This window comes from Eschrichtius robustus, chromosome 15 (assembly GCF_028021215.1).
Source record: "Eschrichtius robustus isolate mEscRob2 chromosome 15, mEscRob2.pri, whole genome shotgun sequence".
Lineage (NCBI taxonomy): Eukaryota > Metazoa > Chordata > Mammalia > Artiodactyla > Eschrichtiidae > Eschrichtius > Eschrichtius robustus.
In genome coordinates this window covers 93,471,582-93,543,127 of record NC_090838.1, presented here as the reverse complement: position 1 = coordinate 93,543,127, position 71,546 = coordinate 93,471,582, and the positions used below count along the sequence as shown (strand labels likewise).

The following is a 71,546-nucleotide window of genomic DNA, read 5'->3' as shown; positions in this document are numbered from 1 at the left end:
CATTCTCAAAGACGCAACCTGGACCCACCAGCTTGACTGTTTCCCCCCGGCTCTCCCCCGCCCCAGAAAGAAGGGTCATAAAAAGAGGGATGGGGGCTGGGAAGGGGATTTCTGGGTCTCTCGGAGGGAAGCTTTGCCCACAGTGAGAAGTAACCTGAGGGGCGCCCTGCAGACGTGCCTGGCGGGGTCCTTGCACGTGGAGGGGGCCTCACCTGGCTGGGAGGGGGCCTCAGTTCTCTCCGATGGAGGCAGGGAGGCTGCAAGAGAAGAAAGGAAGTGAGCGAAGTCTTAGGAAAGAGGGGGAGGCGTTCTGTGTGCATCCAAGTGACCTCCAGGCCAGAGCAGAGCACAAAGGCTGCAGGGATCCTCCAAGGGCTTTCAGGGGACCAGGGACACAAAACAGATCCCACAGTGCACGGGGGAAGTGCCCGTGTGGGCCTCCAAGTGACCCACGCAAAGTGTTTATTTTTCTTCCCTCGGGTGATAACTACCTTGAAAATCCTCCTCGGTCCCGGAGCTTCTGAACAGAGTAAATTAGGATGAACAATATTCTTACCACGAAGAAATAGCATAGAGGAAAGAAAACCATCCCTGACAGGGATCTTAGGGGAGTTTTTTCCTAACCATGATTTTGTCCTCCCCCCACTGCCAGATAAATCACAGCACCAAAAATATCCCATTCAGCGCTCGCTTCGGCAGCACATATACTAAAGCTGGAACGGTACAGACAAGATTAGCACGGCCCCTGCGTAAGGATGACACGCAAATTCGTGAAGCGTTCCCTATTTTTAGGAGATATGGGGATATATGCATATGTATAGCTGATTCACTTTGTTATAAAGCAGAAACTAGCACACCGTCGTAAAGCAATTGTACTCCAATAAAGATGTTTAAAAAAAAATATTCCATTCACTACACACGAAGAGTTTTATTTACTAGTTAATAAAATGCTCAGAGCGGCAGCAGAAAAAACTTTGATACCAAAGCTTAATTTATCCAGACCCTTTTGTCAAATCATAATAAAGGGTTTAACAAGGAACAGATCTTGCTTGGAATGGGCTGGCCACCCTGTGGGGGTGAGCGGCCCTCTCTGTGCACATCGTCCTTCAGTCTTTCCGTTGGCACCTCCCACCCTGGGAATGTATCCTGGGATCTATGGGATCCTGCATTTAATCCATTAATACCTTAGCTTCCTGTGAGCGACCACAGACCGCTGAAGATGCCCAGTGGGTCCTGCTCGTGAAGGATGTATGGAACATTTTATTAGTGAATTACCGACGCACCTAGGGTTGCTCCTTACTGTGAACAAGCTTCTTCCGGGCGAGTTGTCTTGACTAGATTTGAGGCATCCCCTACCCACACGTCCACCCTTAAAACTGTCTATTTTTGTGGGCTGAGATTTTTTTCACTTTGAAAGGGACAGTCTAGGCCCATGCAGGCGAAGGCATTAGCCACCACCTTAAGGAAACCCGCATCGCTGGCCCTGCGTGCAGCCGTCATACGGGGTCACATGGATGTGGCCCAGTCTTCTCAGAGTGGGGACACGGCCCCTGAGCTGGGGCAGAGAGGAGCGTGGCCTCTGTCCGTCAGCATCACACGATGGATCCAGAAATGTGGTCCGTAAGGGCTGCTGGAAGGGGCAGCAGGAGGTTCGGACCAGGAACGACCAGGCAGGTGTAGCCTTGGAGGAGAGAGGCGGCTCTTATCCGTGTTTGCAGTTGGGGTGCAGTGTCCGGGGCAAAGCCAGGCTTCAGACCTGCCAGTCAGCGAGAAGGTGGCCCGAGGCCATAAAGAGGAGGGTGTAAGTCGGCGTCTGTTGAAACCCTGGGAAAAGGAGTTTAAAATCCGGCAGGAGGACCAGGGGTCCGGAAGGGGTCCGGACCCGCTGGCCATGGGAGGGAATCACAAGCAGCCCTGGCTTCTGGTCTGTCCTTCCAGCCAGGGGACCAGATCTCATGCCAGCTCTGCCCCTTGTGCTCTGCGGCCCTGGACGGCCACCTCACCTCGCTGGCCCTTGTGTCCCCGCCTGGAAAGTCCACACCGTGGGCTCGCTGGGGGCCTGGGCTCGCTGGGGGCCTGGGCCCCTCTGGCTCTCATGTCTCCCCCTGGTGGCCGTCCCTCATCCCTGTCAGAACCGTGGTCCAGCAGACACAGCCTCACCCCAGCTCAAGTGTTTCCGGAACACTCTGGCAGGGATTGTGCCTGTGTGATCCACAGCACCCGAGATTAAGCCCCCGATCCTGACTGCTCCGTTGCCGCACCCCTCACGGGGCTCCCTCTCTGCTCTGCAGGAAACCTTGGCCCTGGACCACAGGGCCCGGCCGCTCTCCCCTCCCCATGCTGGGCTGGCAGGTGAGGAATTACTCATGTGGCTAAAAAGGGGCATCAGGGAACGCCCGCCCCCCGGCCCTGCCTAGAGTCTCCCGACCTGTCTTTCCCCTCACTCTTTTCTTTCCTGCAGGGCTGATGCCGGGGGCGAGAAGCCCCCCTGAACTGACAGACTGTGGCCTTACTGGGGCCCCAGGGGCCTCCCCGCCTGACGAGGTGCCCCAGGGTGTGGGATGCTGGCCTGGAGGGGACCTGAGCCCAGAGACCCACAGGTATGTTCTCTCGTGTGTGCATTCAGACACGTATGAGCTGAGGAGGCCCGCAGGTAAATGCACGTATGTTCGGGGAGGTCTGGAGAGCTCACCGTTCTGTATCTGAGACAAATCACCAAACAGAGCCTGGGTCACTTGCTTGTCCCTGGTCGTCACAGGGTGTGTTCTTTTGGTCTTTCGCTGTAACCAAGGACCAAAAACCAGGTGGCTTCAAAGAACAGAAGTGTATCGTCTCACAGTCTGGAGGCTGGAAGTCTGGAGTCAAGGTGTTGGCAGGGCCGCGCTCCCTGAAACCCCTAGGGAGAATCCTCCCTGCCTCTTTCCAGCTTCTGGAGGGTGGTTGCTGCCACCATGGGCGTGACTTGGTTTACAGATGCATCAGTCAGTCCTACGTCTCCACGTGGCCTTCTCCCTGTGTTTCTTCACACAGCCTCCCCTGCCTGTCTGTGTCCACATTTCCCCTTCCCGTAAGGACACCGTCATATTGGACAAGGCTGCCCTAACGACCTCCTCGCAACTCGATTACATCTGCAAAGGCCCTACTTCCAAATAAGGTCAGAGCTGGAGATACTGAGGGTTAGGACCTCAGCATGGCGTTTGCGTGTGTGTTTGCGGGGGTCAGGGTGTTTGGGGAACACCTCAACTTATAACAGGGCTGGGAAAAGCTAAAACAACGCTTGCCAATTTTTCCAAGTGTGAATTTGGTATAATTACAGCATCTTCCTCCTCGATCAATGGGAGGAGTCCGTGAGGAGAGACAATCCGTGCAAAGTTAGGACCCCAGGGCCTGGCGCTCGGCGGACACGCAGTTCTTGCTCTTATGATACTTTCTACCCTGGGGTCAAATCATACATGCATTTAACTTGTGCAGTTTCAACTCTGTGTGCTGAGAGAGAGGACAAGTTATACAAATTAAAGGAACCAAGTAATAGGGGCTCTTCCACTCAAAGAGCGGACGACCTTGAGAGAGAGGGAACTTGGAGTTGAGATTTTCTGTTTCCTCAGACAGCCTGGGGCCCCAGCGTGGCTCACAGGACGTGTCCCCCCGCCCCGCACTGAGTCCACAGTGGGAAGGCATCCTGTGTCCCCAAATGCAGCTGAGCCACATCCGGCCCGAGGACCCACTCTGAGGGGCAGAGCATCCTCTTGGGATGATGTAGGGTGTTCCAAGGGAATCTGGGCTGGAGAAACACCCACCTTTCCTTACTGCAGACCCTGGCCTGACACGCCTCCTCGCTAGAAAAACCTGCGTCCCTCCATGTGGTTATTCTAACTGTTCTTTATCCAACCTCCTCTTCCCCAAGTCGCCAACAAGTGTTTCCACCCTGGTACCCGCCTTCCCACCATCCCTCCTGCACCCTTGACTCATCCTTGCAGGCACGACCGTGCCTTTACCCGTCTGCGTCCCAACCAAATGTGACCCAACTTTGCTGTTTGCTTGCGGGGGCCTTGAGTTTCAGGGAAATAAGAGCACAGCCAGCTTGCTTGTTCCTTCCCATCAGTGCTCGGATCCTTATGTGCAGGGCTAGCGGGTGAGTGCAGGACCAGGGAGGGTGCCATGTGAGGAGGGAACCTCCTTCCTCCAGCGGGCAGGCGGGGCTGGGGAGGGGGAGCCAGGGGCACAGGCAGCGGGGGAACGGCCAGCGCGGTGCTCAGAACCGCCAAGAGCAGTCAGCCCAGCCCCCCGGAGGCCTGGCGCTGCCCTTTCACGTCAGGTCCGCCTCTTCTCAGCCTTCTGTGGCGGTAATTAGAAGAGGCGAGGGGTTAGCAGTTACTAAATGCAATGCTGGTGCTGCGGTAAAGTTCTCTGTGCACCCAGGCCACTCAGAGCGGCCACTGCTGCCCCGAGGGCTGCTCGGGGGTCCCAGGAACACCCTGCTTCCCTGGCGCCCCCATCTCAATCAAGGAACCACCTCCTCCCTCACCAGTGTTCCTCTCTAGCCTCGTGGCCATGATAACTGCCCGAAATTATGCTTACTTTTGTTTGTTTCCCTCCTCTGTGTCCTCCCCCAGGAAGGAAGGGCCTGGAGGACAGACTTCGCTGGTGGGCGAGTCTTCGTTACCGGCGGCTGACGTCACACCACTGTACTTGCTCAGCTTTCTAAAAATTGTAAAACGTACATTAAACTGAAATTGACCAGCGCTGACAGTTCAATGACATTAAGTACATTCTCACTGCTGTGCAGCCATCCCCACATTCCGTCTGCAGAACTTTCTCATCTTCCCGCCTGGAACTCTGTCCTCATTCAACACTCACTCCCCGCCCCTGCCCCACCATCTACTTGCTGTCTCTATGGATGTAACTCCTCTGGGGACCCCAAATGAGTGGAATCACACAGGATCTGTCCTTTTGTGCCTGGCTTATGACACTTAGTGTAATACCTTCAAGGTACCTCCAGATTGTAGCAGATATCAGAATGTTCTTCCTTTCTAAGGCTGGTTCATACTCCACTGCACGTATAGACCCCATTTCGTCTCTCCATTTGTTGGGTGATGGACGCTTGGGTTGTGCTCATTCAACTTTTTAACGGAATTTTGTTTCAAGAGTGCTTGCAAAATGTGAGGTGTGACGATCAGAAGTGTACTGCCTGACCCAGTGCGATCGATGGCCCAACATGTCCAAGAGGGGGTGACGTCTGAGCAGAAACCTGGATGAATTCAGTGAGGTGAGTGTGATTTGGGGCAAAGGCTCGCAGGGGGGGCACCATTCAAGAACAGCAAGAAGACCAGGTGAGGGGTCCCACGAGGAAGGCGGTGCTGGTACCAGGGGACGGGTCCGGAGGGCGGCGGGAGGACCGTGGCCACTGTCCATTGGTGGATGTCGTCCTGGGGATGTGGAAGCCGCTGGAGGGCTTTGGGCTGGAGTTATGGAAACAGGGCTGTGTGGACGCACCTCTCCCTGCTACTGTCTGGAGCGGCCACGGCGGGAGGAGGTGTGAGAGCAGGGGACCCGTCTGGAGGCTGGATCGATGTTCAGAGAGGGAGGCAGAGGCTCGGACCAGAGCCACCTCGTACGGGGAGCGCAGCAGGGCCTGAGGATGGAGGGGACGTGCGGTGCAAAGAAAGGGAAGCATCAGCTGCACCCCGACCGGCTGCTGGCTGGGCAGCTGGTGGCTGTGGAGCGATTTCCTGAAGCTGGGAGCCTGGAGGGAGGATGGGGGCTCAACAGTGGACATGCTGAGGCCGATGAGACACCCGGGTAGGGAGGACAGGTCTGGAGTCAGGGATGGAGGCTGAAGGTTCCCAGGCACCGGCTGGAGCCGACACGAGTGACGTGAAGCCAGAGCCGGGAGAAACTCCCCACTAGAGCCTGAAACCCAGCCCCGGGCTCTCGGGGTTCAGACCCCACGGTCCCGTCCATGAGACACCAAGCTGAGCAGCGCCGCTCCCATGTCCTCTACTCACTCTGCCGGTTGAGGGGCCGACGGGCCTTCCCGTGCGGCCGTCACCCAGCTTTGCTGCCGCTGTGCTGGGCGTTCCTCTACTGGCCACCTCCAGCCCAGATGGCCCCAACCCTGGCTGCCCAATAAATCACCCAGGCAGCTTTAGAAAATACCACTGGCCTGAGCCCACCCCAGACGAATTGAAATCTAATCTTTGGGCTGGGACTCTGGCATCTGGATGTTTTAAAAGGCGATTCTGACCCACAGTCGAGGTCGAGCATAGATATTCCGTGTTCCTTCATGCACACGGATGTGTGTGTGCATTTGTGCATTTTCACTTGTCACCCTGCCCGTGACAAAGGCCCTGGACTCGTCAGAAAGAGCGTCTTGCAGCCCATTGACCTGTCCTCGGGTTTCTCTGGTCTTAGGTACTAGACTCAGGTGGATTTACTGTGGTTATTAGACCGAAAGAAAAAATAACTCCAAATATATTAGGCAAGAGAACACTTTAAAAATGTTCTTTCTATAGTGCATTATACATTCATAACACACAAATAAATTTTCATTTTAAAAAATTCAAACAAAGCTAATAAAGCAACAGACCTACTTGATCTCCCTTTCCTTCTCTTGGGAGGTAATTATTCTATTGGTCTGTTGGGTATAATTTCAGCCAATTTTCCGATGCATTTGAAAGCACTTAAATGCACGAAAGTAAGTGTATTGGTTTGTTTGGGGTGAGTGAGTTTTCATAAAGGAGTTTACACGAAGTACACAACACTGCAGTTTGTTTTCTTTTTTTTTCATTTTGACAATATGACCAGGAACTCTTTTGTTACTGTGTGTACTGGTCTGGTCTGTTGCCCCTAGCTATGTGTGGCTAAGCTTAAATTAATTAAAATTAAATTAAAAAGTTTGGTTCCGGGGGCTTCCCTGGTGGCGCAGTGGTTGAGAATTTGCCTGCCAATGCAGGGGACACGGGTTCGAGCCCTGGTCTGGGAGGATCCCACGTGCCGCGGAGCAACTAGGCCCGTGAGCCACAACTACTGAGCCTGCACGTCTGGAGCCTGTGCTCGGCAACGAGAGAGGCCGCGATAGTGAGAGGCCCGTGCACCGCGATGAAGAGTGGCCCCCGCTTGCCGCAACTAGAGAAAGCCCTCGCACAGAAACAAAGACCCAACACAGCCAAAAATAAATAAATTAATTAATTAATTTTAAAAAAAAAAGTTTGGTTCCTCCGTCCTGTAAGCAGCCACATGTGTCCAGATGTTCAGCAAGCACATGGGCTTGCGGCCAAGGTCCTGGGCCACCCGGTGTACTCACCCTCTTGTCACAGAGCGTTCTACAGCCCAGCCCTGGCGGAGCTCTCTCTCCCCATGTCAGAGCTAGAAAAAGAAGGCTTTAAAATAACCTTTAGCTAAGGGGCGAGAACACCTCAGCGAGCATATCTTTCAAGTGAAAAAGTGGGTCAGTCACAACAAGCAGCATCTCCAAGGGGCGGGAATCAATTCCAGGAGGGTCGTAGGTGGCAGCGAGGTGTCCAGGGCTAAAGGGCTCCTTCAAGAACGGTTGTCTGCCTTTGCTTTTAGGTGTGTAGATTCCCCTGCCACTTTTCTCATCTCCAAACTGCAAAAACACCGCTCAAACCCTGGCGTTTCTTCCCCGCTCTGCACCACATCCACGGGCCCTGCGTAGGCGCTGCGGTCTCCATGGTTTGGGGACACAGACCACAGGGGTGTCATTTATTCTAAGGCTGGAGAATTAATATTCAGGAGCGCATCTCATCGAAGAGAGCAGAAAGGCACGCTCTCCTGTAGCCAGGGCCAGGCTGTGATAGCGTTTCACTCTCCCTGGGAGGGAGGCTGTGTTTTTAAAATATTCCGGACCACCCCTGATATTGTTGCTTGAGCCCCTTGGGTCAGAATTGGCAGGTTCTTGTCGACATTGAACTCTCTGACCCCCACTTCATACAGAGAAACAAAAGACACCAGGGGGGGACTTCCCTGGTGGCGCAGTGGTTAAGAATCCACCTGCCAATGCAGGGGATACGGGTTCAAGCCCTGGTCCAGGAAGATCCCATATGCTGCGGAGCAACTAAGCCCGTGCGCCACAACTACTGAGCCCGCATGCCACAACTACTGAAGCCCGCATGCTCTAGGGTCCGTGCTCCCCAACAAAGAGAAGCCACTGCAAAGAGAAGCCCGCGCACTGCAACAAAGAGTAGCCCCTGCTCGCCACAACTAGAGAAAGCCCGCACACAGCAACAAAGAGTAGCCCCTGCTCGCCACAACTAGAGAAAGCCCGCGCACAGCAACAAAGAGTAGACCCTGCTCGCCACAACTAGAGAAAGCCCGTGTGCAGCAACGAAGACCCAACACAGCCAAAAGTAAATAAATAAATGATTTTATTAAAAAAAGATGCCAGGGGAAGTGGGAAAAGAGAGGCACCCATGAGGCCGACTTAATTGTTTAAATATTTCCAATAAAAATCTAGAATTTGTATGGCTGCTGTGCTGAATGTTTAGTTAAATTAATCCTGCTTATGTATTTTAACTGCCCTTCTTGGCTTGGTTTACAGTTATTCATTTATTCATTCATTCGTTGCCTAACCTGGGCCAGGTACTGGGGACACCATGGTGAACAGGACTGATGTGACCTGGTCCTCAGGGTGTTTCCTAGGTTTGGAGACAGACAAGCAACCAGCAAATGCCCCAGGGGAGTGAGCTACTCCTGCAGGGAAGGCCAGCGCCCTCTGGGAACATCTGGACAGGGCAATTAGCCAGATTTGGGGGTCTTCCCAATGAGCATTTTTCCTGTACCTCTAGTTCATGATTTACAGGATTAAGTACAATGCGCTCTAAGCTCTCTCTCTTTTTTTTTTTTTTTAAATTTTATTTATTTATTTATTTATTTATTTATGGCTGTGTTGGGTCTTCGTTTCTGTGCGAGGGCTTTCTCCAGTTGCGGCAAGCGGGGGCCACTCTTCATCGCGGTGCACGGGCCTCTCACTATCGCGGCCTCTCTTGTCGCGGAGCACAGGCTCCAGACGCGCAGGCTCAGCAATTGTGGCTCACGGGCTTAGTCGCTCCGCGGCATGTGGGATCTTCCCAGACCAGGGCTCGAACCCGTGTCCCCTGCATTGGCAGGCAGATTCTCAACCACTGCGCCACCAGGGAAGCCCTCTTTTTTTTTTTTATTTCCTTCCTTTTCGTCCTTTTCGAAGGGCAAGGTAAGATGAGTCCTCAGTACCAGTGGAACAGGATAGGGAACCTGAATCTTCTTCCTGGCTCCACCACCGCCTTGTGTCTGATCAGGAATATGTTTTCTCGACTTAAGAACTGCATTGGGTTCCTTCAGAGCTGGCGCTTTCAACGTGGGGTTAGCGATGGGCTCAGTGGCTCAATACACCCTTGAGGCTGTATTCCAAATGCTTTTGATGTGCATTTTCTTGGGAAGATCATCAGATTATTGAAGGTCCATGATCCCGAAGAGATGAAGAACCGGAGATCTAGGGACTTGAGGTGTTTGGAAACAACAAACTCAATTTTTCAAAATGTTCTATCTTTCTCCAGCCTGTGGTGCGGGTGTTGCAGGTGATGCGGGTGGTGCGGGTGGTGTAGGTGGTGCAGCTGATGCAGCTGATGCAGGTGGTGTGGGTGGTGAAGGTGATGCAGGTGGTGTGGGTGATGCAGGTGGTGCAGCTGACGCAGGTGGTACAGGTGGTGCAGAATGCATGGCTCAACCTGAGCTGGGGGAAGAGCAGTGAAGATGGGGGCGTGGCACAGGACACAGCCCACCTGTGGGCTCCAATCCAAATACGCCGAGGGCTCTCTTCAGGTCACACATCCCCCAGAGGCCCTGTCACCCACCCGTCCAGGTGCCCTGGGGGAGGCCCTAACTTCGCAGGCACACCTGCCCTCTTAGGCACCACAGACACTTCATATACCCTATCTTATTCTATCCTCAAGACAAGGCTCTGGGGTCAATATTACATCCATCCTTTTACAGATGAGGAAATTGAGCTTCAGAGAAGTGCAGTGATTTCACCAAGGTTCCACGACTTGCCAATAACTGGGGATTTCAACTCAGGTCCATCTAACGCACTGGTCTCACCTTGGTCTTCACGTTAGAAATGCTGGGTCGGGCTTCCCTGGTGGCGCAGTGGTTAAGAATCCGCCTGCCAATGCAGGGGACACGGGTTCGAGCCCTGGTCCCGGAAGATCCCACATGCCGCGGAGCAGCTGGGCCCGTGAGCCACAAGTACTGAGCCTGCGCATCTGGAGCCTGTGCTCCGCAACAAGAGAGGCCGCGATAGTGAGAGGCCCGCGCACTGCGATGAAGAGTGGCCCCCACTTGCCACAACTGGAGAAAGCCCTCGCACAGAAACGAAGACCCAACACAGCCATAAATAAATAAATAAATAAAAATTTAAAAGAGATAAGCAAAACATTCTCTCTATAAATTTAAAAAAAAAAAAAAAAAAAGAAATGCTGGGTCAAGTTCCCAGACCTGAAGCCAGCCTCGACGGGTTAAATCAGAATCTCAGGGCTGGGCCCCAGGTGCCAAGTGATCACTCTGTGCACCGTTTTCCGTTTTGCTCACTACACCAGAGGTAACGTTCTTAGGAGCCACTAACGAGAATGAGAAGCCTCCAGCAACTTCGTTTCCCAGGCAGAGACTCAAAGGCAGGGCTGTCAGCAACTTTGTAACGGCAGCCGCGCGATGCACACGGCTAACCTCAGACAGAGTGTGCAGTGGGCAGTGTGGTGCACAGACGCCCTTTCCTGAGGTCCAGCCGGCGTGCCAGGAGCTACCGCGTCCACGGGCAACAGCCCTTGTCTCGTTCTCACGGCCTGAGCCGCCCAGGGAGTCCAAACCCACCCAGGCAAGAGGGGTACTCAGTAGGTGCCACGTGAAGGAAGCCTTCCTCCTGAGACAAAGGCTGCTTCCCTGAAGTCGGCTGGTTCATGACCAAGAATAGGTGCTGACCTGGGGTTTGGAGAGGGGAGAGAGGAGCCTTTCCTGCCGGGCTTGGTCTCAGCGTAGCCGGCTAACAGCTGTTGGCTGGGGGCGGCAAGGATTGCATCAAAAAGCCATTTCAAGCCAATTCCCAGCCCAGATGCACTAGAAATTGCTTGACTCAATTCCAGTTCCATTTATATCATCCGAGAGCCCCCTCAGATGCTGTGTCTGTCACCAGCGGGGGTGTTGACTGTCAGGCAGGCAGAATGAAGGGGCAGACACAATGGATGGGGGAAGAGCATCTGCACATCAGAACGGGCTGCACGGACCAAGCAGGGCTCACAGCGCAGAGCCACAAGGCCTGGGTGGCCACCGTGTGCCAGGTGCCAGCCTAGGGACCCAATTCCTTATCCCACTGAAGGCAACAACCCCCGAGGCAGGAATTCTCCTCACTTGATAGGTGAGCCCACCAACATCCAGAAAAGTCGTTACTGAGCCGAAAGTCTCAGAGCTGGCAGGCAGAGGAGCTGGGATTTCCCTGGATCTCTGCGCTTTGTGTTACACTCTGTGTTTCTGAGCTAATGGCCTCAGGAAGCAGCCCCACCCCTGCAGACTGGGAGCTGTCCAGAACTCAAATAAGCCCTTGTGCTGCCGTCGCCACGGCACACCCGTGAGTCACGTGCAGCTGCGTCAGCCAGCCCATCCCAGTTTCTCCCGCTGGGTCATTTTCTCACAGTTGGCTTCATTTCATCTCAAATCGCTCAACAGGAGGGCAGAGCTATCTGGCGGGGAAACTCAGATGAATCCTCCATTGCAGATTACCATCTCGAGGCTACCAAGAACCGCTCTGCAGGGACAGGCAATGAAGGCATCCATTTACGGTCATGAGGAGCACAGTGTCTAATACTGATTTTCATTGGAATGACTCGGGGCTTCTTGCCGTGTTCTCCAGAATGATCTGCCAGCCTGCCACGCATCAGGTGTGATCTGCGACGACCGTACAAACTGTTCGGGCTCAAAGTACGTGAGAGGAGACGCAGGACATGGCGGGGGAAGGCGCACATCAGGCAGCCCGTGCAGAGTGGGTATGTGGCTGCGGTCTGGGGGTCTTGCTGTGTGCTCTGCACACCCCCAGCCCAGGGGGGTGGGCGTAGCACTCCCAGGGGGTGGAGCAGACCCCCAGGCTTACGCAGAGAGGTGTTGGCCAAAGGTCACACGGCAGGTGGCCGCACCTCAATTTCCCAAGGCAGGCCCCTCAATGCCTTGTAACTGCCCTGCCCGGATGGAAGGGCCCGACCTGGGGTGAGGTGAGGCTTCTCAGAGCATATGGCTGGGTGCTTTGGGAACGGGAGGGGCCGCAGGGCTCAAAGGGTCCCCGTCTGCGGCAGGCAGCAAGCTCCCAGCGTCCTCTGGTGCTGCCACAGGCCTTCGGGAGAGACCAGACCTTGAGGCTGCTGCTGTTTGCAGATCCCACCCTCAGCCCCGTAAGCCCACGTCCTATCTGATGACAGAGAAGAGTTGGTTCCTTTATTCTCGTGCTTCTGCGACCCCTCCTTTCTTTGAACCCTAGGTTTTTGTTTTTGTTTTTAATTTTTATTGGAGTACAGTTGCTTTACAATGTTGTGTTAGTTTCTACTGTGCAGCAAAGTTAATCGGCTCTACGTATACATATATCCCCTCCTTTTTGGATTTCCTTCCCATTTAGGTCACCACAGAGCACTGAGTAGAGTTCCCTGTGCTGTACAGTTGGTTCTCATTAGTTGTCTATTTTATACATAGTAGTGTGTATATGTCAATCCCACTCTCCCAATTCATCCCACCACCACCTTCCCCCTTGGTGCCCATACATTTGTTCTCCACGTCTGTGTGTCTATTTCTGTTTTGTAAATAAGATCGTCTATACCAATTTTTTCAGATTCCACATATATGCATTAATATATGATATTTGTTTTTCTTTTTCTGATTTACTTCACTCTGTATGACAGTCTCTAGGTCCATCCACGTCTCTACAAATGACCCAATTTCGTTCTTTTTTATGGCTGAGACTCCTACCCTTAGAGTGTAGGTTTTAGCTCCGGCTCTACTCTCACTTGCTGGGTGACCTTGGGTGGGTCAATTGACCTCTGTTTCCACATCTGTAAAAGGGGTTGTGGAGGAAATGAAATGAGATCCCTGGAATAACTGAGGCAGAGTAGCATAGCTGTTAGGCGTGTGGTTCTAGAAGTTCACCTGTTGATTGTCACCCCAGTTCTGATGCTTCCTAGCTGTGCAAACTTGGGCAAGTTACTTAGTCTCTCGTAGCCTCAGTTTCCCCATTTGCAAATGGAGAAACAATAATACCACATAATATGAGAATTATATAGGTTAATACAAATAAAGCTCTTATTGGTGCCAAAAAAAGATTCTCAATAAAGGTCCATTTTGTTCCGCTGGAGACATCTGGCAAGGAAGGGACACATTTTTGATTGCCATGACTTGGACGGAGCAGCTGGCATCTAGAGGCCAAGGATGCAGCTGAAAAAATATCTCACAATGGCCGAGATGCTCCCACAGCAAAGAATCATCTGGTGCAAACTGTCATAGCGCCGAGGCTGAGGAGACCATGGTCCAGGGAAGTTTTCTCCAGGCTCGTGCGTGGACCGACCGGCCTCCCAGATCCACACAGGGACAGAGCAGCGTACAGACTCCAAGGTCTGGACGGCGGCGCTCATGAAGCCGCTGTGGGACGCTCCTAAAGTCGCTGGTGTTCCCCAAGGGAGAAGTTGCGATTCCATCCCGTGTCACCTGCTCTCTGGAGCCCGTGCCCTGCTAGTGGCGGACGCGCTGGGTTTCGGTCAGTTTCCCTTTCCTGGCGTCTTTCTGCACCTCGGGGCTGCGGCATCGCTGAGGTTGTCTGGGTCATCCCCACGACGACCCGTCCTGGGCGGACCCTCTGTGCCCCCGGCTCCCACTAACTGTAGCTGTTCTCTGTTACACGGGGCGCCCACCCCCCGCCACAGACAAGTCCTGCCCTGGGCTGCGGGACTCGGCCCCAGGGGAACCTCCAAAGGAGGCTGGGTGATTAGCCCACCTCTTCCCGCCAGGCCTGTGGGCCCCTGGCCGCCGCCAGCAGCTACTCAATGCTCTGCCCCCAACTCAACCTCCTCCAGGAAGTTCAGCCTCCACAGTGTCCGTAGGGACGGGTAGCTCCTCCCCAAAGATGACCTTGGCACTGACCAGGCTTTGGTGGCCATAGGGCTGGTCAGCAGCTCCGGAAGGTGGGAGGGACTCGACGGTGAAGATGCAGAGGTTCTGCCCAGCAGACAAAGATCAAATCATTCGCCACCTCCCCCGGGGTGTGCGGGCCCAGCAGGGCCTGGGGCAGGGCTGGGCTGGGGTCGGGCCTGCCCCAGCGGGAGGGTGTGCTCAGAGCCCCCGGCGCTGCCCGCTCCCTAGTCTGGGAGAGGCGGGGAAGGCAGGCTGGCAGCGCCCACTGGGCTTGGGGGTTGGGGTGCAGCTGGGGCCAGTCGTTGAGAGAGAGAGATGGACCTTGGCAGGGCAAGAGCAGGCCTCCACCTCAAATGCCAACATCAGGGATGGGTAGAAACAGTCACTGATGGTCAGAGCGTTGGTGGGCTGCCCCTGAGGGTGCAAGCCCCTCAGAAATCCCATCACGGATTCCGACGGCAGAGCAGGACCTCCTGGAACGTTCATGGACAGGAAACAGACAGGCTCACTTCTTCCCGCTGAGATGGCAAAAGACGTTTACCTGACAACCTCAAGGGAAGCTCTGCTCCCCAAGGCAACGCATCCCGAAGCCGAGACCCCCCAGCACGAGTGTGCTCTCCGCGTTTTCAACGGGGAGGGACACTGACTTACTTGTTTGGTTGTCTTTAGATCCACACAGTTGAAACCTGGCCCGCAAACTCGTGCTATCAGGCCTCATTCATTGGAGGCCACGGTCCTGTGGGGCCTCACCAGGAGAGCTCTGTCCAGCTTGCGGATGCACGAGCTCCCCGTTCAGATCCAGTCTGATCAATAGACCCCACGAGATGTGCTTTGATTGGCAGGCATCCAAAACTGGGCCAGCGAGGAGATAGGCGCATACCCGGGTTCACAGAAGCTTTGTACGCAACAGCCAAGGGGGGCGGGGCGGGGGGAGTAGCTGAGGGTCCATCGACGGATGATGGATATACAAAACGTGGTCCATGCATACAATGGAATATTATTCAGCCTTAAAAAGGAAGGAACTTCTGACACCTGCTATGACATGGATGGATTTTTGAGGACATTATGCTGAGTGAAACAAATCAGACACAAAAGGACGATTACTGTATGATTTCACTCATTCGAGGTCCCTGGAGGAGTGAAATTCATACAGACAGAAAGTGGATGGTGGGTGCCCGAGGCTGGGGGAGGGGGAGGGGGAGCGAGTGTTTAACGGGGACAGAGTTTCGGTCTGGGAAGACGAACAAGTTCTGGAGACGACGTTGGTGATGGTCTCACAGCAGGGTGAGTGTGCCCAACACAGCTGAACTGTGCACTGGAAAGTCGTTAGGACGGTTAATTTGCTGTTATGTATATTTTACCACAGCTTTTAAGAAACAGATAACTGAAACTGAATAAATAAAAGTCGAAAGCTACTCTCTACGGTCCCCTGAGGAGCCCCAGCCTGGGGGGCCTCACAGGCCTGCATTACACACACCAGGAGCTCACCATCCACACGGAGAAGGTCAGGGGCTGCCTCCGGTCGGCGGATCTCATCCTCGGGGTTAGGGCTCCCCAGCAACCTCCCCAGGGCGGCAGCGAGGGGACAGGGAGGGCGGCTCTTGCTTGATGGTACCCAAGCTCAAAGTTGTCGCCTGGCTGTGCCATCCGCTGGGTTTCAACCCACAACGCGGAGTCAGTACCTTGATGCCGAAGTGGTGCCGCTGGAGTGGGTCTGAACGTGAGGGGCTCAGAGGCCCCGATAGTAGGAAACGGAAAGGGACGGCCTCTTGAGAATTCAGGAGTTAGGACCCCACCGATTTACAAGGAAACACGAGGGCCGTCCTGGGCATGATGGTGGCAGAGTCCTCCCCAGCGGGGCTTCGGGTGGGAGTGGGGGAAGGGAGGGCGTCTGCAAACCTCAGGGCACCAGCCTGCAACCGCCGTGAGCCCGGCCGACAGCACCCGAGTGGGGTCCAAGCGCTGCATCCCCTGCTCCCAGCAGTGAGGAGGAGGGGAAGGGGGCCAGTGGCCTCCTGGGGTCCAGTAACAGGGAGACCCCAGCTCAGGCAAGACCAAGACGTCTGTGCAGACTGGTCTCAACCTGGAGCTGCAGTGTGTGTCCTTGGGAGGGACCCTGTCAAGTTCTCAGCCGCCTTTGTCCCCATCACCCCAGACTAACCGACCGCCAGGCCGTTTCAGGCCTCCGGTCAGAGGGGTTTTGCTGAGGAAGCTGTGTGCGCCCAGGAGCCGCTGCTCCGTTTCTGAAGCAGAAGAGCCGCTGAGAACTCCCTCAGAGGGACCCGGAAAGCGCCAGCCATCTCAGCTGACCTCAAACCAGGTGCCGAGGTAGCTGCTCAGGCCCTCCCGTGTCCCAGGCGTGCATGGTGCACTCGCACCCGTCTTCCCAGTCTCCCCAGAGCTCCCTCCGAGCTCTTACAAAGCTCGGTCCCTGCTTTGTAAGGACTAAACGTCCTCCGCCTGGAGGGCGGAGAGCCAGGAGAAGCCCAATCTCAACTTGAAAGGCCTCACAAAATGTCCAGCAGGGTAGAGAAGGGGAAAACTATGAATTAGAGCAAGTGCGACCAAGAATTCTAATGGAAAAGGGAAAACTGCTGAACCCTCCAGAGTGAAAAAGCAGGCTGCCTTCTAGGATTCTAAGCCTCTCTCAAAGCTTGAGAGAGGCTTAGAAACCAGTAACTGAAAAATCTGACCATCACATTACACTGTGATGCAGCGAGGGTGACCGGACTTCTCCACTGGTTGTTGCCAAGCCCAAGCCCCAGGCAAACATGGACACCAATAAAGCCAGGCCTCTTGGCTCCCTGCAAGGAGGAAGAGGCACAGAACAGCAGGGGATTCACCAAGGAGGGAAAAGCTGGGGTTGGTACAGGACTTGGGAAGAAGGTGGCGTTGGGGTGAAATTGACAGGCAGCAGTGTTTTCCTAACTCAGAGCAAAGCAGGACGGATGTCCATGGGTCAGGTCTGGACTGCAGAGTCCAGGGTCCTATTTCCTTGGAAATCAGGAAGGTTAGAAGCATGTGGAAATTGTGTCCAGAATCCCCACATCCGAAACTCGGCGCCTGCAGCCTCTCTGTGTCAAGCAACTTAGATCCAAGAGCGGGATGGCCCCTCGTACCACTAGCGTCTCAGGAAGCAGCGTTCCTGACGGTCTGGGATTGGAGAGAGGAAGGCTTTCTGTGCACAAGTCGCTCTGACGCCTCACAGTGTCAGCGCGTCCTTGGGAGGAACACTGTCGACTTCTCAGCTGCTTCGCCTCTTTGTCTTTCCCAGACTGATGAAGAGCCAGGCAGATTTTACGTCCTAGGTCTGGGCTAATTTTTATTCCTCACCTTCAGACCTGCTCGCCACCCCTCTCCCGCCTGCCCTCTGCCCCAGGGCTGACCGACGGGAACCACATCAAGGGTTCCCATGCCCCTGGCTTCTGCTGGGGATGGTCTGACCCGACTGGTAGGGGGCGAGGGAGGGAGCCGGGAGGAGGAGGGCAGGGGCGAAGGCCCTCCCCGCGGGGCTGCCTGGACGTGCTGTGTCTCCTGTTCTGGCAGCTGCTCTGTGCAGCCCCTTGCTTCTGGGCTCAGGCAGCCACTCTCTCCTCTCCCCTCCCGGGGTGGGGGGAATGGCTTGGCTGCCACGAAGCAGGAGCTCTGCTCACCCACACCTTTGTCGGTAGTCTCTGTGTAAAGAAACCTTCTTGAACGATCCTCGTTTGAGAGTGCCACCTGTTTCCTATTTCCTGACACAGGAGGTATAGCCAGTAAAGGTAAACATTATTTAATAGCTCAAGCTTATTAACATGTCATTCAAAGTTCATCCATCCTTGGGCAAGTCACACCGTCTCTCTGAGCCTTGGTTTCCCCATCATGGAAGAGAGAGGGGTTGAAGTGCTGTGCTGAGGCTTAAGTGAGATAAAATGTGTAAACCCAGTGTGTTAACTTTGCAAGCCTGGGCGCAGCCTCCTTGAGAAGGACGGTGCAGTCAGACACGCAGGCGTGGTGAAGGCGTCCTCCCTCCAGGCTGCTCCGCCTCCACTGCGTCCGGCGGGACCCGTGTTCCTGGAACCCACCTTCCCACCCATGCCTCCGTGCTGCTCTTTGCAAAAGACATTCTTGACTCGACACTCCAGTCCTCCCACTGAGCCGCAGATTTCATGTGGAGTCACTTCGATATAAAAGATTTGTCAGGGGCAATGTTGTCATTCTGTAGCACATTTCTGGAAAAGAGCCTTGATTTGTCAGTTCCCAGTTCCCTGGGGACACGGAAGAGCTACAATGACCAAGTTGTACCTTTGGAAACTCCCATGAAGCCCAGCCAGCTGTGCACTCATCACAAGCTTTAACTCAGTCCCAAAGCCTCAAAGGTCCAGACACAGCACTGGTTCAAAGGATGGCCTCTGTCTCAGCCCTGAGCTCAGGCTTGTTTTATAGGTTCTGGGCGTATAGGTCCAGACTCAGGTACTTCTCTTGGGTCTTCCAGCCCAGGGACTCCTAGGGGACCACTGCACGTTGTGGGTAGGTGCTTCTTAAGGATGCTGGATCAAATGATAGTGCATGAAAAGTGGATTTTAATCAACTAAGTTTGGGAAGGGCAACATACCGTACCACCCTTAGAGATTTACAATGCACGTTGATGCCCCGAAGGCTCTGAGAAGTTCTGCAGCAGAAGAGCCTATTCACGTCGTCCAACCTAGCCTTTCTCAAGCTTATTCAACTTGGAAAACTATTTTTCCATCTTTATAACACATGTTGGGAAATACTAATGTTAGGTCAATCCCAGAAGCTCGGATCTAACTAAAAGCCTGAGGTAGAGGCATCAATTTCCCCCCAGAGTTGTCACAATGGGAAACAACTGGGCACAGGAAAATTATATAGAGAGTCTTCTTAAATGGAAAACTATAGGCTGCAAGAAAGTTTTGACCCAAAGATTTTTCTCTCTTCCATTCTTTCAAAGTATAAAGTTATGTGTACCCCGCATGTCCCCAGATGAGGGGCTTAGAACCCAGCATTTTATGTCTCCAAATTTTTCAGCTCAGTAAGCAGATCGTATCAACTTCCCTGCCACAAACTTACGAAAATGCAAAAATAAAGTGATTGCTAGCAATTCCCTAAAATGCCACATAGCTAGAGAAGACAGAGCAACAGAGGGTTTGGATAAGGAAACGCACCTGCTTGGGAATTCCTGCAGGGAATTCCCTTTGTGCCATGACCCTGAGGGGCCAGACTCTTCTCTCACCTGCACTGGCCAAAAAAAATCCTCCTCATCAGATCCGATTCTAAAGACGCCTCCTTTCTCGTCCCCCAAACCACACAACTGCCCAAGCTTCTCCATTTCCATCACCTCTATGCTTGTTCAGATAATGTAATGGCAAGTATGTATTTCATCATCATCCTCAGTTCCTGGCAGAGGTCTTCAAACCCTTGGAATTTCCTGAGTGATTAAGGGCTTGAGAAGAGTCTTCTATTATTTACAGCAAGACCCTTTCAACCATACCTGGGTTTATGCTAATGAAGTGACTCTTGGAAGATGGGCAGCTGGATGATTCCAGCAGGATGAATCAACCATGTGATGAGAGAGTCGGACCCTACAGCTTTACCCCCGACCTCTGGGGAGGGGAGGAGGGCTGGAGATTTGCGATCACAATGGCCAATGATCTAATCAATCATGCCGACATAGTGGAAACTCCATAAAAATCCTTAATGATGAGGCTCGAGGATCTTCTGGGTTAGTGAACACGTGGAGGTGCTGGGAGGGTGATATGACCAGAGGGTGTGGACGCGCGGGGCCTCCTCCGCCTTGCCGTGGCCTATGCAGCTCTTCCGCTGGGCTGCTCCTGAGTTGTATCCTTTATCATAAACCATAATAGGAAGCACAGTGCTTTCATGAGTTCTGCGAGCCACTCTAGAAATTTCTTCAGCATGGGGAGGGGATTGTGGGAACTCCCGGATTTATAGCCGGTTGGTCAGAAGTACTGGGACTTGTCACTGACGTCTGATCGTCTTGTGGGACTGAGCTCTTACCCTGTGGGGTCTGTGCTAACCCTGGGCAATCTCAGCACTGAATTGAATGGTAGGACATCTAGTCGGTCTTGGAGAATTGGTCGTTGTTTGGAAAGGCACCGCACATTCGTTGTCAAAGGAGCCTTACAGACGCGTCCATCTTTTATTCCCAGTTACAACGCTGCCTCCTCCATGAAGCCCTTCTGGATTGACCTCGACGGAAGCAACCTCTCCCTTTCCTAAACACCAACGACGCTCTGTATTACCGCTTTACAACTCTCAGCGCTTTCTTTTATCCTTTTTATGTGCCCGCATGTACCATCTCCCGCATTATATTGTGAGATCTCAGAACAGGAGGAGCCTTGCTTGGTTTTGTTTCCTATCCCTCACAGTGCCATATACATTTTTTTTTAATTCAGTAAATGTTAGTGAGACTCAGACATAAAAATATTTGTATTTCTGTTACTGTTGTCTAAACTGCAGATGTCATTATTCTAAAAAGTGTATCCAGCTGTCCCTTTTGAAATCCTTACTGCCTTGCAAAATAAAATTTAATTTTACAGGAAAAACTATATTCGTTTTGACTGAAGGATACTCACCTGGAGACAAGCACAAACGGATCGCCTGCCTCTGGGCTCCACCAGGACGAGAACAGCCCCTTGTGCCAGACTTGGATCAGCGCTGCAGCAAAAGGGCTTACCAAAAGCGGCAGCCATACCTGCAGGCAGCCAGGTGGATGCCAGGTGGACAGTGGCCTCTGACCTGAGCACAGGTATCGCAGGCCGATGACAGCTTCACTGACGCTGAGGACAGCCCTTCCCACCCTCCCGTTTCATCTGGGTCTTTAGTGAGATTTCCTAGGGTCTAGAGTGCTAACACCCACCCTGCCGGTGTATTGGGAGCTGTGAGTCATAGGTACACAAAGGTGGTGCAAAGAGGAAAAGAACAGGCCTGGAATGTGGTCGTCTCTTTATAGCTGTGTTTTACAACAGGACAAATTTTGGCAAGCAATTGAAACACCATGGCCTTTTAGACACACGGAAAACTCCACTCCCTATTATAGATTTTTCTAAGTGGTCCCTACAGTAAATCGCTTTTCCTCGTGAAAAAGAAAAAGCCCTCAGTGCACCTGACTGAGGAAGAGCGGGGGCATTCCACTTTTGGGTTAGCTTCTTCCCTGGAAGGTATTTTTCTCTCTTTGGGAAGAAGTCTTTGCTGTTGACCACAGCGACTCTCACACAACAGCTGTCCAAGTAAGTTTTAAGAATTCAGACCAGAGGGACTTCCCTGGCGGTCCAGTGGTTAAGACTCTGTGCTCCCAATGCAGGGGGGCCAGATTCGATCCCTGGTCAGGGAAATAGATCCCGCATACCACAACTAAAAAAAGAAAAAGAAAAAAAAAAAAAGATCCTGCCTGCTGCAACTAAGACCTGGCGTAGCCAAATAAATAAACACTAAAAAAAAAAGATTTCAGACCAGAGAAAAAGCATCGATACACACCTGCCTTATTCTTCTGATAGCTGCGTCATCTCACTATTTAAGGCACTGATCACACAGTAAAATTATGCAAGAAGAGAATAAAATGGAATAAATTTACATTTTGGTTGTTCATTTTGTCTCCTTTTAGAAAATGCTCTGAGTAAATTTTATAGTGGCCTATAAAACTGGTAAATAATTGATTTGATAAGCTATCATCACCTTGACATCCAACTAACATTGATTTTGCTGTGGTAGCTTTATGCAGTTGAGGGTCATCATGAACTTTGGTCTGATTTGATGAAAGTAGTAAATTTCTCCTTTGCCAGTTTTACTGCACAAGTTATCTTGAAGTTATGTTGACTGTCTTCACAGGCAACCGACGTGTGCAGTCATGCAGGGCCCTGAGCTCAGCATGCCGGTGAGGACAGAATTCCGGTGCAGCCACTCACGGGAACCCAGCAAGACTCAAGGTGAGGACAAGATAGCTGTGTCTCCTGCTGAGTAGGGGGGCCGCTGACAGCCCCCAAAAGCCATGTTGTCTTTTTTTAATTGAAGTATAGTTGATTTACAATGTTGTGTTAATTTCTGCTGTACAGCAAAGTGATTCAGTTATACATGTATACACATTCTTTTTTTATATTCTTTTCCATTATGGCTCATTACAGGATATTGAGTATAGTTCCCTGTGCTATACAGTAGGACCTTGCTGTTTATCTATTCTATATATAACAGTTTACATCTACTAAGCCCAAATCCAACTCCATCTTTCCCCCACCCCCTCCCCCTTGGCAACCACCAGTCTGTTCTCTCTGTCTGTGAATCTGTTTCTGTTTCGCAGGTAAGTTCATTTGTGTCGTAGTTTAGACTCCACATATAAGTGATATCATGATATTTGTCTTTCTCTGTCTGACTTACTCCACTTAGTAGGATAATCTCTAGGTTCATCTATGTTGCTGCAAATGGCATTATTTCGTTCTTTTTTACCGAAAGCCTTGCTTTCTGTTTGAACCACAACTTACTTCCAACGCAGAAAGCAGGCAACAGTATCTCAACAAACACAAACAGCCAACGAACCCTATTCGATCCTTTCTTTCTCTTACTTCTTTACATCAGCCCCTCTTAGGTTGAAAATGACAAGAAGGAAAGGACAACCCGAGATACCTTCATTATAGTCTTTCCTTCCTCATCTGTGAGCCAAAGACGGAGATTGGTGGCAGAATAGCCACGTATTAAAAAGCAAAATAAAAACTCCAATAAAAAATTGAACTAGGTTTGTGCAGTGTTTCCATTGTTCTGTTAAGAACGAAATATGTATGCATGTATGAACTACGAAATACAAATTGTATGATGCGGGAGATTTCAAATATGAGTCAAATGCTCTTATATTTGCATTTAAAAACAGCATTGCACAATATAAATATGTACAGTAAAACTCCTGCTATTGATGTAAAATTCTCATTTCTCTTTACTTAGAGTGACATTACCTAGCAAATAATACCACGACAAGTTGAAAGGGAAACCACGGGAAAAAGGAAAAAACTTTATATTTGAATTCACTTGAGAGAACTTTTTTCTTGCTTTTTAACAAGGGACCCCATATTTTCACTTCGCACTGAACCCCACAAATTACGTAACCAGGCTTCTCGAAGCCTCGAGGTATGAAAATTCATTTAGCGATCACTCCCAACAGCTTACTTGCAGCAGAAAATCAGTTGATGTTGATAACGTTGACCAGAAGGGATTATCTGGGCCCTTCAAAATGAAAGTTTTAGAAGAATGAGGAGTCAGCGCGGGAAAGAAGGAAGTCCTGTGCTGGGGGCAGTGGGCCCGAGTTCAGACCCAGTGCCTGGATGCCCATCTGCTGTGGATGCCCACGTGACACTAACCACCTAAAGGTCCGTCCTTTCCCCACCTGCGCCCCCAGGGCCTCGCTGCCCTCCTGCAGACACCCCACCCGCCCCCTGCCGAGGGTCCTGGGTTTCATCACCAAAGGGGAGCGTCTCGCCATCTTTCAAACGCCCAGCTGGCTTCCATCCCCGGGGCATCCACACTCTCTCCCCCACCTTGGCCCCATCTTGGTAAACGCCAGCTGCTCCTGAAGCTGCTTGAACAAGCCTCCCCGGTTACTATAGCGGCGCTGTTTCCATTGCAAACTAAGCAAACACAAGGAGTAGGATATTTGTGGGCTCCCGTCCCTGGGCCCAAAGAACACAGTGAGGACCACACTGGCCTCCTTCCCTGAGGCTTGGTCTCCTCCCCGCTCCCTTCGCGGCAGCCCCAGGCCCCAGCAGCACCACCTAGGTCCCCTCCAGGACGACTGCCTCACCGTTTCTAGAGGCAGGGCCCACACTGCTCTTGAACAAGCTCCCCTGGAAAGTCTCAGGCACACTGAAGTCTGGGAGCCTCAGCCCTACGCCCTCCAGCCACTCTGAGGGCCTTGGTGATGAAGAGTCACCAAACCAGTCGGGCCGTGGCCCCCATCGTCTGGATCTCTCTTCCCTTTCGGCCTCCTCAGTGAACCCCCTCAGGCAGAAGCAGGCAGGGGTCCCCACTCCCCAGGTTAAACGTGCCAGCCTGGTCCAGCCGGGATGTGAGCCTCAACTCTGTACCATCAGCAGGCTCGTGAGCTCTCCGTTCTGGCAGGTTTGCCTGCAAAATGTAGACAATCAAACCTCACTTGCCCAAAGCCCAGAGACCTCCCTCCACTCGTAGAACAGGTCACTGGAAAGAGTCAGACGACCCCGTGCCTGCAGCGCATTTTAGTAACGATGGGTTTGGGAAGGCACAGCATGGCATCCAACACCCCGTGACTGCGGAGAAATCAGTTTCTATTTAAGGGTGAAGGGTGGCTTTTGCCATTAGAACAAAATAAATAAAATAAACAGACTTAAGATAGAAGGGGCTGAGGTGGGACTTGTCATGAGAGGCCTGGGGAAAGGGGAAGCCTCATGACCTCCCTTCAGTGGCGGGAGAAGCTCAGCCCTGGAGCATGCTTTGAACCCCATTTTTATCTGAGCAGCACTTACTGTCTGAGACTCTGATGTCATGCAGTCGTCAAGTCTTCCCGGGAGGGAATAGGCGTCCCTTGCTCTCCCCCCGTCCTCCAGGGAGGCCCCAGATGCTCCAGCACCCCCACACCCTGATGCCGCTCTTCCCCAGCCTCTCACATCCTTCCCTGATGTGAGTTGTCGTCTAGACTCCGATTTAGGCATCAGTCGTGGCTGTCCCACAAGAGGCCCTGAGCACGCGCTCTCTGTCCATTAACGTAGCGGGATGGCCAGGAACTTACACTAACTTCAGCCCAGAGCTTCTTTCCTAGATCCGGGCTCGGATGTCCCGAGTGCAGCAGCAGGGTGTGGGCACTGAGAGCGGGGCGCAGGCCACGCTGCCCCGGGGGACTCCCAGCTCCACCACCTACTGCATTCTCTGCAGTGAACGGCTGGACGGCTTTGGGCTTACCTTTTCCTTCTGAGGACTGGGGGTAATCAGGATGCGTTCCTCTTCCTCGACTCCCTGTTGGTACAGATCTCATGGCCCAGGTGGCCCCCCGTGGCCTTGGAGGGACGGGGCCCATCCTGAGGCTGCTAGGAGAATTAAAGGACTTCAGCATGAGTGGTGGCACACAGTAGGGGCTCAATAATTGCTAGGTCTCATTTTCATATGTCAAGCACCTCACAAAATCATCCAGTATTTACAGCGCGTTTTCAAGAAATAGCATCTATCTGTGTGCGCATATTTTTATATATTTCAATTCATATTTGTCCCCCTAGTTGAGGATGACCAAAGGCGGGTCCCTTGTGTGAGATGGGATCAGGAAAGTGTGTCATGGGAAATGAAGAGGTGGCTGGTTTTGTGCGATTTCACACAAGTGAGATTTTCTTCTTACTACGTCTGACATCTCTCATTCTCTTTTCTATTTTTTATCCCTTTTTCTCTCTTCTGAACTGTTTTATCCACATTTATCGCATCTGTTGTTAGATCCATCCACTGAGTTCTTCATTTTAGCTGTTGTCCTTTTTTTTATAGTTTTCAGTCGTCTGTTTATATTCCTCATCTTGTCGTCTAATTTCATGACATTTTAACCATAGTTATCATTAAATCAGAATAACTCCAATATCTGGGTCTCCTTTGGCTCTGTACCTGTTGTTTGACTTTTTAAACGTTTTATTTTGAAATCATTTGAAACTTAGAAATGCCAAGATAATACAGAGAACTCCCGTATCTCCTTCAATCAGCCTCCCCGATGTGAACAATTTACACAACCATCGTACAAGTTTCAAAACCGAGGAAGTAACGTGGGAACAACACCATCAACTGAACAATGGACTCTGTCTGGATTCCCACACTTTTTCTGCCGATGCCGTTTTCTGGTGCAGGAAAATTTCATCCCTCATCCGTGGTATTGCAGTCAGTTTAAACAAAGATGCCAAGATATACAGAGAACTTGGGATCTATGGGAGTGGCTGCCCTGCTTGTTTCTCTAAAAGGCAGGAAGCAATAGTACTCAAATTTGCTTGTTGTATCAGAAAACCCTGATGAGTAAAGGTCGTGTACGTGTGTCTTCCCGAGGTGGCCAGGAGGCTGCACCACGTCGATGCTGGGAATCTGCATCCTGGAGCTGGCGGCTGAGCAGGGGCTGGACTGAGCTGTGGAAAAGGAAGGAGGGAGAGAAGCGGAGCTCACCTGGGATGGGACGGCTTCAGGACGAGGCTCAGGGTGCCCTGCACATCTTACTAGTTTCTTCCGTTTGGGGAGACTGCAAGAATAACAAGAAAGGCAAAACAGGAAGAGGCAGAAAGCTAATGAAAGGGAAAATGTTATTTTAAGTGCATCCTGCATGCCGGGGGCTTCACACGGGTCCTCTTTACCCTCGCGGTCCAGGGATGTCCTGAGCCAGAGCCTGGCGAGCTCAGACAAGCTGCTCAAGTGCTCATGACTAAGAAGCAGTGGAGAAGCCAGAGTTCCAACTCAGTTCTTTCTGGTGTTTCCGTCCTTTAAGAATGAGGAGTTTGGACTTCCCTGGTGGCGCAGTGGTTGAGAATCTGCCTGCCAATGCAGGTGTCATGGGTTCGAGCCCTGGTCCGGGAAGATCCCACATACCACGGAGCAACTAAGCCCGTGAGCCACAACTACTGAGCCTAAGCTCTAGAGCCCACGAGCCACAACTACTGAGCCCGCACGCCTAGAGTCCGTGCTCCGCAACAAAAGAAACCACCACAATAAGAAGCCCACGCGCCGCAACAAAGAGTAGCCCCCGCTCGCCACAACTAGAGAAAGCCTGCATGCAGCTACAAAGACCCAATGCAGCCAAAAATAAATAAATAAAATTTAAAATAAAATAATAAAAAAAAATTTTAAATGAGGAGTTAGAAGGCCTGTCTAGAAGACACTCAGGATAAATCAGGAATTTGGGAGTAACACATATGCACTACTATCTATAAAATAGAAAACAACAACGACCTACTGTAGAGCACAGGGAACTCTACTCAATGCTCTGTAATGACCTATATGGGAAAAGAATCTAAAAAAGAGGGGATACATGTATATGTATAGCTGACTCACTTTGCTGTAGACCTGAAACTAACACAGCACTGTAAATCAACTACACTCATTTATTTTTTTTAATAAAAAATTAATTAATTTTAAAAAAAGAAGACAGGTACTCAGTAAAGGACACATCAAAAGAGATAATAGGGAATTACTATCAGTCTAGCATTTTTCATAGTGTTTCACATCTAACACATCTTATTAGAGATAAAATGTCCCAGCTCAGGAGGAGTCCTTGCCTCGTGTAGCAATGAAAACTTGCACAGAAGCTGGGACGCACAATGTGCGTGGCCAAAAGAAACACAATTTAGATGTAAATGAAGTGAGAATTCTCTGTGTCTCCAGCAAGTGGTGTTTTGCAAATTAAGCACAAGTTCAGGGACTTTCTTAGTGGCCAAGGAGGAAAGTTCTCCACCTGGTAAAATGCAGAGAGGGTCCCGTGGTCTTACCTATAGCCCTCCCCCTGCCCTGAAGTGAGCTCCGCTTGGTTGTATGTTTTGAATCACGGGAGTTTTGTGCATGAGTCTAAGGTGAGGTGTCTTTTGCTCCTGGTCAGCTGTACCCAAATCTATCAATATTGTTTAGAAGCGATGACTGGCAGGAAGTTACCGAGTGTCCGCTCTGTGCCCGGCCCTGTTCCCCTGTGTTGCCTCGATCTCACTCGAGACCCCCTTTCCACACTGACAGCACAGGTGGAGAAAGGGGCGAGGCTCTGGGTCACCCCAGCTGCCAGATTCCCAGCCTCAAGCTCCAGCGAGCTGCCTTCTCATCTGTCAACTGCGATTGGTATGTGTCTCACTCGTGGGTGGTGATGACTGAAGGAACTGAGATTTCAAGGGCAAAACTTTCAGGTCTGTACTTCCCAGGACGGTTAGTAACCTGGAAGCAAGCCCTTTCATTGTAAAGGAAAACTTCCTCCCGGGCCGTGCAGTGTGGCGTGCAATTGTGCCCTCGTTTCCCGTCATGCTTTTTGAAGCGTCTTGTCATCCCTGCTTCCGAGTCGTGGAATTTGAGTCACGGGCTAGTGCTGGGCCCGGACATCGAGGCTCTGATCTCTTAGGGTGGATGGGGAGGAAGGCAGAAACCAGCAGACCCCTTGGAGTTAGACAGATAGGAGTTGGTGTCGGATGGGATGTGAAGGGTGAGGGAAGAGAGGCGGTCTCCAGCCTGCACTCCGGCGTGGATGGCAAGGCAGGAAATCAACGACACAGGCGGAGGTGAACCCCAGGCCCAGAATAGCTGTCAGTACACAGCACTTCTTCTCTCAAAGCTTCAGCCACAGACACACTCACTGTGTAACATCCTCTGGGTCTTGTAAAATTTGCTACAGGTGATTCTCATTTCCAAAAGAGGCTTTTTACCTGCTTTCTCCAACGTGGGGTGAGAAGTTTCCTGACCGAACTGGCATCACTCAGCACGCCCTGACAGATGTCTTCCCTGACCATGATGGCAGAGATGCAGCTTCAAGACGATGTGGGAAAAAAAGAAAAGAAAATATAATAGAAAAACCAGCAGTGGTGGGCCCAGGACAGAGCAAGGCTCCGGGAGTGAAAGCACGTGCTCCCTGCTATGTAGGCTGTTCCTGCTCCCAGCCGCAGGTTTCCCAGGCGTGAATCCAGACACGACTTCTCCCCCACGCCCGTGCTCACTGCACTGTGAGAAATGTGTTATCCGTACGGTCTCAGTGAGGCCGAGCCAGGACAGTCACCTGGACCCCTGCCAGGCAGCTGAGGCACCACCAGCTCCAAAGGCGGCCCCTTCCGCTCTCCTCTGGCTACCGTCAGGGCCCTGATATCTCGGTTGGTTTATTGACCCACTTATTCATTCATTACTAGTCAAATATTAACTGGGGACACTCGAGCCAGGGTACAATGGACCCTGCAGTAAGGTGCCAGTCAAAGGCTCTTTTTTTTTTTTTATGGAGGTTCTTTTTTTTTTTTTAACATCTTTATTGGAGTATAATTGCTTTACAATGGTGTGTCAGTTGCTGCTGTATAACAAAGTGAATCAGCTATACGTATACATATATCCCCATATCTCCTCCCTCTTGCGTCTCCCTCCCTCCCACCCTCCCTATCCCACCCCTCTAGGTGGTCACAAAGCACCGAGCTGATCTCCCTGTGCTATGCGGCTGCTTCCCACTAGCTATCTATTTTATGTTTGGTAGTGTATATGTGTCCATGCCACTCTCTCACTTCATCCCAGCTTACCCTTCCCCCTCCCCGTGTCCTCAAGTCCATTCTCTACGTCTGTGTCTTTATTCCTGTCCTGCCCCTAGGTTCTTCAGAACCACTTTTTTTTTAGATTCCATATATAGGTGTTAGCATACAGTATTTGTTTTTCTCTTTCTGACTTACTTCACTCTGTGTGACAGACTCTAGGTCCGTCCACCTCACTACAAATATCTCAATTTCGTTTCTTTTCAGGGCTGAGTAATATTCCATTGTATATATGTGCCACTTCTTCTTTATCCATTCATCTGTCGATGGACACTTAGGTTGCTTCCATGTCCTGGCTATTGTAAAAGGCTCTTTACAATGAGAAGATGTCATCAAAAGCAGACTTAATCATTGCAGGAGAGCAAAATTGAATTGTTAACACTTAAGGTGGAAACTGGAAAAGCTTAGGAGTTATTCCACTCACTCAGCCTGTGTCATGAAGCATTCTGATGCTGGAAGGCCTGGCACTTCCTAGGGCTCCCTGGCCAGCAGAAGATGGAGAATCTGTAGAAAGTTGTGGGCCGTCACCTGGTCATTGGGACATTAGGCCAAGCTCTGCACGGGCTCATTTCCTATGAGGACGCTGTTGTTATAGTCGTTTGAAATCATTACATCTATGCCCAGAAAGGGAAAATTATATAACCAGAGAAATAAATCGAATATTCTAAGGTAATACTTCCTCTTAATTTTCTAGACACTTTATGAAAAGAGAGTCATTTATTAAACTGAAGCATCATTAGAAAGTGGATTCAATTCTCCCCCTCATGCACTGTGCTTAGATCCTGTGCATGGAATCCATACCAAGCAGAGGCTAGAAGTGCCCGGATCTGGAGATTAAGACACAAACAGCACTGAGAAACCAGGAGCCCAAGTGTTTGGGTTCGGCATCTTTTATCACATACCCTGAGGTCTTGTTCTCTCAGCTAGAGTTTTTGGGGGGAGGTATTAGGGATTTTTAAGGCTCCCCTACACCCTGGGTTTATACCCCCTGCCTACGTCAAGGGCACATGAATCTACTCCACCAGCTGTAAGCTCATTGCTGAATCTGGGCTCTAGCCTCCCTGGGCAGAAACAGGAGGGAAGGCGCCGGAACCTGAAGGAGCCCACCTGTGCTGGCCATCCCCGTTCTCTTCCTCCATGGGCAGAAATTCCTCTTCTGCAGCCCCTGAGCTTTGGAACTGCTCCGGAGAGAGCTGTATTTGAAACTGCCAAGCGCATACGCACGTCGTGTGTGATCTCTCCGTGGTGAAATGATTTTACAGTCTCACTGGAGAGGCCAAGGTGGCATCTCAGAGCCACAGGGACCCTGTCAGTCCCAGGCTCCATGCCCTGGCAGGTGAGGGTGTGCCTTCGTCTGGCCTTGGCTCTGCCCCCTAGAAAGCCAGCCCTCCACCATCACCTGCCCCTTCCCAGCAGCTGCGTCCAGCTGCCAAGCGTGGATCAGCTCACAGCGACCAGCAACCCTTCCGCAAAGTTTAGAGCTTTCACCGACCCTTGCATGGTCCCCTTTGAGTCAAGGATCCATTATTTTTTAATTAAAATATGTTTTATTGTTTATTTGACTTTTCCTTTGAATTTTCATGTGTCGAAATGAAAACGTCTAAGACTTTCTATATATGTGTGTCTATGTGGGTTGTTTGTTTATTGTTTGTCTGTGTCATCGTACTGTGGATCTATGACATGGCACGCTGATTATAATCCTACCAGAAAGACTAAGTGCTTTGTGGTGGTTTTAAAGCAGCAGTCGGCAAGCCTTTTTCTACAAGGGACCAGATACTAAATATCTACACTTTGTGCGCTAGGCGGTCTCTGTCCCAATCACTCGGCTTTGTCCTGTAGCCCAAGAGGAGCCACAGACAATACACAGAGGGTGCGTGGCCGTGTCCCAATAAACTTTATTTATGAACTGAAATGTAAACTTTGTAGATGGATCATGGGGCACCGAGTTTCCTCCTTTGATCTTTTTTTTCCAACTCCTTAAAAATATAGGGACTTCCCTGGCGGGCCAGTGGTTAAGACTTCACCTTCCAATGCAGGGGGTGCAGGTTCGATCCCTAGTCAGGGAAACAAGATCCCACATGCCTTGCAGCCAAAAAGACCAAAACGTAAAACAGAAGCAATACTGTAACAAATTCAATAAAGACTTTAAAAATGGTCCACATAAAAAAAAAAAAAATCTTTAAAAACAAAATGTAAAAATGCTTCTTGCAGGACATACAAAAACAAGGGGATGACAGATGTGGCCCGTGGGTCATAGTTTGCTGACCTCTGGTTTCAAGTTTTGGTACAAGCTGATAAATATAATTTCTCCAAAGCTTGAAAGTTGCTGAGGCAAACGCTTCTCAGCCTGTACCGGGACGCAGGGCTTAGTCACACTTGTCGTGGCTCAAAGCCCCTCTCGGGAACCCAGGGATGTATTTTTATTCACTGGCCCCCTGCATCCCTCTGTCCAGAGACAAAGAGGACACTGTGGTCCCTGGGTTCACAGAGGGTCCCCACCCCCTCAGAGCCCTGAAGTCTCTCCAGCCTGGGGTCTGCAGAGCCCCGCAGGATGGGCTCCTCTGGGTGTGCTAGACTGCTGAGCTACTCTGTCCTCTGCCCCTGGACACACGTGCCTCCTCACCGCCCCCCAGACTCTCCAGGTGATTCTAGGAAGTGACCTGGGATCTTCCTCCGCATCTGGGCCACCCCAGGGTTTCAGGGACGGAGCCACTCCCGTTCCTGGAAACGTCAGGTCCTCGGTCCCTCCCCCAGGGCTCCTGGTCGTCTCTTGGATGGGCACTGCCCACTGCGTCAGGCGGGGGTCTCCAGAGAAACAGAACCTGTAGGAGACACACAGAAAGAGACTCATTTTAGGGAACTGGCTCAGGCAATGGTGGGTTGGCAAGTCTGGCTGCAGGCTGGACCCTCAGGCAGGACTGCTTTGCTGGTCTGGACGCAGAATACCTTCTTCTCCAGGAAACCTCAGGTTTTGCTCTCAAGGCCTTCGGCTGCGTGAGAGTTCCTCCCACGTTATCGAGGGTCGTCTCTCTCCCTCACAGTGCACTGACCTCGGATGCTGACCACGCCTGCAAAAGTCTAGATTAGTGTTTGACCAAGCTCTCCAGGGCTCAGTCCAGCACCCTATGAGCCACAGTGGGGGAAAGCTTGGGTCCAGAAACAACCAAAGCTGTGTGGCTTTTACCCCAGCTGCTGATTTCTGGGTCTCAGTTTTCTCACCTGAAAACATGCGTAAGCCATACCTGCTTTCCCGGGCGAATCAGTCTGGGTCCAATCAGGAGACAGGACCACACAGTGATCTAAACAGGGGATGTTTAGTTGAAAGAATTATTAAGCTATGATTTTAGAAAGTAAATAGAAGATGTAAAGCAGCGGTCCTCAACCTTTTTGCCCTCAGGCACTGGTTTCGTGGAAGACAATTTTTCCGCGGACTGGGGTTGGGTGGGCAATGGTTCAGGCGGTGATGCCAGCGGTGGGGAGCCGTGGGGAGCCGTGGGGAGCCGTGGGGAGCTGTGGGGAGCTGTGGGGAGAGGCAGATGAAGCTGTGCTCGCTCACCTCCTGCTGTGCGGCCCGCCTCTTAACAGGCCACGACCCGGCACCAGGACGTGGCCTGGGGTTTGGGGACCCCTGATGTAAAGAGATCTCTCTGCGGTTCCCAGGGCCGAGGGAGAACATCCAAGGGAGGACAAGCTCGGGTGGGGGCCCCGGGTGGGGGCCCCACCCCAAGGCCGGGTGCAGACCTCCATGGGGAAGTGTGGTTGCGGCCTCTGGATGGAGGAGCAAGTGGCGGGATGCCCAGGGGGAAGCCAGTCCACAGGCCCCGGGCAAGCAGGGAATAGCCGGGGTGCAGGTGCGCCACCGCCAGCATGCAGGTGGGAGGGGCTGCTACAGGTAGGAGGCCTGGAGCTCGTGTCGAGGGGCTGCAGGGAGGTAATCAGCGGGCCCCTTCCTCGTGCCCGGCCCCCCAGAGCCCCGACCAGGAAAGCTGAGCGTGATGTTCCGTGTGAGGACGGATGCTCTGGGAGTTCTGCCCCCGGCCGCAGGGCAGGCGCTAACGGGGAGCCGGGAGCTGAGAGGCGCATCACGACCACTAGCACGCGTAATGCTTGGAGGCTGAGGGAGATGACGGGGGTGACACCCCTGGACGCCCAGTTTCCACCAACGGGCCGCAGCGGCCCTAAGAGCAGGCCTTTCTCTTTAACCAGAGTTTGCAGTTGGCAAACCTAAACCTCTCAGTTACGGCGCCGGGCAGCCCGTTTCCGGAGGTCGGGAGACCTGCCTCCTGGAGACCAACGTGAGGACAAAAAAACAGGGAAGAAGCCCAAGGCCAGGTCCCGGGCCACACAACTGCTCGCGGCCCAGGCACACTTCCCTTGCTGCCTCTGCCTGCCCTGACACGGCTCGTGTTTGAAATGCCAGCTGACAGCCCTGTGCGAGCAGAGAAGGGCAAGGAGAAGGAACCATTTCCTTTGTCATTACCCTCCCCATCTGTATTCCTTTCCTAGGACTTCAACCAGGAGACAAACAACACAGGTATATTGTCTCTGGTTCTGGAGGCCGGACGTCTGGGGTGTTACAGACTTCGTTCCTCCAGCGGGCTCTGATTGGGACTCTGTTCCGGGCCTCTCCCCTGGCGTCTGCTGGTTTGCTGGCAACTGACTTGCCTCGGCTTGTAATACATCCCCCTGATCTCTGCCTTCAGGCTCACCTGGTGTTCTCCCTGTGTGCTATGTCCAAACTTCTCCTTTTTATAAGGAAACCAGTCATATTCATTACAGCCCCACCTTGCTCCAATATGATGCCGTCTTAACTAATTACATCTTAACTACCCTAGTTCCAAATAGGGTAGCACTTTGAGGAACTGGTGGTTAGGTCTTTAAGCTCTGAATTTGGCGGGAGGGACACCCTTGGACCCATAGCCCCACCCTCTTGCCCTTCGCAGGCTGAGGATGAAGCAGGCGCAGGGTTGGGGTGAGCGCAGTGGAGGAGAGCGGGGGCCGCGGCAGGACGAGGCAATGCCCCTTCTGGGCTGCAGGACTCAGTACTAAGAGTTCTTACGTGTCCCTTCACTTCTTCCCTCCATCGTCATCTTTTTGGTGTCTCACCTGCTCCTGACCTGAGGATCCCATGCTGAGCTGACCTGTTGACTTTCTACTCTCCTTTTCGGGTTTGCCTCGCCATCTGGAGGTCAGCTGTTTCCAGCCAAACCCATCCCTGCCTCATGGCTTCAGGTTTCTGGTTTCCCAGTTCCAGCGGCCTGGCCAGCTCCCAGCTGGGCTGCACTTCAGAAAAGTGCAGCCCACGGGGCCACTGAGGACAAGGCCAAATGTCACTGAAGTCTGGGGTTATCCCTGAGCTATAGGGGCAGAGCGGTAACTGATGTTCATATGAGCATCTGAGTCACCAAAGAAAGGTGCCATTGGGTTCACCATAGACAGAAAATGAGTCCTTGTCTTAGAAACATTCCCATCAACAATTTTTTTTAATTAATTAATTTATTTTGGCTGTGTTGGGTCTTCGTTGCTGCGCGGGCTTTCTCTAGTTGCAGTGAGCGGGGGCTACTCTTCGTTGTGGTGCGCAGGTTTCTCATTGAGGTGGCTTCTCTTGTTGCGGAGCACAGCCTCTAGGCACGTGGGCTTCAGTAGCTGTGGCGTGCGGGCTCACTAGTTGTGACTCGCGGGCTCTAGGGCGCAGGCTCAGTAGTTATGGCGCACGGGCTTAGTTGCTCCGCGGCATGTGGGATCTTCCCAGACCAGGGCTCGAACCCGTGTCCCCCCTGCATTGGCAGGCGGGTTCTTAACCACTGCGCCACCAGAGAAGTCCCGCCATCAACAATTTTTTAAAATCTGTAACAGGCTTCAGTTACCCAGGAAAAACCACTAGGCCGCTATATCACTGTGTCATGATAATTCTTCATAAATGAAGAATAGCTGGGTTACCTGTTATTTTTTTTAAGAAAGAAGAAGTTGCAATGACCTGTTTCTACACCAGATGGCAGAGTTGATTTTCCTTTGGCTTTTTAAAAACAGACTTTCCAAAATAACGAATTGGTCCATATCAAGTTGATATAGTTTGGGTTACACCTTTCCATGCAAGGACACAGCACACTAGAATTCCTTTACCCTAAACCCTTTTTTGGAGAAGTAGAATTCCAGGCAATCTAAAGAATGTGATTTTGGTTAGTTCATACCTATTTTGTCAAAGGAATGTGTGTTTAAATGATACCCGTGGTTACTTTCAGATTGACACAGTTTCTCATGTGGTTTTTAAAATTTTTATACACAATTATACAACCTATTGGCCGATCATTCCAATAGTTTATAGAACCTCGACTACACGGTTTCCCAAACGCATTTTTAAGAAATATGTCTGCTACTCTTAGCAATTATAAGGAACTAATTTGCACTCTTGCTCCTTCTTTTGTGTTTTATCATCTTCATTTTATTTTTTTCCCTATTAAACTTGAAGAGCAAAAACTAAAATACGAAGAAAGAAATTCTTTTTAGCCACTAGTGTAATAAACATTCAACATGCCTGCGATCATAGAACAGAACTCTCTAGTTCCAGCAGCAAATGACTATTTAGCAGACATGAATATCCACGCAGGCTGTACTACCATACACATTTCAGAATTTAGCCCTAGATTTTAAGACTGTGATTATAACCAAACTTTGGGACTATGAAACGTCTTCGTTTATTTGTCGTATGCTGGCATTTATACTGTTTATATATATATATCGTCTTAGCACTGCTCTGTGCTACGAGCACGGAAGCTAATTTGCCATCTCACTCTCCCTGGAGTGCCGGGCTGTATCACCACGTAGACGCCCAATGGCGCCCGGCGTGGATGGACGCACAGACACAGTGAGAGGAGGGGGCCACATCGGCCGCATATAGATTCCCAAAATGCTTACATTTCATCCCAAATACTCAACAGTTCCGTTCCTACTTATCCCACATCCTGGATGAGATCATTTAAACCCAGAGCTCTGTGCTTGGCCCGCGATCAGAACTAATAATATTAATGTCTTTCTGGTCTCTACTTTTCCTCGGTCTATGACAAGAGCCCTTGGGAGCACTGAAACCCTGGGTTTATTTCATATGGAATAAACGTTATAGTGCTGTGTGTCTCTGCATTACTGAAAAACAGCTGAAAATCCGATCTCACCAAAAACTAAAGCTAATTTGGCTAAAACAAGCCCCAAATACACTCAAGGGACAGCTTTCTCTGACTCTGCACCAGCATCAAACTTGCTAATTTTTCCAATGCCAAGTTCTTTACTGTCAGTCGAGAAATGAAGATTTTTATTTAAAGACAAACTAAAGGACAGTGGTGGTGTACGGTTTGAATGCTGGATGTCTTCCAAGAAGTAATATGGTGGGGACTGAGCACACTAATTTTTTCTGTGACATTTAAACTAACTCATTCTTCACATTTAATAAACTTTGAAAGCCACATTGGGCTGGAGGTGGTTTTTTTTTTTTTTTTTGAGGTTTTTTTAATAGATATGAAAGAAAGGAAACCAAAAGTCTATGACAGGCAAAGGTTAAATCGGACTTCTTCTCATTCCATTCTCATGTATTATTTTAACATCTACCGAGAGTGTAATATTAGTAAGAGCCAACCTTATTAGCTCTTCCTGTGAACCAAGCATTATTCTAAGTACTTTACCTGTGTTAACTCATTTAATTTTTATAAAATAAAAACCTTATGAACAAAATACTCCTTTTAGAAGATGTAGCACATATATAGAATGGAATATTACTCAGCCATGAAAAGAAACGAAATTGAGTTATTTGTAGTGAGGTGGATGGACCTAGACTCTGTCATACAGAGTGAAGTTAGTCAGAAAGAGAAACACAAATACCGTATGCTAACACATATATATGGAATCTAAAATTTAAAAAAAAAAAGTTCTGAAGAACCTAGGGGCAGGACAGGAATAAAGACACAGACATAGAGAATGGGCTTGAGGACACGGGGAGGGGGAAGGGTGAGCTGGGACGAAGTGAGAGAGTGACATGGACATATATACACTACCAAATGTGAAATAGATAGCTAGTGGGAAGCAGCCGCATAGCACAGGGAGATCAGCTCGGTGCTTTGTGACCACCTAGAGGGATGGGATAGGGAAGGTGGGAGGGAGACACAAGAGGAAGGGGATATGGGGATATATGTAGACACAGAGCTGATTCACTTTGTTATACAGCAGCAACTGACACACCATCATAAAGCAATTATACTCCAATAAAGATGTTAAAAAAAAAATACTCCTTTTAGCCCCATTGTGCAAAGGAGGACAATAAGTGCTGATTTTCTTGATTAGCTTATGGGGTACCGTGCACACCCATCAGCTACCCCATGGGTGGGGTGAGTGACCGCAGAGAAGCACCAGCCTCTGCCTGGGGAGGGGGGCGGAGCTTCCCCATGGAGCTGACCCTTAACCTGGCGTTACAGGGGGAGGAGGAGGGTCCCTCAGGTCCAGCAGCTCCAGGTGCGGCAACAGAACCGGGGCGGTGGGGAGGCCAGGCGCTGAGCGGGGCTGGGGGTCCCTCTTCCGGGCCGGACCAAGGACTCGGAATTAATCTTGCAGAGCAAGTGGTGGTTTTGAGCAGAAATAACTCAGTCTGTGGATGCAGAGAACAGAGCATAGCTAAGTGGAGAATGAGCAACGGTGGGGGAACCCGGGGCTTTGGGATCTCGGGGAAGCAGATGGGAGGACAGCCGAGGGCAGGGGTCTGTCCCCTGGCGGGGTGGCCTCGGAGGCTTTGCTCCCCGAGGCTTGACCTGGGGACGAGCCCAAGTTGGTTGGGAGGACTGAACGAGAACAGTGCTTGTTCGGGGCCACATATGAAGGATTCATCATGTCAGATCCTGTCCCCCCTGGTACAGACCCGTACCCCTCCCCCTCCAGGCCCTCCCCACCACCGGGCAGTAATAATAACCTAACGAGGTCAGGCACCACTGAAGGTGCAGACCAGCCGGCGCCTTGCCGGCCTTCGCTCCGTCAGCCCCCAGCTCCCGGTCACTGGGGGAGTCACCAGGTCACGCGATGTCATCCGGGGCGGCCAGGGTTCCAGCCCAGGTCCATCTGGCTAACTCGAGCTTCACGCTTGCCCTCTCTACGCAAGCAGGTGTCTGCTTCCCGAGAGCCCATGGCTGCCGGAGGAACTCCCCTTCCCCCGAGCCGCCTGCTTGGAGGGCCTTGCTCCACTCGGAGCTGCCTTGCTGCGTTACTGTCGGGGAATCAACATTAGCAAACCAAGGGGAGCCAGGCTGACACGGCAGAAGAGGTGCCGTGGGGGCCGCGTGAGGACGCAGAGGCGGTGTTTCCGCGGCCCCGCAGCAATCGTGCAGCCAGGGTCCGGTGACGTTGCCCTTTCTCTCACAGGTGCCAAGTTTCCTTGCAGATCCTTTCTCCTCACTCCCCACCGGCCCACAGAGCAACGGACACGGGCCCTTGTCGGCGAGCGAGGACGGAGGGAGAGGGGCAAAGGGGCTTGGCAGGTGCTGAGGGTCGTGTTGGGAGCAGGGCTATGGGGACGGGGGACGGCAGGTAGGGAGGTGGAAGAAGGAGGCCGGACCGGCAGGTGAGGGGCTTGGCCTCCTGGCTAAGGAGCATGGCTGTCTCCCTGGGGGAGTGGAGCCACATGCAGGGCCTGCACTGGCCTGGCCCGGGCTCCCTCCTCCCAGCTGCCGTCCTGCCCCGGGGCACACAGGACGGTGCGGAGGCCGAGTGGAAACTGCCACCTGCTGCCAGGGACAGAGCAGAGAGTCGGGGACTGGCCAGGCTTGTGGCGGGAGTCACCCTGGCTATGCCTGTATCAACACACCCAGCTCTGAGCAGGCCGGCCGAGCACCACAGAGGGCTCTGGCGCATCTGGGCGACTGAAGTATAAAAGCACAAGACTCATGCTACAAAAATACATGGTTAGAAAGGAACTCAGGGAAAGAAACTGAAATCCTTAGATTCAAACCCAGTGTCACTGGTTACGAATGTACTGCTGAATCTGAGGCTCAGTTTCCACGTCTAGAAAATGCTTCTGTTAATTCCCAGAATTTGTGAGACTCGAATGAAGTAATATATGCAAAAACTCTAAATCATTCCCAAATGCAAGCTACTCTGTCCCCAAGGCAGCTGAAGCAAAGAGAATAGCGACACATCCCGTGAGCCAAGCACTTGTGTCCTGGGAGGACCCAGGTGCCGGCAGGGATGCGGGTGGAATGAGGGAAAAGGCGTTGCTCCTTGATGTTATTGCAGATGGAGAGAGACGTGGCCATGCTGGGCTCCTTAACGGGGCGCGTGCCGGGCAAGTGGCACCAAGGAAAGGCCCGTGGACTGACCTGGGGCCCAGGAAATGATGTGCTGGGAAAAACCGACCCACACGGCTTCTGCTGCTGTCAGGTCCTTTCAAGTGACGGGAGATGCAGAAACTTCCCTGGTGGTCCAGTGATTAGAACTCCGCGCTTCCTCTGCTGGGGGCACAGGTTCCATCCCTGGTCAGGGAACTAAGATTCCACAAGCCACACGGTGCCGCCAAAAAAAAAAAAAAAAAGAACAACAACAAAAACAAACAAACAAACAAGGGACAGGAGACACTGCTCGGAGCCACCCCTCCCTGTGGCCTCCTTTGGGACCAGACGAAACTTAGTGCTTTACTCCACGTGCACTTGAGAGAGGCGTGAGATGGGGCACCTGAAACTGCTTTGGCAGCGAATCCAGAAAAGGCGAAACGGACGAAGGTAGAAAGGAGATAAATCGGCGCCTTAGAAACTTGGAAGAGTAGGGAAGGTGCTGATTTCAACTAAAAATAATCCTTAGAAACAAGATCCCCCGCTGTGGAATTTGTTTGTATATCTCGTACCTGACAACGGCTGGCCCCTCGGGAGCAGGCAGGACAGACGCAGCTGGAGCAGATTTGATCCCGGATTTACTGGTGCGAGGAAGACCCAGAGCGGCTTCATCCTGAGGCCAGATGCAGGCCGGAAGCCGACTTTGTAAAGGGAAGCCCATAAAAGTCAGCTGGATTTCATTTCGGGGCCCCGTGCCCTGTGCGCGAGGCCTGCCCCACCCCCAAGGGCGGCAGGAGGAGGGCTGACTTGCAAATCTCGTCTTTGGAAGATCCAGCCATCATCTCCGGCACGGGGAAGAGGGGACCAGCCTTGAAGAAGTCCTGCCGTGCTCTTGTGAGATACGGGTGGCTGGGATTATCCGAATGAAAGTGTGAAAACGGATTTCCAGTTTTTGTATTTTGATGGCGCTAAGCCATTTGAGTCCCATTAAGGGACTCCCATCAGCTGGGCAAATATACTCTAAAGAAGGTCAACACCCAATCTTCCCGACATTCTCAGCACAGTGGGAAGTGTGCTGAGCATTAAAGCTCCTGATATTTACAGTCTGGACTGTACAGAATGACCATTCCTACTGGGCCTGCTTTTGAGAAGGCCCAAAGGAAGAGATATTCATCTTTATCTGACTATTGCCCACAAAGACTACTTGACATAAGAAGTAATTTATGTATTCACATCTGATAACATGAGATGTGTGTAAAAAGTAAGGAAATGGGGGAAAGTTGGAAAGGTTTTCATTTGGTTCAGACACAGTCCCTCCAGATCCAGATTCTCTAGTGTTTAGGTCAAATTTCGCATGTCATTCTCACGTGTCATAGCCCAAGCCACAGCCATTCAACAGACAATGACCGAGCAGGACCAGCTGTGGCTCTGGAGCAGCGATCACATCACTGAGATGCTGAAACACGTCCAGGAAACAGCCTTGTTTGCCCTGCAGGGAAGATCTCTCGGGACAAGGTAGTGTATGTGTTTCCATCCCAGAAAGTACGCCTCTTGGAAAGTGCCCCATGACCAGGGTTGTATGAAAAGGAGGGAGGTAGTGTGTACCACAGGACGAAGATAAGGGAGTGCGTGTGTCAGGAAGCAAGAATTTAAAGATGCAGAAACCTGTAAGTAACCTTGGAGGCTCTCAACCAGAAGAGAGTGACCTGGGGGGTAGGGTCCTGGAAGAAGGTGGGTCTCGGCGACCATTTGCTTCTTCCTCTCAGTTCCCTTCTCCTTTCCACGTCACTCGTTTTGTCATGGTGCTCTGCTTCTCAGTATGTGGTTTCTTCTTGCACCAAATGTATTCTAATTATACAAAGAGCTTGCAGTGCTGCCATCTTCCTATAAAATGACAGACGACAAAATTACCAGAACAGACCTAGTGATATTTTACTTCTCATACCTACACTACAAAGCAAAGAAAATTTCCTTCTTACCTCTTCCGTGGAAGCCTGAAAGGTCCACCAAGTCCTACAATGTATGGAAACACCCCTCCACACACAAATATGGGAGGACTGACATTGTACTTGTAACCTTCTCAGACGTGTTTCCTTAATTGTTGCTTAAGATGCTCCCACACAATGACCTCCCTGGTCTCCCCCATCGCTGTGGTCCATCCCAAGGCTCCGGCTGTGAATAATGGGAGGGGGCTCACGGGGCTCTACTCCGGGGGGGTGAGGCTGGCTGGGGGAGGATGAGGGCAGCCCCTTTAGAAACATGTGGACCCTGCACACTTGAGCTGGGAAATGGTGCCTCTAACAGAGGAAACAGGACGTAGATACTGACATGAGGGAGAGGATGTATTTCCATTTTCACTGTTTCAATGTATTGAGATTAAAGATGATCAAGCATAGAGATGATTTTAAGGTAATGGTATGATGGAAACTATTAACAACAGATTCAAAACAATGAAAATAATGCAGAAAAAAATGTGACGCAGAAACGGGGAGACACAGACCAGGAATGCTGCGGCCTAGGTCTGCAGGTGTTCATGGAGATGTGACTTACTGTCTTCCTTCCTGTCTTGTGGTTATCTTACAGGTAACCTCAGAGGTGAGTGGGTATTATTATTATTAGTAGTAGTAGTAGTAGTAGTAGTAATGTCATGCCTTGGATTAAGGAAGAGGTCCGTCTAGAAGCTTCCGTGGGGCAGTGACATACAGTGGAGCAATAACATGTCAATGGAAAGAGAACACAATGGAGAAAACGAACCCCTCTCAGGGCGATTCCTACACGTTCTCCTAAGGGAAGATGGAATGAACATGTCAATAAACCACCTAGCATCGTGACAGGAGTTAGGTGAGAAAGCTCATCCCCAAAAGGGGACGCTTAAGAAATAGCCAACAGTCTTTACCACTTGCTGAATTGGGTTGGACCAATTAATTTCAGGAGTTTGTTTTGCTGGATGGGGTTTGCTCTTTGGGAACCAGAGCTGAATTATTCAGAGCACTATTAGAGGCGGGGGCCTTTCCCTGTCCTCCCTCTTGGATCCTGTCCCAAACAAAAGTCATCCTCTCTGCTAAAGAGATGGTCCACTAGTACTTAAAGAATATTGGTTTGAAAGAATTGCGGGTCGCCAAGTCTCAGTCAGGATGTGTATATGTGTGTCCACATTCCTGATGCCACGACCGAGTACACAGCTAGCCCCGCAACTCAGTGATATTAGGCGTTAGTGTGGGAGATTGTCGACTACAAGGACTTCTCCAGTTGCAGAATTTCTTCACTGAGAAGTTTTAATAATTTATTGAGACAAATGGACTGAGTTTCTGGAACTGAATTATTCTTGGAAAATCTAGAATATGTGGTCCTCCTACCGGGAGTTTACTGATGTAGTCAAATAGAATCACAAAAGCACTAATCCGACATGCATATCATGCTGCAGAATTGTCACTTTGCTACATAAAATAGATACGTAAGAAGTAGAGAGTTTATATAAATAAAACCAACATTACTTTTGTGACACTAAATCAGAATCTTAGGGTTTTCTCACGTGTCCTCCAATATCTATAGACAGTGTGAATTTTAGTTAATTACCCTCACGTTCCCAAAGCCACATCACTGCCGCTTACACATGGGGAGGTAGAGGGGGTTTGGATTCACTTTTCTCCTACCCATTCCTCGCTCTGGTTCTCCCTGTCGTGTCACAGGCCACACCACTCCCACTAGCTAAAGCCATGACCCAGCTAGCATTACGATCCTAGATGCTAATGTTAAGTATTGAGACTAATATGGAAGCATTCATTTACAACTCGTAAAAGAAAAAAAGCCCTCCTTTCTTTATTGATAAGAGCTTTCCTTTCTCAACCTTGTGAAAAAGTAAAAATATTGTAAACGTTCTACTTCCTTTGGACAATAAGGAATGAAGGGGTTTTTTTTTTTTGGTTTTTGGTTTTCTAAATATCAGAATTGTTTCAAAGATACTCATTAAAGGCTAAATGGAAAAAACGGACTCAGCAAGAAAAGAGATTCTTGCAGATGGGGAGAACCTGACCTCAACACACTGGCAAGAGACTGGTTTGGACTGTTTTGTTTTGTTAGAACACGTGTCAGGGGGCTTCCCTGGCGGTCCAGTGGTTGGGACTCCCAGCTCCCACTGCAGGGGGCACGGGTTCCATCCCTGGTAGGGGAACTAAGATCCTGCAAGCCTGCAGCAAAAAAAAAAAAAAAAAGAGAATGTCTGGTTCTCATTTTCTAAAATTGTTAATTGGCTCAGTTTCAATGCTCTTACGATGGATTCATCCAACACCCAAACAAGCAAAATTACCTAGACTTTTTTTTTTTTTTTAAACAGAATTGCTTTTTCTTTTTTTTTTTTTTTTTTAATTAATTTATTTATTTATTTTTGGCTGTGTTGGGTCTTCGTTTCTGTGCGAGGGCTTTCCCTAGCTGCGGCAAGCGGGGGCCACTCTTCATCGCGGTGCGCGGGCCTCTCGCTATCGCGGCCTCTCCCGTTGCGGAGCACGGGCTCCAGACGCGCAGGCTCAGTAGCTGTGGCTCACGAGCTTAGTTGCTCCGCGGCATGTGGGATCTTCCCAGCCCAGGGCTCGAACCCGTGTCCCCTGCATTGGCAGGCAGATTCTCAACCACTGCGCCACCAGGGAAGCCCCAATTACCTAGACTTTTGTGAACGCATTTTCCGTACAAAGAATCCGTGTGATTGTGCTTTTTCCTCGCTGTTCACCTCTCCATCTCTGAGCACAAGTGCTTTGTCAGGCGACTCACCAACCTGATCGCATAAAATTCAGACTGGAATTTGAGCAGGAAGAAGAAAAGGCCTAAAGTAAGTCGTAACATGTTCATTTCTGGAGAATAGAGGAGGTGACAGACACTGCATTTCAGGAAGAGTGAGACCTCACTCAGGAGCAAACACTGGGGAGAGGAGTGGACACAATTCTTAGGGCTTCAGGTGTGCATACGCTTGCAATTAATAAATACGCACCTAAGTTCTGTACTCGAAATAGATACAACTCCAAGCGCACAAAAACAACACTGAAACGTATCATCATAAGGAAGGTCAATTAAGAGGAAGATGGAGGCATTTAAAGGAAACAGTGTGTCAGCACAAGCAAATCTCTGATTAGATTATGTTTAAAATATAAACAAGGTAAGTGAGGGCCAACAGAAGATTAGCATGAACCCTTACAAGTAGGTAGGCTGAAGTCCAGCGTGAAATGATCTTGGAAAGATGTTGAGGGCAGTGAAAACACTGTTTGATGTTGTTCTGTTTTAATATTTGTGCTCCACTTATTTAACTTCTCAGTTCCTGTTTCCCTTCCAAAAAATAATGCTAATAATAATAATAATAATACCTATCCTATAGCGCTTCCAGAGGATTAAATAACTATCATAGGTACACCACTAAGAACAAAGCCTGACATAAGGATTCAATCAGTGTTATTATTAGCTATTACTGGCACTCTGCTACTCCTATCCATCCAGCTTGTTCCTGGTCTATCATTTATTTATCTTCCATAATAAATTAGTCTCTTCACTGGCTAGAAGTTTGTAATAGATGACCTCTGCAGTTCTTCTCCATCTTTCAACATTCTATAAATGGTTTCAGCATCTCTCTCTATATGCTGTCTCTCGTGCTAGATTATTTGTCCCTTAAGGTCACAGCTCTGTGTTTTAGTTTATTTGATTCCCCAAACTGCCCCACACAGGGCTGGGTACACAGCAAATATTCATCAGATAGTGACTCTGGAACCTATAAGTCCATGTGTAAGTCCTAGATCTGAAGAAGGTAAGTAGAAGGCTAGGTCTGTCAAAATAATTCATTTAAAAAGTTCCTACCTGGGCCAGAAAAATCTCATCCTCATGAGGATGGATGTGGGCGTTTTACGTGAATTATATCGTTGAATCATCTACAAATCCAGGGTTAAATGTCACTATCCGCGTTTACCAATTAATAAAATGGAGACTTACAGAGATTAGGTAACTTGCTCAAGTGCTCATAGCTGGTGTGAGATGAAGCTGAAATCAGATCCCAGGACCGTCTGATGACAAGCCTGTGTTTTACTCACTAGCTCAGACTACATGCATCTATAGTGTGGTAAAAACATGCAGATTGGTATGATCCTTAGCCTCTAACAAAAGGAAATAGGGAAAAGATCACTGTGTTATTTTACGCTAATAAAAATAAAGCTGATGCCTGAGAGTTCTGGCGTCTTATTGCAGGCTGCTGGTGCTCGTGGGGACATGGTGGGTTTTACTCCAGGTCACGGATGACGCTGTCACTGCCTGAACTTGAGCGTGATGACCCTGCCACTGAGGTCAGTAGGTAGGAAGGGATTCAGACTGGGGCGCTGCAGTTAAGAGGTGCTGAGCAGGGCTGGAAATCTGAGCCCAGATCAGAAAGGGTCTCATTAACAGGACAAGGTTGACACATGTAGCATCAGCAAGGACTATAAGGCAATAATGTAAATTGGTACATTATGCATTCCTGACTACAAGTAAAATGGTTTCAAAGCAGAGGGCAGGAACCTCCAGGGTCTTCTTTCTATTGCCTTGGCTCCCAACTAGACAGGTATGTGCTATGAAGGTGAAGGCGCCCAACTGGGCTCATGGACAGCCATTATACACTTTTCAAACGATTGATTCAGGGGTGAAAAAATAGCCCGGATGAAGACGGAAATGTTCTCATACCTGTCCAGCCCTCTGGTCTTCTTTTGCTCCACAACCGTAGTTCTCAAACTGTGATTCACAGGCCCCTGAGAATCCCCAAGGCCCTCTCAAGGGGTCCTCGAAGTCAAAACTATTTCTATGATACTGCTAAAATGTTATTATTGCCAAAGAAAGAGTTGCTAAAATTGGCCCAGATGACGTTTTTTTACCAAAAAAGTGTTTGTTAATTGAGGTGTGCACATTGTTTTTTTAGACATAATGGTATTGCACACTTAATAGACTACAGTATAGTGTTGACATAACTTTTATGTGCACTGGGAAACCAAAGAATTTATGTGACTCTCTTTATTGTGATATTCGCTTTATTGCAGTGGTCTGGAACCAAACTGGCAATATCTGTGAACCAACATTTTTTCTAATGGCCAACACATGAAGTTAGAGATTATGCATGGCTAGAAGACTTATTCAAAGTACAAGATAGACCTGTGGATTTTAATGTAATAGAATACAAAAAGTTCATTCATATGGTTTCCACTTCGACACTGCAACTAATCTCAGACAGCTAACGCTCATCAATTTTCCACGCAGGATCAAAGCATATTACCTACAATTATCTGAAAAGGCTGATAAAAATCCTCCTCCTTTTTCCAGCTAAATATCTGTGGAAGCCCAGATTTTCTTCACTCATTTTAGCCAAAGCAACATAACACAACAGGCTAAACGCAGAAGCCCTGAATGGACAAACCCCAGGTCACCCAGCTAGAGTGTGGACAGATCACACATCCAGGCCTCCAAACTCTCTTCCTTGGACAATTCAGAAAAGCCTTTCCCTGTGTCCACAGACACCCGGTCATCCCTTTCTTTTTTAAAATTTTTTAATTTATTTTTTATTTTTTAAATTTTTATTGGAGTATAATTGCTTTACAGTGTTGTGTTAGTTTCTGCTGTACAGCAAAGTGAATCAGTTATACATATACATATACCCACTCCTTTTTAGATCCTTTTTTCATATAGGCCATTACAGAGTATTGAGTAAAGTTCCCTGTGCTATATAGCAGGTCCTTATGAGTTATCTATTTTATATATAGTAGTGTGTGTATGTCAGTCCCAATCTTCCAATGTATCCCTCCCCACCCCCATTGCCTGGTAACCTTAAGTTTGCTTTCTACATCCATGACTCTACTTCTGCTTTGCAAATAAGTTTATCTGTACCATTTTTCTAGATTCCACATGTAAGCCATATCATATGATATTTGTCTTTCTCTGTCTGACTTACTTCACTTAGTGTGGTAATCTCTAGGTCCATCCATGTTGCTGCAAATGGCAATATTTCGTTCTTTTTTATGGCTGAGTAGTATTCCATTGTATATATAGACCACGTCTTCTTTATCCATTCCTCTGTCGATGGACATTTAGGTTGCTTCCATGTCTTGGCTATGGTAAACAGCGCTGCAGTAAACACCAGGGTGCATGCATCCTTTCAAATTATGGTTTTCTCCGGATATATGCCCAGGAGTGGGATTGCTGGGTCAGGTCCTCCCTTTCCGTTTCCATATCAGAACCCTCTAGAGTACAGAATTGACAAGAAAAGTGTCTCCCTAGGACAGGAGCCAGTAGTTATTCTCAACGCTGTTCTTTTGACCAGGCGGACTTTGGCAAGACTGTTCACACTCCTTGCTTCCTGTCTGCTGCAACAGCGGAGACCACCGCCTCTGAGATGCTGCCTTTTGGGTCCCCGATTACCCGCTTAAATCAGTTATTTCCTATGTGTTCTTCATGTGATACTTTTTCATTTTTTTTCCTACATAAAACATTATTTTTCTATGAAAAACTATGTTCTATTAAAAATGTATTCAGAGTGTAAGAGCTGATGTTGAATTCTTTCATTTGTTTGACCATCTCATTGTTGACTTTGCTTTATTACCAACATGCCTGCTTTTCCCTTTCATATGTATCTAAATCTATAAATGGAGAAACTGAATCATTCACACTGTGATCTCTGAGATCACAATGGGGCATTAAAATACCCTATTTGGATTTGAGGGCGTTTATCACTCAGCTGGGGAGGGGTGGGCAGAAGTCAACCACAATTAAGTTACCATGATGTTAGCATTATTCTGATGTTTGTTTGAGATAACTTCTCAGAAATGTTATTCCTCAGGAAGAGAGTTTGATGTGTGTGTGTCTGTGTGTGTGTGTGTGTGTGTGTGTGTGTGTGTGAGAGAGAGAGAGAGAGAGAGAGAGAGGGGGAGGATCTAAAACAGAAGATTGGGAAGGAATTTTAGAGATTGTTCTACCATGTGACAAAAATACTGGGTTGAACTACATGAAATTCCCAATATTATACAATTTTGGACTTCAGAACTGGCCATTTTATATGATTCAATATAACTGCATTAAAAGTGAAACAGGTGAGAAGTGGGCAGAGGGAGGAGGGGGCCTGGAGTGAGGCAGGACAGGGTTACAAAGTGGAAAATATTGGTGGTCACCCCTGCAGATAGCTCTTGGCCCGGGCAGGGGATTATCTATTCACAATAAGGGTCAAGTCAGTCCAGAAATTTTCTGGGGACTTATTGAGGAAATTCCCCATATAAGAAAGTTCCAGGAGGGCTTCCCTGGTGCTGCAGTGGTTAAGAATCCTCCTGCCAATGCAGGGGACACAGGTTCGAGCCCTGGTCTGGGAAGATCCCACATGCCATGGAGCAACTAAGCCCGTGCACCACAACTACTGAGCCTGCGCTCTAGAGCCTGCGAGCCACAGCTACTGAGCCTGCGAGCCACAACTACGGAAGCCCGAGAGCCACAGCTAGTGAAGCCCCTGCACCTAGAGCCCATGCTCTGCAGCAAGAGAAGCCACCGCAATGAGAAGCCCGCACACCGCAGCAAAGAGTAGCCCCCACTCGCTGCAACTAGAGAAAGCCCACGCGCAGCAACGAAGACCCAACGCAGCCATAAATAAATAAATAATAAGTTTATAAAAAAAAAAGAAAGTTCCAGGAGACTCATTTACTCCTGAAATTGAAGGGTGGATTTAAGGCTCAGGTGGAAAATTTCCCTGTGAATCCTGTGATCTGGGGCTGAGAGAAATACCTAAACCTCAAGGGTGGGGCTGTGATGAGGGAGGAACAGAGCCTCAGAGGGTCAGGTGGATGATGAGGGTTAACAGTGCCTCTGAGACTCACACACACACTCACACACGCGCACACACACTCACATACACGTGCGCGCACACACACACACGCACAACACTCACACACACACACTCACACACACAGCCCTGAAATGCCCCAGAGAGCATGTAACTGGGACCCATCACATAACTGATTCTCAAGCGTCCCCCAGTGAAAGGCCTGGCCGTGAGTGTGCTGGGTGTCAACAAATAAGATAGTTCAGATAAAAGGACAACTGAAAGGTGACAGAGCAGAAATCAGGGCTGTGGGCTTTGAAAGAGATCCCCTTACCCCTCTCCTCACATCCCTGTAGCTGTAGGATGATGGTAGCCAGGAACATCCAGGCTGAGAAAAGGCCATGGAAAGTCGCACGTCCCGGTGAAACAGAGCAGGACCATAGCTATGGTCCTTGCCCTTCTCAAGTTCTCTGCCTGTCTTTTATCTGTGGAAAAACTTTCACCAAAGAATAAGGTTAATCAGAGAAGTGAGAAAATGCAGAAGCAAAGAAAAGCAGTCAAACAGGACAATAGTTTATTATTAAATAATAATAGTTTAGTCAGTAAGCAAAGTCAAGGACCTTTAGTTCCTCCTCAAGGGCTCTCGATAATATTCTGAGCCATATCCTGTGAGCTGCCTTGTAGATACTGAAACCTCCACCCGGTGGAAGAAGTGAACGACATGATGACCAGACTGTAGCCGTGACATAAGCTGCCACAATTCCGAGAACTGGCCTCCAGGAAATGGAAACAAACCGACCCTGGAACTGAAGATGAACGGTACCTAAAACAATCAAGATGCTGCTGGTCAGACCACCGATGACCAAGTTCAAGATGCCTGTCAGAGCTGCCTGTGCTGTTTCTGCACGGAGCCCCCTCCCTCCGCCTATAAAAGCTCTTGCCCCTGATTGTCAGAGGGGCCTCCAAAAAAGCAAACTTTCCTTTCCACCAACCTGGCCTCTTTATTGGCTTCTGAGCAGTAAGCAGCCGGACCCCACTTGCGGTTACACCGGGATCCCTCTCCCCACCTGACCCAAAATTAGATGGCTGTGCAGATGTTGATAAAACCTGCCGGTTGGACCCTAACTCTTCGCTTTTGAGGACTGAACTAGAGTCCTTCAAACAGTGGGCACGAAGAGTACAGACAGCCAGCCTCAGAGTCGCTCAAAATATCTTCCCCAGGGGCCCTCATTAGGTAGCAGGCTGCCCTTTCCAAGAATGTGTTTATCAAAAAGCAACTGGAAACTGTGCTCTCTCTAGAAGTCTGCTAACATGCGACGTGAGATAGCCGCACAGGCCTCTATTTGGAGAGCAGGACTGACTATTTATAATAATAACGGCTCAGGCCGTCAGCTCCCCTCTGGGGCCTGCCTGCCAGCAAGATCAGGACGTCCATTCGCCCCCCAGATAGGCGAAGAGCGCTTTGCTACGAGACCACAGATTCTATCCGCAAGCTCTTCCCTGCAAGGGTGGGCCTGGTTTTTGAAGCAAAAGTTGAATTTCCAGGAAGAAACAGTCAAACGAGTCCCTGACAGGCAGCCAGTCTACCCTCCTGGGGATCCCGCCGTGACGCTTTCATGAGCTCTCCGCCCCTGTGGGGGCAACGGGAGGGGACCAGGCTGGTTCCAACTTCAGGAGCTTCAGGCAGAACACAAGGGAATAAAGACGATTCTGTCCTGGAATTTTCAAACTTCGAAGTCAGGCTTCCGTTGTGTGTTTAAATTTTCTAGCCCAAGGAAGGGACTCTCCCATTCACTGGAAGGGGGGATATTGTGCTCTCCTTCACCAGCTGGTCACTCGCCATTTATGGTTCAGGAATTCTGATCCCAGTTCTGTGTGCAACGAATGATCAAGCCCAAGTTTGTGAAAGTGTACAAGAGAAAATAGTATATCCTGGTAATTCAAAATTACAGACCATCTTACAACAGGACAGGTTTGCCCTTCTGCTTCTGGTCTTGCCAAAAGTGCAAGCACTGGGCCTAAACTGGGTTTTCATTTTCATACTTTCCTTCTTTGAGAGTGAAATCCTTGAAAAGTTTCTAATCTCCGCACACACACCCAGGTGGGTAATGCGCTCACGGGTCCACGGTCTGAAGGGAGCCTTCGTGCACAGTTTATCACCTTGGAAGAACCATCAGCAAAGCAACCGGCTGACAACGTCCAGAATCCAGCTGCCTCTGAAGGGCCCAAGTGGTGTGGATTTGTGAAAGCAATACCCTAGATAACAGGCAATAAAAAGCTGCTGCTTGTTTTAGAGGAGAGTTCAAGTATAATCACAATGAAAACTGCATCATAAATAGGAAGATCCTGGGGTTTCAGCAACTCTATGAAAAGCTGGTATTGCCTGATTGGGACCAGAAGTCCAAAAGTGAAATGTACAGGGACTTCTCTGGTGGCGCAGTGGCTAAGAATCCGCCTGCCAACGCAGGGGACACGGGTTTGATCCCTGGTCCGGGAAGATCCCACATGCTGCGGAGCAACTAAGCCCGTGCACCACAACTACTGAGCCTGTGTGCCACAACTACTGAAGCCCATGCGCCTAGAGCCCGTGCTCCACAACAAGAGAAGCCACCGCAATGAGAAGCCTGCGTGCCGCAACGAGGAATAGCCCCCGCTCGCGGCAACTAGAGAAAGCCCGCGCGCAGCAACGAAGACCCAACGCAGCCAAAAATAAAATTAATTAATTAATTAGTTTTTTAGAAATCAGTTTTTAAAAAGTGACATGTACAAAAACACACATTTCTGAGTAAGGCATCAGTCGCTCTATTTCCGTCTCCTCTTCCCGAAGTCACCAGAATCAATGTCCACTTTATCATCCAGTCTGGAGGCTGGACTGTGTTCCAGGGTTTGGACTTGGGCAAAACTAGGCTTGAATGCCGATTCCATCACTTGTGAGAACTAGTAAATTAACTCTGTAAAATTAAGCATTTTACTTCACCTCCCTGAGCATCAGTTTCTTCATCTGCAAAAGAAGAAAAATAGATCATAAAATTGTAACGAATAAACAAGGTAATCTAAGAGCTTTTCACCCACATGCTGGGCACATAGGAAGAGTTTCATGATGCCAGCGATTCCCCCCCCCCCCCCCTGGTTCTCCACGGGGATAAGCCTTCCAGTTCAGGCAAACCACGTCCGTCTCCTCTTTCTGGAGCTAATGTCTAAGCCTCTTCACCACCCCAGCCTCATTCTCTTCCCTCCCGTTTCTACTCTATACTTCTTTGCCACAATGACAAGCACCATGCTTCCTTGCAAGATGATCTCTGGCAACAAAGAACAAAATGTTAAACTAAGTCAATCCAAGAATATTTATTTTTAAGAACATTTTAGAGTGTAGTACTAGAAGTGTATACTTCAGGCTTTTCAAAATGGAAGTTATAGTTCTTAAAATACTTTTAAAATGTAGTATCAGAACTTTAATAATCAAAATTGAATTACAATGGATCAAAAATGGAATTTGATCTTCTTTTCCAAAGGCAATTTTGGCTTATATAAAATGAGTACTATTATGCTATAAAATAAAGGGGAGATAAAGGGGATTTACCTAAGGCTTCTGAAATCTTGCAGTTTATGAATGTACAATCTCTAATGTAACAGGCAGCAATTAAACCAAGCACTAGAAAACCAGCTCATAAAAATAACAGAAAAAAATGCAGAAGTAGAAGGATTCTTTTTTAAATAGCTAAAATTAATATGCTGAGAGCTAAGGGAAGATACTATATTCATGAAACAAGAATAGGATTCAATGAAAAGGAACATTCAAAGATCAAAACAGTGATTTAAAAAAATAAATTTATGATAGCAAAAATGAAAATTCAGTTTAAAGAGGTTGGAAGTTAAAAATTAAAGAAACTCATAGAAAACAGAATAAAAAGAAAAAAGAAGGAAAAATAGAGAAGGAAAAACTAAGAAAATTCGTGGCTTCATTCGAGATAATAGGTTGCTCTCTCTTTCTCCAGAAAAAGCAAACAGAGAAAATGAAGTTGAGAAAATAATTAAAGAGACCCTTATCTACATCCTGATCTCTCTCAGGTAGATGGATAGCAGGGGTCCAGATGGGAGAAGAAAGTGTTATACAAGGAGAATTCTCTTTTGCCAGGAGTCCTCGGTGAGTTCTCCAACATCCTGGAACAAAACCAATTACCTCTTGGGTCAATTACAAGCAAAATGGAGATGGCATGGGTGACAAAGAAACACAACAAGAAATCAGGCAGAAGAAAGGGCAAGAAAGCTCCTTCTGGTTCAAACTTCCCATTTCTTGAAGCCCTCACCATTCCTACATACCAGTCACCACATCGGGATCTACCGAACAGAAAGAACTGCCGAGAGGAGATCAAGGAAATTATGGGTGGGAGGGTCGTCCCACCACAGCACTCCAGGAGACACCGTTAACCTCACAGTCACGGAAATCATGCCCTCTGGTCTTGAGCAGTGCACAACCCACACAGCCGGTCATGGTGGTCCTGGGGTGGCCAGAACGCTGGTCAAGTGAAGGTTTTCTTTATACCTGCTCAGAAATAAGGAGGGAGAGATTAGTATCAAAGTCCCAGAAAAACAACAGCAGTAACAACAACCAGCTACCTCAAAACATATTCAAACTTAAGATGTCCCTACTTTGCTAGACTGTTCTAAGTTACTTTGTACTATCCTAATCTCGGGGTCAATTGTACACAGAGACCCAGACTAACTACGCACCTGTATCATGTTTCTAATGAGTGAATATCTAACCATGTGCCTTAGTCTCCAAATGCCAGGCTTGGGAAACCTGGTGGCTGGGTTTTATTTATGGTGCCCTGTCCAGAACTCGTTCGGGGGTTCTGCTATGAGGAAAAGAGCAAGTGGAGTCAAGAGGGTCGTGGGTAACAGGGAGGAGGTGGGAGGCCAAAGGTGCTGACAGCCGAGAAGGGGCGGTGAGCATGTCTCAGGGCCAGCACAGACCCCGCACACCTGTCTATTTTTATACAGCACTTAGCTGCCGTGTCACTGAGTCCCCAAAGCCTATTTTAAGAGATTCCACTTCAATGACTGATACGAAAAAACATGCAAATTCTGCCAAATGACTTCACGGAAAGGAGGTCTGGGGCAGCTTTCATCGCTGGAAAAGCAGAAATAACGCCTCCCTGCAAGTGTGTGGACATCAAGGGACCTAGTGAGACCATCATCAAAGGAAAAGAGGCCCTGGGAAGCAGGCTCCCTGTGTCCTGTGACACGCTTTTGTAATTTTGTCACTACAGGAGTCCTGTAATATACCTCCTCACCCTTCCCCAGCATAGGTGAAGCGTCTGTTGCTTTTATTTTCCTGTTACTTTTTAGCCTTTCTTCGTAAGTGGTCCATCTTTGGGGGCAAAGATTTTATATTTATAAGAAACAAATAAAGGTGGACGAAAGATTGTGCTCCTCCCTCTCCTAACTTTCTCAGAAGGATGACGGGTGACGGCTGATGAGTTCCGGGGACTCGGGCTTGGAGGTGGTTTCGTCAGCATAAAGAGGACGCTGGATTCTCTTCCTGGAAGAGGCCACGCACCAAAATGTCCCTCTCTCACTGACAGTTTCTCGTGTTCCACGCACATCTAATCGCAAAGCTGAGTCTGCCAGGTTCACGTCAGCCCTGGAAGCAGGATGCACTTCTTATCCAAGCACAAACGAGGCACAAGGGCACCCTTTCGCTATCTTTATGGCAGATGCTGACTTTTAAGCTTCCTGCCCAGGCAAGTTCTCCCAGATACTGATGACGTCTGATGCTCAGTAAACACTGCGGGCTCGGGGAGGGTTCCTGATCAACGCTGGAGAAGAGCCATCACACCAGTTTCTCTGAGTGACATGGGGGACATCGGGCAGCCTGGCTCCCCTCCCCGACCCTCCACACAACACCAGGCAGATCCTTGCACTCAGGTGAGGGATAAGGTGGTGCTGGCAGTTGACCTCGAAGGTGCTGAACTTTGAAGCTATGGGCCATCCTCTTAACCCAGAGGATGGCCCTCACACCCCAGCCCTGGAAAATGCTCCCGACCTGAAGGGCTTTGCTGCCCCACAAAACCTAAGTGACTCGAGTTGATTGCTTGGAAAGGAAATGGAAAACAAAACACGATTTGGATAATTGTGGTTAGAAAAATAGCTTCAGGATCCCTTGGCCTGAGTGTTCAGAAGACCCAGGGGGCCTGAAGAATGCAGTGGGTTCCGGGAAGGCGGAGATGAACACTCATTCCTCTAAAACACCCAATTACCAAGTTTTCATTTGTTTTCTTGGAACCAAAAACGTCTGAAGAGAGGTCGTCCTCTTTGGCTGGGGTGCAGAGACGTGTCTAAATTGCAGTCAGAGAAGACAAACAAGGCAATGGCAGAACATCTAATACTCATTAAACTATCATTTCAAACAAATTCTAATTCTAAGCCAACAAGAGGCAGGCAGTGAAGAGTCAGCTGAAGGAGGCAACGTTGGAAGACTTGTGCATTGCTGGTGGGAGCGCAAAACGGTGCAGCACCTGGGGAACACTTCTTCAAAACGGTACACACTGGGGCTTCCCTGGGGGCGCAGTGGTGAGGAATCAGCCTGCCAACGCAGGGGACACGGGTTCCAGCCCTGGTCCAGGAAGATCCCACATGTCGCAGAGCAACTGAGCCCGTGCGCCACAACTACTGAGCCCACGTGCCACAACTACTGAAGCCCGCACACCTAGAGCCCGTGCTCTGCAACGAGAGAAGCCACCACAATGAGAAGTCTGCGCACCACAATGAAGAGTAGCCCCCCCGCTCGCCGCAACTAGAGAAAGCCTGCAGCAACGAAGACCCAACACAGCCAAAAATAAATAAAAATAAAACAAATAAATTTTTTAAAAAATTAAACATAGAGTTACCACATGATCCAGCAATTCCACTGGAATTGCTAGAATAAAAGTCAGTGTATAAATGGGCTTGTCTTTTACTTCCAGTCAAGAACAAATGATGAGATGGTCTTGAAATTCTTTAATCATTCCTGCTGATTGACTTGCAAATGTGCCTAATATGAATGCAGATGCATATGTTGAAATGTTTTTATTATAGAAATAACAAAGATTTGTTAAAGAAAGGAAACCAGAAAAAAATATTAACAAAATAATAAAAATTAAACTAACACAACATTGTAAAGCAACTATACTCCAATAAAAATTAATTAAAAAACAAAACAAAACAAAAATAATAATAATAATAATAATAATTATAAACATTACCTGCAATTTTATCATCTAAAGATGACATCTTAGATGTTTGGATGTATATCCTTTCAGTCTGTTTTCTGTGCACATGGGTAGGTGTTTTTACGTGACATCAGTGGAGTTGTGTTACATATGCATTTTTATATCTGCCTTTTTTCACTTAATATGACCGGGGAGCATATTCTCGTGTTGCTACTTACCTGTCCCTGTCTCGTGGGTAAATCATAATTCGTTAAGACATCTATTATTGCACATCTAAACTGTTTACAATTTTTTACTATTATAAATTTATTTATTTATTTATTTATTTTTGGCTGTGTTGGGTCTTCGTTTCTGTGCGAGGGCTTTCTCTAGTTCTGACGAGCTGGGGCCACTCTTCATCGCGGTGCGCGGGCCTCTCACTGTCGCGGCCTCTCTCGTTGAGGAGCACAGGCTCCAGACGCACAGGCTCAGCAGTTGTGGCTCACAGGCCTAGTTGCTCCACGGCGTGTGGGATCCTCCCAGACCAGGGCTCAAACCCGAGTCCCCCCTGCATTGGCAGGCAGATTCTCAACCACTGCACCACCAGGGAAGCCCTTTTACTATTATAATTACACCACAATGAGAGTACATGTCGCATTGAAAAAGATGTATCTGGTTTCCTGCAGTTGCCGCCCAAGCTCTGTGAAGTCGAGAGAGGCCACCGGGTTTTAAATACATCTTCCCAGCAAGCAAAGCAGTCAAATGTCTGCCGCTTGTTCGTGGAGTGAGGCCAAGCTGTTTTCACACCCAGATTAAAAGGGGAGACCAGCCAAACGCTCCTGGACTCCCTGTTCTCAGTGGGCTTCGGACATTCAGCAGGAGAGGTGACCCTGGAAGGCCATGTCCCCCTGCAGGCCCTGGGGGCGGCGTGGGTGGCGTGTCACTGGGTCCCGCTGCACCCAGGACCGGTGAGCAGACGTGGGCCCAGGACAGAGCCACAGGCAGGCGGGTCCTTGGCCTGAAACTTTTGCCTTCCCTGTTGCGCTAGGTCGTCACGGTGGCTTGGAGAAGCAGGGCTGCTGGAGCAGGGCCTCCTGCCTGCGATCCCCGCCCACTCCCCTCTATCCCCCCATCTCCCGCATCCCAGCCATCTGCCCAGCAACTGAACCTTCCCCTCCGTCCACCCTGCAGGCTCCTCGCCGCGGCCACTGCTCGTCTGTCTCTCTGCTTCTGTTTAACGAGGTCGTCCTCCTGGCAAAGATTTAGGTACGATTTATGTTTGCTGGGGCGGGGAGAGAGGAACAGAACTCACAACCAAAATAGAACAGTTAGCACAACATTTTTTCCTGCTGAATGTTGTCTGGCACCGGATTATCTGGAATCCATCTGTTCCCAAAAGAATTGTAGAAATGTTCAGAAAATTAAAAAAAAAAAAAAACAGTTCGATAGGGGTCATCTTGCAAATCCAACCTGAAAGAAGAGAACCAGCCCAGGGCCTGCAGAGGGGCCACAAGAGGAAAGCAAGAAGAAACGAACAGCGGCTCCCAGGCGGCATCCTGAAGGCAGTGCTGGGCCGCAGGCAGGCCCTGGGGTCACATTCAGTCCTCCAGCAAACACGGGTCCACTCGCACCACGGCCAGGCCGCCCTCGGGGACTCACCGACCACAGGCCTGCTTTCTGGGCCTGGCTGTCTGGTCGGCCTGTGGTCACCACTGTCACATCGTCGGGCAGCTGACCACACAACCCGCCTGTCACCCAGACGAAGGAGCGAGAGGTCGTGTCCACCTGGGGCTGAGGCTCTCCCCCGGGAGTGATCATCACCCCAGCCCAGGAAGAACGGGGGTGACAACCCCGTGCGTGATAGAGACTGACGGCTGCTCCTGGTCACATGCAGGTGCGGCCACGTGCTCACCCACCAGGTGGCCCCCCAGCCTGGCCCAGGAACCCCAGCATCAGCCCCAGCTTCTCTGCCTGGGCACCACGTGTTCACCAGACGTCCCGGGGAGCAGGCATCTCCCAGCACTGGGAGGAGGGGGTCAAGGCCAGCAGAGGCAGCACACCCGGGGCTCATAGCCCAGATCCAGATGGCGGATGGCTTTGCTGCAGCTTCTGGAGCATTTTGAGAAAGCTAGGCCGCTATTGAAAGATGAGTTTTTACAGAACGCTCTGGATTTCCAGATTCTCTGGGGAAATGGCAGGAGCTGGCACTGCCGGGCCTGAGTGTCCTCAGGGCAGGATGGCCCCTCGCGCACCCCCAGGGCTGCCTGATGGCTGCAGCCAGCGTGTCACCACCTTTCCAGCCAGGCGCCAGCAAGGGTCCTCCTGCGCAGTGTCACTCAGGCCAATAGAAGGAACAGAGTTGGGTTCAGAAGCAAAAGAAAGGGTTAGTTTTTGAGCAGAGAGGTGCTGTGATACTTTCATCCTTAAATGGAAAAACAAAGAAACTAACCCAAAAGGCCCCCTCCAGCTCCTTCTCTATTTTTCTGCTCCCCTCACAGCACGAGTCCTCGAAAGGGCTGGCTCTGGCAATTGTTGTCACTTCCTCACCCGCAAGGCCAGTCGGACTTTCATGTTCCATTTCCACTGGCTCCCCTTGGTCAAGGTCGCCATGTCCTCCACTCGGCATATTCCAGCCCCTCAGCACGGGAGCCCCCATCAGTCCCTCCACTGGAAAGACGTCCTTCGCTTAGCTTTGGGCCACCACCTCCCTTGGTTTCCCTCCTTCCTTCCCTGTCACTCACCTCCACACCCAACCACCCTTTCAGTGATATGATTTGGTTACTCGGGACTTTGGTCTCTATCGAAGCTCCGAGCTCCATGCAGGCGGGGACTGATCTGGGCCACTTTCTTCTCTGTCCTGAGCTTCCAGACTTGCCTGGCACTCGAGACAGGTGTGCTGAACAGAGAATGTGGAAACGGGCCATTGTCTGTGCAGCGCCCAGCAGGGCACAGAACTGTGTATGACTAACAATAAGTACCTTAGTTTCTGCTGTAACAAATCACCCAGATTTGCTTAAAACAACAGAATTTTATTCTCGCGTGGTTTTTTGGGGAAATCGAAAGTCCGAAATCAAGATGCCAGCAGGGCCGCACTTTCTCCCAAGGTCTGGGAAGAACCCCAGGCTTTCCTCGGCTGATGGAAGCACAGCTCCAATCTTTGCCTCTGTTACGTTCTCCCTCGTGTCTCTCCGTGTCCAAAACTCTCTCTCCTTCCTCTTACAAAGACACCAACACTGGATTTAGGGCCTATCATAAATAAAGGATCTCAAAATCCTTAACTACTTACACGTGCAAACAGCTTATTTGCAAACAATTCCACCTTCTAAGGTTCTTAATAGATGTGAATGGGGGGGGGGCACTAACCCCCTACAGTCAGTTTGGATCTCCATTGATATTCAGATTTTCTAAATACCCAAAACAGCTTCTACCGATTCAGCTATTGTGTCTCAAAGATTTTTTGGTTCTTCAGGTCTCATAAAGAAAAAGTTTGTAAACTCCTGGAGCTGATAGTGGCGTGACATTTTCTATCTAAAAACGTATCTTACTTTCTCTTATGTGACTTTTAATTTTAACTTGAGCTCCATTCCACCTAATGGAGAAGATCAAGTGGTCATTTCCAGGTGATGTCAGTCTGTCCTCAGTCAGTCCAGGTTGGAGTACACTGAGTTCCAGTTCCCACCCGCCACCAGCTCTCCCATTTCTCTGTCATCCACAGTCCTGGCTGCTGTGTGATCAGGGTCTCCAGGGTCCTTGCCCTCCGGGGACGTCCCTCAGGACTGAGAGCAGGGACCCCCAGGCCCACCGGCGAGGACAGATGTGGCGAGGACAGACGTGGCGAGGACCCCACTCCAGCCCCTGCCTCCTGTCTGCCCTTCCTTCACTTTATCCAGGCTTGCGGGGCGGTGCAGGGGTTGGAGCATGTGAATAGCAGACAGGCCAGCTCTGCCCAATTGTGCTGTGCACAGATTTTTCCTTTTCTGAAACTGGATGGAGGTGTTTGGGGTTTGGCTTGGTCTTCATTTTTTAACTTAAAAGTCAAGAATTGTCTTTGATCTCGGTTTCTGCCATGCCCACTTTTGTCTGAGTTGGTGACGCATGCGGGCAGCCTGGTAAAGCAGAGGCCCTCTGGGCACGAGTGAGGCCGGTTACTAAAGCAAGGGCGGGGACCGAGTCTGGGTGCCAGGACACACCCCTACCTCACGCCATCCACACCTGCAAGAGAAGATCCTCCAGCAGACTAGACCCAAATGTTCTCCATTCACAGCACCCCAGGGTCTCAGACATTGTTCCATGGTGCCCCTATGTCAAAGAAACACTCAACAGTCTGTTTACTAAGTAGTTAGGTTCAAACAACTTGATAAGCGTTTATGCCCTAACAGCAGAGTAACCTATGAAAAAAATAATATGTATAAATTGAAAGAAAAAATAATTTTTGTTTCATTCTTTAATAAACACAATTTCTTACTATTTTGATGTGTGCCTGTCGGGCACTGAGCAACTTTTCAAACTTCAGAATCAGATGGGGGCTTCCCTGGTGGCCCGGTGGTTAAGAATCTGCCTGCCAATGCAGGGGACACAGGTTCGAGCCCTGGTCCAGGAACATCCCACATGCCACGGAGCAACTAAGCCCATGTGCCACAACTACTGAGCCTGCGCTATAGAGCCCGTGAGCCACAACTACTGTGCCCACGTGCCACAACTACTGAAGCCCGCACGCCTAGAGCCCATGCTCTGCAACAAAAGAAGCCACCACAATGAGAAGCCCACGCACTGAAATGAAGAGTAGCCCCTGCTCGCTGCAACTAGAGAAAGCCCGTGCACAGCAATGAAGACCCAACACAGCCAAAAATAAATAAATTAATTAATTAATTAAAAAAAAAAAAAAGAATCAGATGGAACACAGTCTGTTATGGACTGAATCGTGTCCCTGAAATTCATACGTTGAAGCCCTAACCTCCAATATAACTGTATTTGGAGATGGGGCCTTTAAAGAGGTGATTAAAATTAAACAAAGTCATACGGGTATGGCCCTAATTCAACAGGATTGGTGTCCTTACAAAAAGAGGAAGAGACACCTGGGACAGGTGTGCACAGAGAAAAGGCCAGGTGAGGACATAGCGAGAAGGTGGATTTAGGAGAAAACTGTTCCTCTACGCTCCTAGGTTCTATGCTTACAGGCCTGCAAATTAAATGAACAAAAGACAGATTAATAGAAGAGCAACAATTTTTATTAATATTTACATGCATGAGAGTTCACAGAAAAAAAGTGAAACTCAAAAAGGCAGTTAGACTTGGGGACTCATATACCGTCTTAACAAAAGAAGGGGGTTTGGCTTCCAGGGACGATAAATCCTGGGGAAGTTACTAGGAAATAGATGGGAGAACTAATGGAAGATAAGGGTTATGTTAATGAGGTCTTTTTATGCCAGTTCACCTGGTGTGACCTCCATCTATGACGAGTCACTCTTATCACCGGGGAGGGGGAGGGGCTGAGGGAGCACTTCTCAAAGTCTACTTTAGGCAGGTAAGGGAGAGCAGAGAACCCTTCCTGCAACTGTTGACTCCCAAATGGCTTCAGCTCAAAATAGTCCTTACGCCAAAGTTGCATATTTGGGGTGGCTTACCTGATGCCCTTCAACAGCACCCTGAAAGCCAAGGAGAGAGGCTTCAGGAGAAATCGACATCTTGATCTTGGACTTCCAGCCTCCAGGACTGTGAGAAAATAAATTTCTGTTGTTTAAGCCTCCCAGGCTGTGGTATTTTGTTATAGCATCCCTTGCAAAACTAATTCACTATCACTTGTTTCCTTTCTTTTCATTTTATTTTATTACGGTGAATGTCTTTGGCAAAGAACAGAACTCTATCTGGTGCTGAAACCACAAATGACCTCGAGCTAATTGTCCACACGGAGGGGCAGATATCAAGGACGCAGTCTTCCCCATGAGGATTTGAAATATCTCAGGGCACTTCACCCACAGTGCAGGAACCACGGCATCAGACCAAAAAAATTAGGTCTCTCCCCTGCAAGAGGCACAGGTTTAGTAATATAGGCGAGTGTTTTCTTCTTATGTGTTCAAGCTTACTGCTTGCGTCTTCTGACTAATAATTTTTCATCTTTATAGTAAATATTATAAAACTTCATGGTTTTCAGTATTTAATATCAACCCATAAGCCAAGCACAGATACACCCATTCAATACCATTGAAGAAGAGAGCAAAACTGTTACGAACCCCATCCAAGAAAAGTGATGGAATTGCGAAGAGTTGAGAGGTGCAGGGGGTGGACGGCTATGACTTTCCTCCACTTACCTGGTGGAAACTCAGGAGGAAATGACTAAATGCAATGAAACAGAAAATAGAGGCTCAAGTACGTTGTAGACAGTTGTAAAAGTAGAATGAAAGCATTAAAAGAAATACTTTTAAAATGGAGAGGGACAGAGAAGATGGGGGAAATGTGATTGACCCGAAATCTACACCCACACTATGCAGAGTTAATAGATACAGCCTAAATCTAATAAATTACCAAACAGAGGAATAAACGTGCTTTTAAATTCCTTTAGAAGAACAAGAGGTAAAGGTGTGTCTCCCTGGGCAGTACTACTGTGTGTGAATGGGGAGAGGGGTGGTTCAAGTTGAAACAAGACTCGTTTACTTCTTATTTGCTGGCATTCCATTCACTTTATTGCTTTCAAAATAAAAGTTTGTTGCCTAAAAAAAAAAAAAAAAAAGTTTGTTAAATGGAAAGAATAGTATCCAAAACATAATACTGTATAGTATTATTCCAATATACTTCATCTATCTAGTTCTAACATATGTTCAAAAAAAAGATTGGAAGAAATAAACCATACTGCTAAGAAAGACTAATTCGGGATGGTGAGAGCACCAGTATTTTAATTTCTGAAATTAGTAGGCATCACTCTTTTTTTTTTTTTTAATAAATTTTATTTATTTATTTATTTATTTATTTATTTATGGCTGTGTTGGGTCTTCGTTGCTGTGCGCGGGCTTTCTCTAGTTGCGGCGAGCGGGGGCTACTCTTCACTGCGGTGCGCGGGCTTCTCATTACAGTGGCTTCTCTTGTTGCAGAGCACAGGCTCTAGGCGCGCAGCCTTCATAGTTGTGGCTCGCGGACTCAGTAGTTGTGGCTCAAGGGCTCTAGAGCGCAGGTTCAGTAGTTGTGGCGCGTGGGCTTAGTTGCTCCGCGGCATATGGGATCTTCCCAGACCAGGGCTCAAACCCATGTCCCCTGCACTGGCAGGCGGATTATTAACCACTGCGCCACCAGGGAAGTCCCTAGACATCACTCATATAATCAGAAAAAAAAAATTATCTTGAGAGCTGGTACCCGGATTTTTCTCAGAAAGAGAACTGAAATTTCAGTATATGAGATTTTAGAAAACTCCATCTTAGCCCTTGAGGGATGGGTGAGAGCTGTAGGCACAAACACCTGCTGACACCTGCTGACACCTGGGCAGCAAAGTAAAGGTGTCCCATGCCCCTTCTCAAGCTGCAGGGGCAGCTCATGCTCGACGACCACACCTGGTCACAGATACAGGCCAAAGCTCTGAATTACTCCTTTTCCACAATCTGCTTTTCTACCAAATTCTTCGGCACTGTGGTCCCCACTCAAGACTTCAAATCTCTGTAAGAGCACAAAACAACCCCTTTCTGGAAGGATGGGTGTCAGGAAAAGTCTCCACGAGCCGTGAGAGAGAAATCAACACGGGCAGATTGACGCGAGGATCGAGGTCAGGTCAGGGTGTGTATCTGGGGGCAGGGAGGGGGGGCGGGAAGAGCTGTTGGCTCCATCAGGGGTCACAAGGAAAGCTCTAGTTCAGGACTGGCCTATTCCATTTTGCTCAAGGAGCCCCCAGAAGACCCGAGCAGTTCTCACACCATGAGGCTGGAGTGGGCTCAGACTCACGCATGGTGGGCCTGTCTGGTTAGGTCAACCCAGACTTGAAACACGTTATAAAATCAAGGCTGTGTGCACAAGAAAGCCTGCCAGGTAGGTGCCACAGAGACCATGAGACATAGCAGAAGCAGGCAATTTCTGCCCATGTTTTTGTGTCCCTTTTGAAGCTTCTCAGAATTCACTACTGAGTCTACCACCTTTAAGAAAGGGTCCAAGGGTTGCAGACTCCCATGCTTACAGCAGCCAGGAAAGTGTATGAATACATGAAGCAAACTGCTTAAGGCTGTAGGTGGAAGTGGGGAGACCCTGAGCTGGACGGGTGGAACCTCAGAAACCATGCGCACAGGACGTGGCCCTCCAGCGGCAGATGGGCAGCCATGGAGGAGAATCCAAGGCCAGGCTGATCAGCTCAGATCGTAAAGCCCCTGGAAGCTCATGTCAGGCTTGGAGGCTTTGGCCCCAGCCGTGGCAGCCAAAACACAAAACCTTAAGTAGAATATGAGCTCCATCAAATCAGGTTACATTCATCAGCCTTTTACTCAATTGTTTGCTCCACTTTTTCCCCTTTCCTCCTCCCACCTACATTTTTCTTTCCAATTTAAGCAAAACAGACCTTGAATTTCTTGCTTCTGGAATGTTACCGAAAATAGCTTACTCAGAAAACTTACTTTCCATAAATATACCGATTTATAAATGAGAGAACATGATAGCGGGAGCTGCAGACATTCCTAATTTGTTTTTGTTTGTGTGTTTGTTTGTTTGACTCTCTCAGGGACAGGATTATCCAATGCACACAATCTTTTCAGATCTGAACATTAGTTCTGGAGTCTTGACCGGAATTCCTTAAGCCAAAGGAGTTTACACTAACAGAAATAAGCAAAAAAGTTTTATCCACATAAAGAATGTGGAGTTAATGGCACTCAGGATTAAAATTCCTCTTTTTGGTTACACTTAAATATGTCAGAACAAAAGATTAAAGAAGCAAGGATTATCTGATACCTTAACCTACCCCACCATGATGTTCTAGTACAGTTGGAGGATAGAAAGACACAAAGTTTCTAGAATAAAGAACTAATTGACAGAATTCACTAGTGAAGCCATCTGGTCCTGGGTTCTTCTTTGTTGGGAGGTTTTTGATTATTGATTCAATCCCCACGCTATTTATAGATTTGTTCGGACCTTCTATTTCTTCATTAGTTTGTCTTGGTAGGTCGTACGTTTCTAGGAATTTATCCATTTTGTCTAGGTCATCCAATTTGTTGGCATATAATTGTTCATAGTAGTCACTTATGATCTTTATATCATCAATTCTTCTCAAACTCTAGCCAAAAAAATTGAAGAGGAGGGAACATTTCCAAACTCATTGTGTGAGGCCAGCATTACCCTGATACCAAAGTCAGAAGAAGATACCACAAGAAATGAAAACTACAGGCCAATATCCCCAATGAATATAGATGCAAAAATTCTCAGCATACTAACAGATCTAATCTAACAACACATTAAAAGGATCATATGCTATGACCAAGTAGGATATGTCTCTGGGATGCAAGAATGGTTCAATATGAGAAAATCAATTAATGTGATATACTACATTAACAGACTAAGAATAAAAAGCACATGATCGGGGGCTTCCCTGGTGGCGCAGTGGTTGAGAGTCTGCCTGCCAATGCAGGGGACACGGGTTCGAGCCCTGGTCTGGGAAGACCTCACATGCCACGGAGCAGCTGGGCCTGTGAGCCACAACTACTGAGCCTGTGCATCTGGAGCCTGTGCTCTGCAACAAGAGAGGCCGCGAGAGTGAGAGGCCCGCACACCGCGATGAAGAGTGGCCCCCACTTGCCGCAACTAGAGAAAGCCCTCGCACAGAAACGAGGATCCAACGCAGCCATAAATAAATAAATAAATAAATAAATAAATAAATAAATAAATAAATAAATTTAAAATCAGAATGGCATCTTAAAAAAAAAAAAAAGCACATGATCATTTTAATAGATGCAGAAAAAGCATTTGACAAAATTCAACCCTCTTCATGATAAAAAAACTCAAAAAACTAGGAAGGAAACAAACTAGAAGAAAATTATCTCAACAAAATAAAGACCATATTTGACAAGCTCACAGCTAACATCATACTCAATGGTGAAAAACTGAAAACGTTTCCTCTAAGATCAGGAACAAGGCAAAGATGCCCACTCTCACCACTTCTATTTAACATAGTATTGGAAGTCCTAGCCAGAGTAATTAGGCAAGAAAAAAATAAATGAAAGCCTTCCACGTCAGAAAGGAAGAAGTAAAACTGTCTATTTGCAGATTACATGATGTTATTTAGAGAAAACCTTAAAGACTCTATAAAAAACTGTTAGAACTAATTTGAAAATTCAGTAAAGTTGAAGGATACAAAATCAACATTAAAAAATCACTTGGTTTTCAATAAACTAACAAAGAACTATCTGAAAAGGAAATTAGGAAAACAATTCCATTTGCAATAGAACCAAAAAGAATAAAATATTTAGGAATAAACTAAGGAGGTGAAAGGTTTGTATACTGAAAGCTACAAAACATTGATGAAGGAAATTAAACAAGACACAAACAAATAGAAATGCATATCTTTTCATGGACTGGAAGACTTCATATTGTTAAATGTCCACTCTACCCAAAGCAATTTACAGATTTAATGCAATCCCTATTGAAATCACAATGAATTTTTTAACTAGAAAAAGCAATTCAAAAATTCATATGGAACTACAAAAGACCATGAAGAGCCAAATCAATATTGAGAAAGAAGGATAGGGTATTTAAGGTGCAGGTTTTGGCTATTTTGGAGAGTTACTGTTTTCCTGATCTCTCCCATGTATACATGTTATTAAACTTTTATTTGATTTTCTCACATTTTAAAAAAAAAGAAGAAAGCTAGAGGCATCACACTTCCTGATTTCAAACTATATTATAAAGCTAAAGTAACCAAAACAGTGTGATACTGGCATAAAGATAGACATATAAAACCACGGAACAAAATAAAGAACCCAGAAATAAATCCATGCATATACAGTCAACTGATCTTTGACAAGGGTGCCAAGAATACACAATGGGGAAAGGGTAGTGTCTTCAGCAAATGGTACTGAGAAAACTGGATAGCCACATGCAAAAGAATGAAATTGGACCCTTATCTTACACCATAAACAGAAATCAACTCTTAATGGCTTAAAGACTCAAACATAAGACTTGAAACCATAAAAATCCTAGAATAAAACATAGGGGAAAACCTCCATGTCATTGGTCTTGGCAATGATTTCATGACTATGACATCAAAAACACAGGCAACAAAAACAAAAATAAACAAGTAGGACAACATCAAACTAGAAAGCTTCTGCATAGCAAAGGAAGAAGTTAACATAGTGATAAAGCAACTTAAAGAATGGGAGAAAATATTTGCAAACCATCTATCTGATAAGGGGTTAATATCCAAAATATATAAGGAACTCCTATAACTCAATTTTTTAAAAAACTAATAACCTGATTAAATAATGGGCTGAGGACTTGAAGAGATATTTTTCCAAAGAAGACATACAAATAGCCAACAGGTAGGTATATGGAAAAAAATGCTCAACATCACTAATCATCGAGGAAATGCAAATCAAAATCACAGTGAGATGCCACTTTACATCTGTCAGGATGGCTATAATTTTTTTTTTAAAAAGACAGTAAGTGTTGGCAAGGATGTGGAGAAACTGGAATTCTTGTGCACTGTTGACGAGGACGCAAAATGGTACCCCTGCTGTAGAAAACAGTACGGACGTTCCCCCAAAAAATAAAAATAAAACTACCATATGATCCCGCACTCCATTTCTGAGTATTTATTTATTCAAGAGAATTGAAATCAGGATCTCAAAGAAATATCAGCACCTCCATGTTCATTGTAGGGTAACCGAAAGTGGGGTCTGGCTGCTCGCTTCTCAAAAGCCAATAAAGAGGCCAGGTTGGTGGAAAGGAAAGTTTGCTTTATTTTGGATGCCAGCAACTGGGGTGTGGCGGGGAGGGCGGACGCCTGTCCAAAGGCTTTTGTAGACAGAGGGAGGGGGCTCCGTGCAGAAACAGCACAGGCAGCTCTGACAGTCATCTTGGAACTGGTCATCGGTGGTCTGACCAATCAGCGTCCTCTTGATTGTTTTAGGTACAGTTCCTCTTCAGTTCCAGGGTCGGTTTGTTTCCATTTCTTTGAGGCCAATTCTCGGAATTGTGGCAGCTTATGTCATGGCTACAGTCTGGTCACCATGTAGTTCACTTCTTCCAGCTGGTGGCGGTTTCAGTATCTCTAAGTCAGCTCACAGGATATGGCTCAGAATATTATCTATAGCCCTTGAGGAGGAACTAAAGGTCCTTGACTTTGCTTACTGACTAAACTATTATTTTTTTGGCCTCCTTTGACTGTTTTCCTTTGTCTCTGCATTTCCTCACTTCTCTGATTAAACTTATTCTTTGGCTAAAGTTTTTCCACAGACAAAAGCAGGCTGAGACATACAGAGGGGGGAAGGCACAGTTTCAGCAGCACCGTTTCAGCAGCACCGTTCACAACAACTAATATGCAGAAGCAACCTAAATGTCCATCATCAGATGAATGGATACAGAAAATGTGGTATATATACACAATGGAATACGATTAAGCCTTAAAAAACAAGGAAATCCTGCAATATGAGAGAACCTCGAGAACAGTATACTAAGCGACATAAACCAGTCACCGAAAGGCAAATATTGCATGATTCTGTTTATGTGAGTTACCTAAAGCAAATTCAAAGAATCAGTGAATGGAGTAGTCGTTACCAAGGGCCAGGGGAAGCGGATGATTGTGGAGTAGCCAATCAACAGGCAGAAAGTTTCTTTTAAGCAAGATGAAAAAGCCCTAGGGACCTGCTGTACAACGCCGTCCCCCATAGTCAACAATACCATTGATATATTGTGCACTTAAAAATGTATTAAGAGGGTAGAGCTCCTGTTAAGTGTTCTTACCACAATGAAGTTTAAATTTTTTTTTAAAAGAAGAACTAATTGAGCACCTGGCTTACAATGTAAGGAGTGTGTTTTGATACCAAATATCTAAAGCCTCATTTTCTTTCTTTTTTTCTTGAGTCTTTATTGAATTTGTTACAATATTGCTTCTGTTTTATGTTTTGGTTTTTTGGCCCTGAGGCATGTAGGATCTTAGCTCCCCCACCAGGGATCGAACCCGAACCCCCTGCATTAGAAGGCAGAGTCTTAACCACTGGACAGCCAGGGAAGTCCCTAAAGCGTCATTCTCTACTAAATTAGTTGGCTTTTCGATCCTCGGCTTCAGAGCTCTGGAAGTGATCTTGACATGTGCTGTTCACCGCCCCCCCCCCACCCTGTCCCCGCCCTCACGGGCTAACCCACCTTCTTTGGGGAAGATTGGTTTTCGAAAGAAAGAAATAGGATGTTTTCGTTTTGTTGGGTTTTTTGGGTTTTTTTGTTTATTTGTTTGTTTGTTTTTATCTGACCTCCTTTTTCTACTTCCTGCCCACCTTAAGGGTTTTACAATCAATGAACATCTTCACGCTAGAAAACAGATTTTGATTCCTTGCTCAAAGTCCCTTCCAGTTCCTCCCAAAATAGAATAGAAATTTGGGAAGTCTTCTTCCCCATGATCTTTTGTGACGAAGTAGATGATGATGGAAAAACAGGGCAAACAAATACATGTGTCACAGTGGGCAGCTGTCACCTGTTCAACAGCTGGCGTCTGTTTTTTCAAGACGGTACAAAACCTGCGTGTAAGGAAATAAGTGCCATGGGAAGAAAGGGGGCCTCTCCGATCGGCTCCTCACCATATGCTTAGGAAGGAAGGTTTGTTACCTACTTTATCTTTGTCTCCTTACCAAGTTAATTGTTGGGGGGGCGGGGGCGGTGGTGAGTAGCATTTTCACCAGACCTTTATTTTCTGGTATCGTCTAAATCAGGACGAGACGGCTCTGACCCCCTTCCTCCGGTTTGCACGTCTTTCATTTCTTTCTCTGGTCGCCTCTAGCTCCCTCTCTCCTCTCCCGGACCTCCTTTCCAACCCTCCCACTTCCTCCTTCCCCCTCCATCCATTCCTGGCCCTCCCACACTCCTCCTGTTAGACACTAAGCCCCTGGCTTCCCACCAGATGGTAGGATTCCAGCCTGAAAGGACTGCTAACCTCTTTTCACCACCCTTGACCTGGGTCAAGGGTCAGTCTTTGTGCCTCTGTTAAAATGTCTTCGCCATAGTACCGATGAAACGTCAAAGAATCAGCTAATACTGACGTCCCTCCCTGTGTGTTTGGAGCGTCTTACCGGTGAATTTGTGTTGCCCTAAAACCTTCCATGTTTTCATAAGTTACAAAGACCAGTAACGTGAAGTGATTTAAAGGACAGGGCCCCTTGTTTTATGCAGGTAAGAGTTCATTTCCAGGACAGGCTGACAAATACCGTAACATCTTGATTTTGTCAAATGTTCACCAACTATTTTTCAACTATCTTAGTTCAGGAAAACCAAATCTCTCCCTTCCCGGACTTGTAAACTCATGTGTACTTTAGGTGAAATATAATACCTATGTTTCTACTACATTTGCACTTAATACAGCCAGCTATTGTTTTCTTAACGTCCAAGAACACTTTCAGGATTTCAACAAGCCTCTTTTGAAAGGCTTTCTTCCTCCCAGGCCCCTAAACAGGAAATCGTATTTTACTCAGGGTAAACAGATTTTATAGCTTCCAGAGTTCAAGTGTGGATTCATGCCAAGCGCCCAACATGATTAAAGAGGCTCTTAAATTTGACAAAATGTGTTCTGTTTCCTCTGGTTCAAAAGTGTGCAGATGTGAAATTCCCAAATTTATAATCTTACATGGATATGTACGATGATCAATATATTATATAAGTGCATTTATATCTTTATATCGCTCTCTCATTGAATGCTTTCTTTCAAGTTCTGATGCCAAGG

At 48.6% G+C, this 71,546-nt stretch overlaps 2 long non-coding RNA genes and 1 other non-coding gene across 3 annotated transcripts; 1 reads left to right on the top strand and 2 right to left on the bottom strand.

Moving 5' to 3' along the window:
• Positions 1–683: 683 nt before the first annotated feature.
• Positions 684–790, top strand: LOC137778214 (U6 spliceosomal RNA). Its single transcript, XR_011076794.1, has one exon. It is a non-coding gene; the product is annotated as a U6 spliceosomal RNA (small nuclear RNA).
• A 35,840-nt stretch (positions 791–36,630) lies between these two features.
• LOC137777793 (uncharacterized) lies at positions 36,631–40,407 on the bottom strand. The gene is made up of 3 exons (XR_011076628.1): positions 40,255–40,407; positions 39,734–39,865; positions 36,631–38,016 (listed from the first exon to the last, which is right to left on the bottom strand). It is a non-coding gene; the product is annotated as an uncharacterized lncRNA (long non-coding RNA).
• Positions 40,408–52,185: 11,778 nt separating this feature from the next.
• On the bottom strand, positions 52,186–53,874 carry LOC137777291 (uncharacterized). Its single transcript, XR_011076489.1, has 2 exons — positions 53,796–53,874; positions 52,186–52,476 (listed from the first exon to the last, which is right to left on the bottom strand). It is a non-coding gene; the product is annotated as an uncharacterized lncRNA (long non-coding RNA).
• Between the last annotated feature and the right edge of the window lie 17,672 nt (positions 53,875–71,546).